The 65,835-nt window shown below is 38.8% G+C and overlaps 10 protein-coding genes across 10 annotated transcripts; 3 read left to right on the forward strand and 7 right to left on the reverse strand.

The window, feature by feature from the left end:
* Positions 1-2,569: 2,569 nt before the first annotated feature.
* On the forward strand, positions 2,570-3,967 carry GCK72_017020 (uncharacterized protein; the record flags this gene model as incomplete). Its single annotated transcript, XM_003105828.2, has 3 exons — positions 2,570-2,645; positions 2,709-2,819; positions 3,861-3,967. 3 exons carry the CDS (start codon positions 2,570-2,572, stop codon positions 3,965-3,967), a joined length of 294 nt encoding a protein of 97 aa, XP_003105876.2.
* A 279-nt stretch (positions 3,968-4,246) lies between these two features.
* Positions 4,247-8,785, reverse strand: GCK72_017021 (uncharacterized protein; the record flags this gene model as incomplete). Its single annotated transcript, XM_003105869.2, has 12 exons — positions 4,247-4,447; positions 4,857-5,054; positions 5,290-5,521; positions 5,939-6,208; positions 6,259-6,439; positions 6,774-6,860; positions 6,918-7,192; positions 7,442-7,542; positions 7,971-8,117; positions 8,255-8,479; positions 8,523-8,673; positions 8,727-8,785. The coding sequence occupies 12 exons, from the start codon at positions 8,783-8,785 to the stop codon at positions 4,247-4,249; spliced, it is 2,127 nt and encodes a 708-aa protein (XP_003105917.2).
* Positions 8,786-13,805: 5,020 nt separating this feature from the next.
* Positions 13,806-18,646, reverse strand: GCK72_017022 (uncharacterized protein; the record flags this gene model as incomplete). Its single annotated transcript, XM_003105866.2, has 4 exons — positions 13,806-14,444; positions 15,779-15,875; positions 16,384-16,829; positions 18,380-18,646. 4 exons carry the CDS (start codon positions 18,644-18,646, stop codon positions 13,806-13,808), a joined length of 1,449 nt encoding a protein of 482 aa, XP_003105914.2.
* Positions 18,647-19,371: 725 nt separating this feature from the next.
* On the forward strand, positions 19,372-21,117 carry GCK72_017023 (uncharacterized protein; the record flags this gene model as incomplete). Its single annotated transcript, XM_053731831.1, has 3 exons — positions 19,372-19,449; positions 19,782-19,979; positions 20,803-21,117. 3 exons carry the CDS (start codon positions 19,372-19,374, stop codon positions 21,115-21,117), a joined length of 591 nt encoding a protein of 196 aa, XP_053580744.1.
* A 279-nt stretch (positions 21,118-21,396) lies between these two features.
* GCK72_017024 (uncharacterized protein) lies at positions 21,397-37,974 on the reverse strand (the record flags this gene model as incomplete). The annotated part of the gene is made up of 15 exons (XM_053731832.1): positions 21,397-21,552; positions 22,657-24,225; positions 24,664-24,828; positions 24,889-24,971; positions 25,023-25,374; positions 26,046-26,247; positions 26,474-26,607; positions 26,658-26,723; positions 27,023-27,233; positions 32,028-32,182; positions 33,451-33,675; positions 34,090-34,308; positions 35,568-35,717; positions 36,777-36,850; positions 37,737-37,974. 15 exons carry the CDS (start codon positions 37,972-37,974, stop codon positions 21,397-21,399), a joined length of 3,999 nt encoding a protein of 1,332 aa, XP_053580745.1.
* A 2,138-nt stretch (positions 37,975-40,112) lies between these two features.
* On the reverse strand, positions 40,113-42,977 carry GCK72_017025 (uncharacterized protein; the record flags this gene model as incomplete). The annotated part of the gene is made up of 3 exons (XM_053731833.1): positions 40,113-40,751; positions 41,443-41,985; positions 42,705-42,977. 3 exons carry the CDS (start codon positions 42,975-42,977, stop codon positions 40,113-40,115), a joined length of 1,455 nt encoding a protein of 484 aa, XP_053580746.1.
* A 3,605-nt stretch (positions 42,978-46,582) lies between these two features.
* GCK72_017026 (uncharacterized protein) lies at positions 46,583-48,638 on the reverse strand (the record flags this gene model as incomplete). Its single annotated transcript, XM_053731834.1, has 5 exons — positions 46,583-46,662; positions 46,708-46,885; positions 46,935-47,063; positions 48,304-48,378; positions 48,429-48,638. 5 exons carry the CDS (start codon positions 48,636-48,638, stop codon positions 46,583-46,585), a joined length of 672 nt encoding a protein of 223 aa, XP_053580747.1.
* Positions 48,639-50,178: 1,540 nt separating this feature from the next.
* On the reverse strand, positions 50,179-50,463 carry GCK72_017027 (uncharacterized protein; the record flags this gene model as incomplete). Its single annotated transcript, XM_053731835.1, has 1 exon — positions 50,179-50,463. One exon carries the CDS (start codon positions 50,461-50,463, stop codon positions 50,179-50,181), a length of 285 nt encoding a protein of 94 aa, XP_053580748.1.
* Positions 50,464-52,933: 2,470 nt separating this feature from the next.
* On the forward strand, positions 52,934-60,864 carry GCK72_017028 (uncharacterized protein; the record flags this gene model as incomplete). The annotated part of the gene is made up of 17 exons (XM_053731836.1): positions 52,934-52,980; positions 53,034-53,157; positions 53,836-53,939; positions 53,994-54,213; positions 54,275-54,447; positions 54,496-54,640; positions 55,332-55,506; positions 55,549-55,658; positions 55,705-55,821; positions 56,322-56,503; positions 57,027-57,309; positions 57,363-57,686; positions 58,605-58,732; positions 58,780-58,956; positions 59,014-59,162; positions 60,448-60,677; positions 60,754-60,864. 17 exons carry the CDS (start codon positions 52,934-52,936, stop codon positions 60,862-60,864), a joined length of 2,799 nt encoding a protein of 932 aa, XP_053580749.1.
* A 1,649-nt stretch (positions 60,865-62,513) lies between these two features.
* GCK72_017029 (uncharacterized protein) lies at positions 62,514-64,108 on the reverse strand (the record flags this gene model as incomplete). Its single annotated transcript, XM_053731837.1, has 5 exons — positions 62,514-62,596; positions 62,642-62,755; positions 63,359-63,437; positions 63,492-63,719; positions 63,767-64,108. The coding sequence occupies 5 exons, from the start codon at positions 64,106-64,108 to the stop codon at positions 62,514-62,516; spliced, it is 846 nt and encodes a 281-aa protein (XP_053580750.1).
* Between the last annotated feature and the right edge of the window lie 1,727 nt (positions 64,109-65,835).

Genomic DNA, 65,835 nt, shown 5'->3' on the forward strand with positions numbered 1-65,835 from the left:
TCAGAGCGTTTCGAATTTATAATCACTGTGTAGATCCAAACTAGAGCTTCATTTTTATAGTTGACACTTTTTTGATAGCTATTCACGCTTTTGAAACATGCGCCTTTAAAGTCGGTGGAGTAAGAGAGGAGCCTTTCTTCTCCTTCTGTGATTTACTCCTAGTTTGAAAGCACGTATCTCAAATGCGTAAAAAGGTATTAAACTTTTGTCAACTACAAAAATGAAGACTGCCACTTGAGCTATATTTTTCTAGAAAAACTTTTAAAATTGAACAATATCCTGCTATGTTACACACTTTCAAAGTTAATCAATTTTTGAAATTTGTAACATTTTTTGTAACATTTTTAGATACCTTTTCAAGTTCTCATTATTATAACTGAATGTATTTTGATACTTTTTAAACCCTAAAACGACAAGAAAAGACGCAGAGACGCAGAGAATTCAGACACTCTAGCTTCTCTGCGTGCTCTCTTCCCCTCTCACTCCCTGGTACGTACCTTACTATGACGGTAGGTATCTCGAAAACATGAATAGCTATCGAAAAGTTGTCAACTACAAAAAGGAAGACCTTTACTTGATCTATACGATGGTATTAAATTTTTCTGAAATGAACCAATTTTGACTGAGATACATAGTCTCAAACTCCTACAAGTTTTTTGACTGATACGTTTTTAGTTATTTTGAAAAGTATGTAAGTTTTGTTAAAATTGTTTGATTTGCACTAAATTTTGATTTTATTTTGATCTAAGCCATCAATAATAGTTGATTCTCTAGCTCATGACTAATATCCTTCTCATTGTTCCCCAAGTTCCCCTTTTCTATTTTTTTTTCAAAAAAAAAATAAAAAGTTGGAAACCTAACCCGCAGATTGAGTTTCAAAAGAGTGTATCCCTTTCATCCCAATACCTTCCCCCTGCCTAAGAAAACGAAACATTTCCAAAATCTGCGTCCCCCTCCAAAAAGTTTCCCTCTTTTCTTCTGCCAACCCCAAAAACGCCCGGGTAATGAACTCTCCCCCACTGCTCCAATGCGCAAGTCGAAGAAAACGGAAGACGAAAGGGGGCGTGGCCTTCAGACACAACATGCTCTTTTTCTTCCCGAAAAGCTGGCGAAGCGACGAGAGAAAAAGAGGGAGAGCTCTCATGGGCGGCCCCCTTTCTCGCCCCTCTCTCTGTGCTCCGAGAGCACCACACTTCATCATCGATCGCCAAAACGTCGTCGTCGTTGTCGTCGTCGTCATGTCTTCCTATGCTATGCCCCATCTTTTCAAATCTTCCCCCTCTTTCTTCCACTTGAACCAATTTATTGTTTATTTTATTAGATTCCTTTCGTTTTTCAGATTCTCCATTCAAAATGCGCTACTATCTACTAATGGTGTTCATGGCGGCTTGCTGCTTTTCAGGTGAGACACTTTTTTGACAATCTACCGGAATTTCCGTGGAGCGCGATTGCAGAATCGGCAAATATGGTGCTTAATTTTTTGTATTTTTTGGGGAGCAGATGGTGCATCGAAATAATATGCACCATATTCGAGCCGAATATAATTTTTTTAGATATTTATTTCTGGGACCGCACCATATTAGAGTAAACCCAGCATTTTGAGCTAGCACATGGTGCATCGACAAATATTTCCCTAAATTTTGGTCCTCTGACAGATCGTTCTGAGATTTTCTCAAGCGATGCACCATATTTGATCCGCATTTTCCTTCCTGGTGACTTTGTGTCAAAACGATCAATTAATGGTGCATCGCCTCCACCTTCAAACTCTGATAACTTTTTTCATTTGATTCTTATTCAAAATCTGAAAATATATTCGGAATCGCCAAGTTTTGAGCTTTTCAGCCATATAATTTTCTACTATGAATTTGAATTTTTGGAAAATGAGTTTTTTGGGTCTTTTTGAGCTATAACTCGAGTAAATTGATGAATGCAAGTATTACCTCGACACAGTTCTTACATCTGCGCTCCACCAAAATGCCCTTTCTCTGAGTCTCTCAATTTCGCACACAATTTTCTTCGGTTTCGGTGGAGCGCAGTTGTAAGAAGCGTGCCGTGCTAATATAAACATGTACGTAAACATTTTGTTTCAAAATTCAAAAAACTTCTAAAAATTCTACTAAACTTTTGTTATTAATAATCGCTCTAATTGCCACAATTCCCATTCTACTGACTCAAAAGGAGCCTAGGTGGAAGAGTTTTTCCGCGCGGCCGTGTAGTCCTCTCGGACAAGATTCTTGCTCTCTTCAAGGCTATTTTATCCAATATTAACACATTTTTGTGTTTTTTTTTCAATTTTTCGCAATATACATCAAAATTTGTTGAAAAAATCTTTTCCGAGAGGACTACACGGCAGCATTGGAAAACTCTTCCACCGAACTTTGTTTTGGAGGCGGACCTTAAAACCTCGTGGATCTCGGTTCACTGTAATCCTAGAAAAAATCTGAAAACAGATTCAGAATCCGCACGTCTTCAGCTTTTCAATTCTCCAACTTTTTACAATTCTACTATTCCAGAAACGCTCGCCTCCACGAACTGCACAATCAAAGGCGAGATCTCGTGCTACTCGTGCATGGGTCGTGACATGGAGAATTGCCAGTCGGGATTAACATGCTGTAAAGGAGCATGCTTCAAATTAGAGGATATTAGTGAGTGGCGTATTAGTATGCCTTATGCTCAAAAAATATCCATATTTATCCATATATTTTCAGAGCATAACGTTATCGTGAAGGGATGTGTGAATAATAGAGAGGAGGACGCGTCGATGAAGGTCCGTGAGCTCAATGTGCCACTCTATTGGGCGAACAAGGAGAAGGTTAAAGGTGAGCAAAAAAAAAGAAGATGGAGGGAAAAAAGGGATATGAAAAACATCAAAAGTCACATAAAATCGAGAATGTGTCGTGTCACCCCCAAGGGACGCATTTTTTACTTTTTTTTTTGAAATGGAAAACGTTTTGCTTGGTGGGTATGTGCGTGTTGTAGAATTATAGGTTTTCCCATTTGTAGTTGGAAAAAATGCTTCGGAAAAAATGTGAAAATTGAAAAAGTTGGTTAACTTTGACACTGCTTTCCAGAATCCCGAGTTGTTATAGTATTTCAAATTTATATAGGCTTTGTAGATCAAAACTAGCTTAACATTTTTGTAGTTGACAACTTTTTGATAGCTCTTCACCCCGCCGAGATAGACACCTTTGAAGATAGACTTGAACATTACAGTTTTTGAAATCGGTGAACTTTGAGCATTCGTAGCTTTTTTGTAAAACATTATTCAGTTTTAAAATTTATATGAAAATGTAGATCGAAGCTAGCTCTATATTTTTGTAGTTGACAACTTTTTGATAGCTATTCTAGTTTTCAAGATATGCGCCTTGAAACATAGCTAGGGAGAATGAGAGAGGGGAGAGGGCGCAGAGAAACGAGAGTCCCTTCTCATTTCGCACACTATCTCGCTCTGTTTTGTTTGTTTATCTTTGCAGAGTCATATCTTAAAGCCTAGAATAGCTATCAAAAAACTTTCAACTTCGAAAATATAGCCCTATTTTTGATCTACATTTTCATCTAAATTTTTAAACTCTGAGATTTTTTTAGTGAGAGTTACATGACCTCAAACTTGAGCTTTTTTCACTAGAACGCGAAATGTACTCCTGCTGTAAACGCTCATATCTGAAAGGTGTGAATAGCTATCAAAAAGTTGTCTATTAAAATAATAGAGATCAAGTTGTGATCTACTTACTCATGTTAAATTAAAAACAGGAAAATTGATTTTGAGCGAGTTCCAAAGAGTCAAAGTTGCTCAATTTCAATAACCCAAAAAGTGCGATAGAGCGCGCTTGCATCTGCACCGTCCATCTCTATTTTTCCAGGCGAATCATTCTTCTGCACCGGAAAACACTTCTGCAATCAAACGTCTCGTGTCAGCCTTCTCGCCTCCTTCCTCTCCGTAGTCTTCGCATTTTTAGTCATCAGATAACAATTTTTTTCATTTTTTTTTAAATTTTTTCACCCCAATAGGAATTCGTGCTCACTGCCTTCTTTAATAATTAGTTTCCATGAAACACAACATTTCCCCCCATTTCTTCTCATTCCTTGCCTTTCGTAACAGATTTTATTAAAATTTCTAATAACAAACCCGACACTTTTTTTGTATTTTAAAATGTATAAAATGTAGAACTATAATAATAATGAAACACTTATATATAACAAGAACAAAAAATGACCCGTGTCCAATAGAAAAAGACGAAGAAACCCATCACTTGGGAATAGCTAAACGAAGACACTGGCACACATCAAAAATGGATACAAAGTGGCACGCCGACGGCGTTTCCTGAATCATTGGTTCGAAGATTAGCTGACTTGTGCTCTTCTCGACGAATAGTTCCGTTCGGACCAGCATGCTCACTGGCTCCGAGTTTGTGTACGCGCCGGTGACAGTGAATTCGAAGTTTAGGTACTGAAAAGTGATGTTTTAAAAAATGCAAAAAGATATTGTGATAGGGTGGGGTCGAACGACCGCAGCAAGTTTATCGGGCGAGCACGCACCCAGTTGCGCCAAATGTGTCGAATGTAAAGCGAAGTGATTTGAATATAAGAATGCGGTGGGCGGCGCTGCCGCCAATCATCGGCAACGCCAATTTTCGAAAACTTTCAAGTGTAAAAAATCAAAAAATCAACAAAATCTTTGTTTTTTTCTAGTTTTCTGTGAAGTACTATCTTTTTATTTAGTTTTTGAAATAGCGATTATGCAAAAATTAATTTTTAGGAATCTTTTTTAGTAAAAATTTTTAAACGAATTTTGAACGTGAATCCCAGTTGTATTTTTGATGACGTGGATATCTTTTTTTTCTTTTTTTCGCACTTACATTCAACTCTGCATTCTTCTTATGCCTCTCTTTCATCATTTCCACTGCCGTCGCGTTCTTCTTCGTTCTCAAACCAAACCTGCTATACGGATTGATAGCCATCTCCTTGAAGTCGGTGCCCGTCTCCAAACTATTCAAATCTACACAATCATCGAGTTTCTCCTCTTTCAGCCATTTTTTGAGAACATCGAATTGATCCTGTAAATAAATACGGTTGATCTTTTGTGTAGTGAGTCTCCCCCTCCTCCGCTCTCTCTCGCCGCCGCCGCCCTTCGCTACCTTTATGACGACCACCTGACCTCCTTACGAAACGTGGCCTTGTGGCCTAATGGATAAGGCGTCTGACTTCTAATCAGAAGATTGCAGGTTCGAGCCCTGCCTGGGTCAAATCTTTTTTCTTTTTTTAATCTTTTGTATTTCAATAAATACTAACTTTTTTCTGCTCAGCAACCTTCTTTTTCTCCATTTTTGGCAATGGAACAGTGACATTCGAGACATCTATCATACACATGCAAAAGTTTTCGGCAACGGTGACATCCGGACACATTCGGGTGTTGGGAATAACGTCGAGAAGACTAATCCCTCGTCCCTCGTCAGCTTTCGCCTTGTTTTCGCCGAGTCGCATGTGAACAAAGTCGTGGAGCATTTTGTGCACATCGAAGTTGCTGGAAAATAGAATTGTCGGTTTTGAAAATGGTGCATCGACTTTGCTCAGAAAACAGAAATCGACAAAAATCTGATAGTGAGTTTGTTGTCAGTAATAAAACACATAACTTCAATTTTAAGAATAAAATTTTAATATAGGTAGATAGCTGACGTCGTGCGAATTCTGAATCTGTTTTCAATTTTGAAATCGGACAAAAATGAGCTGAGTTGCAGGGGTTTTAGTTTTGTCAAGCTCAAAGTATTGTGGGGACCACCTCCACTAAACCTTGTGCATCTCAGTTCATTTCAGTCCTAGAAAAATGTTGAAAATAGATTCAGAATCCTCACGTCTTCAGCTTTCCAGTTATATATATATTTCTAAATTTCAAAATTCCTACTATTCCAGAAATTCTAATCGGAAAAGTTTTCAATATTACCTCGTCAACTTGAACTTATTATCCAAAAAGTTGCGATACTCCACCGGATATTTTTCCTTGAATCCCGTTGGAAATCTCACAGCCATCAGAGGCATTCTCTCCTCAATCCTTCCGTGATATCTCCTTTGAACGGCTCCAATTCGATTTCCATGATCTCCCATTATCACTGACAACGTGTTCTCCAAGTCGCCATCCAGATGCATCTGGCTGAGACGGTCCGCGAGTTTCTCGTCGAGAATTTCAATAACGAGACCTGCTTCGTGGGTTATTCTGGAATAATTTTCTCTTTTTATCAGAACCAAAAAAAGTTAGACGCTTACGTCGTGACAAAAGTGAACCCAAAGTGACAGATATCCTTGTAACGATGGGCGAATCGTTTCCAAATATTAATGAATTCATTCTGCAATTGCTCTCCGTCACGACATGCCTCATACTTCCATTTCTCGTAAACAGCGAGGTAGTAGACGCGGTAATAGTGGTCTGCCGGGTTTTCGGTGAATCCTGAATGGGAACTGATAATGTTTCATATATCAGAAAAGAAAACAAAAAATAATAGGAGGGTAGGGGAATCGAACTTTGGTCGCGAGATTTGTGGTCTGAGTTGTTACCGGGTGAGCCACAGGATCCTAGGATCGGCATTCTGTCTACTTATGCGGCGGCCAGGCAGGTCACCGGCGACTCCCCATCGCGTCACATTTATGACAACTTTCTCCGAGCGCCGCGACTTTGCCCATGGTAGCTCAACTGGTTACCACTCTGACCACTAATCTAGCGACCAGGGTTCGACTCCCAACGCCTCTTATTATTTTTTACTTTCTTTTCTAACACTACTAACCTGGCTGAAACTCGGTTGGCGGGTAGTTAAAGAGTCCCAACGACTTTCCAGAGATGTCTTCGTTGAAAAGGGTCTCACATCCGTATTCTAAAATGGATTGAGATATAATAGAGATAGAGTAAGATATAATAGATCCAAACTCACTTTCTTTCATAATTTTCCACAAGAAATTAAGTTTCGTCGGGTCCATCTTATCCTCGGTGGGGAGAATCCAATTGATATTGATATCTCCCGAAGAGTCGAATTTCGGCTTTTTCAGCGCTTCCTCCATATCACCGACTAGAATTGGAGCAAGATTCACCATTGAGTTATCAGCGACTTTTGTGTATCCATAGAGATAGTGATAGTCGAGTTTCGCCATCACCTCAACGGTTCTAGGCATGTGCCGGAGAAACATGGTACGGGCGGTCGAATCGAAGCTGGAAATGGGAAATGAGTTAGATAGTTAGAAAGCTGGAGACGTGGGGATTCTGAATCTGTTTTCAAAATTTTGACGAGATAAAATTGAGCCGAGATCAACCGATTCAAGTTTTAGGCGACTTTTAACGCTGTGTTCCCACCAAAAACCGTTGTATCTTTTGGCATTTTAGTGCTAGTCAAAATTTGAAAAAAGATTCAGAATCCTCACGTTTTCAGCTTTCCAGTCAGACCACCTCTCTAAAACTCACCCCAAAATATCAATCGAATATCTCTCCGCTGACTTCGCCACCTGATCTCTCAACCTGTTACCGTAATTCCCATATGAGTAGAGATCTTTCACACGAAGCACCTGAATTTGATCTTTTGAACTTTTTTGCAGCTAGGTAAACAGGAATTCCCCTTGTAACTTTGCGAGATTTTGTCGGATTTGTACAAAACTTAGTTTGTCGGATAGATCAAGTCTAGAGCTTCATTTTTGCAGTTGACAACTTTTTGATAGCTCTTCACCCCGCTGAGATATGCGCCTTTGAAATTAGAAGGAAAAGAGAGGAAACGCAGAGAAGCGAGGGAGCCTGCCTTCTCTGCGTCTCCACCGCAGTGTATCCCTCTCGCGGAGGCACCTAGCGAGCTTTGGAGACGCATATCTCAGCGGGGTGAAGAGCTATCAAAAAGTTGTCAACTGCAAAAATGAAGCTCTAGACTTGATCTACACATTGGTTATAAATTCGAGACGATCTGACAAATTTTAGCAAAGTTGCATGTGATCAAAATACATACCTCATCCTCCGGCAAATTCTTATCCTTCATTCCAGGGAACGGTTTCTTCCAAATGGGTTCTTTAGGATTCACAGCTTTTTTTGACATATTGTAGCAGTGGACGATAAATGCGTCGGCGTTGACGAATAGTCGCTCGTTGGAGGGGATCTGGAATTACAACACTATCTTACTTTTTTATCAATGTAGCGCGGTTGCTCCAAAGTTTCCCCTATAAGACGCAGACAACGAGAGAGTCTCACTGTCTGCGTCTCTCGTTAACACTGGAGCGACCTTTCACCACTTACATCAACAGTTTTCTTCACAAAAATCGAATTTTTCGTGAGATTTCGAGAATCCTGTCGAAGTCCTCCCTCGATTATATCCACTTTACACTCAACCTCCCTCTCGATTCTTGGCCAGTCGACAAAATGTGGATGAGCATATATATAGCCCTCGGAGTCCATTGACGCATAATCTTTTACCTTGATTTCACATTTTAGTACACGCATTCTCTCGGATAAGTGGAATGGCTGAAACATGGATGGATTTGTGTGTTCGGTAGAGCGCACTTACCATAATATCCTCGGCATAGATATTTGGGACTGGAAATTTGCAAGTGTTATTGAATGGGTGATAGGTTAGCAGGGGATTCAATTCAATTTCAGATTTTGGTTCGTCTTCTCCGAATACATTCATGTTTAGAAGTTTGTCTATTGTGGATTCTCTGGAAAAATGGGAAAATTTTAGATTTTATCGAGTCCCATGGGATAGACTCACCCTTCTGAGTCTCCTGAAGTTAACCTGAAGCCTCTGTTCATATTCTGAATGGGGAGCATCACTTGGTTGACTGTTCGGATGTTTGCGGTGAAGAGGAACGCGGCGACGAAGGCGAAACCAATCTGAAGGTGAAATAGATAAAAAGTAGAGATATATTTTCGTAGTTGACAGTTTTTGGATAGCTCTACAGGGTTTTGAGATATGGCGGTTTTCATTGCCAGGGAGAACAACGCCAACTTTGAAAGTGTCTAGTAGCGTCAGAAATTGGACAACTTTAAAAATTTTTGCTGTAGCATGTAGATCAAACCTAGAGCTATTTTTTTGAAGTTGACAAATTTTTGATAGCTATTCACGCTTGTGAGATATGCGCCTTTAAAGATAGCATCTCGAGGCGCGCCCCCTCTGTGAAGTACCTCCTGTTCGAGTGCATGCATCTCAAAAGGGTAAATAGATATCAAAAAGTTGTCAACTACAAAAATAAAGATCTAGACTTGAGCTGTCTTTTCGTACAAAATTTTTTCAAATCAGACCATATTTAACCAAGTTACACACTTTCAAAGTGAATATATTTTCGTTGTTTTCCAATTTTTTGTTTTCGCATTTTAAACACATTTTTTAATTCTCATTATTGTAATTAAGTGTATTTTGATTTTTCATCAAGCTTTAGAAGGTTTCTCGACAAGGAGAGACGCAGACACGCAAAAAAGTCAGACACTCTAGCTTCTCTGCGCGCTCTCTCCTCCTCTCACTCTCTGGTACCTAACTTCAAAAGCGCATATCTCGAAAGCGTAAATAGCTATCAAAAAATTTTCAACTGCAAAAATGTAGTTCGAGACTTGATCTTTTTAAAAAACTAAATTTTGTACTATTCAGACAAAATCTAGCAAAGTTACACAGTGTTGAAACTGACTTGCGTCTCCTCTCTCTCCCTGTCTTGTCCCACCATGATCTTCTGATCCCCAAGTTTAAAGACGCGTATCTCAAAAACATAAAGAGCTATTAAAAAGTTGTTAACTACAGAAATGAAGACCTAGATTTGGGCTATACGATGGTATCAAATTTTTTTTTTGAAATTGACCAATTTTGAATAAGATACCAAGGTTAAAGTTTTTTGACTGAAACTTTATTGGTTATTTTGTAAAGTATGTAACTGATGTTAGAATTTTTCGATTTGCACCAAATTTTGAAAATATTTAGCACTAGATGCTACCTATAACTCAAACAAGAATCCAGGGGGATAGTGGGCAACGCTGTTTCAGAATTTCCAGACTTACCATAAAAAAGCGAAACGGGTGAACTTTCCGTTTGACATTCCGAAACCACATGATCATTTCTGCAAAAAAGAAGGAATAGATCGTTGGCAAATGAATCGAATCGACAAGGAGTTCGTTTGTTTTAATGGCAGCCAACTGCGTTTGTAGTTTGCAAAAAATGGAGGGAACAAGCTGTACAAACGTGTTGCAAATAAAGGAAATTGGTTCTTTAGGGGAAAAGGGGCGGGGCTTAATCTGTAAATCAAGAAAGTCTAATGTAAGATCTCGAGCAAAACTCATGGGGGAGTGATGACACTTTTCGAGAATGTCTTATTCATGGTGAAGTGAGGGTGGATAGTGCTTAGATATGCATGACATGTTCACTTTTATTGGGTTTTAGGACAAAAGTTTGTGGTTTTTGGTCCCCGGGGTAGACTAGGAAGTTTTAGAGCATTTTAAAAATGGGTCAACTTTGAGAGTGTGTAACTCGCTCAAAAATTATCCCACTTTTTCAAAATCACATTCGTTGTGTAGATCAAAACTAGGGCTATATTTTTGTAGTTGACAACTTTTTGATAGCTATTCACGCTTTTGAGATATGCGTCTTCAAAGATAGGCACCCTGGCGGAGAGACGCAGAGAAGGCAGACATCGCCGCTACTCTGCGTCTCTTCCTCTCGCGGCGGCACCTACCAAACTTTGAAGGCGCATATCTCAGCGGGGTGGAGATCTATCAAAAAGCTGTCAACTACAAAAATGTAGAGCTAGGTTTGATCTACAAATTAGTTGTAAGTTCGAAACAAAACGAAAAGATTTGATAAAGTTACACGGTTTTAAAATTGGCGATTTAAATGAAAAAAATTGCATTTTTCAAACAGGCATATCTCAAAGGGGTGAATAGCTACCGAAAAGTTGTCAACTACAAAAATAAAGCTCTAATTTTGATCTACACAATCAACAATTTTTTTTTGTAATCGGATATGAGACACATTGCCAAATTTAGCTTTTTCAACAATGTCAAATTTATTTGTCACTTTTATGTTAAACAAGTAGTCAGAAGCCAGTAAGTAGACATGAGCCGCGTGAGAAAAGTGGCAAACGCGTGTATGAGGAAGAAGGTTATGGGTTGTGCATGATGGTTATGGTAGTAGTTGGAATAGATGAGTTGTCTCATGGACGAGAAGATCAAGAATTGGAAGATGAGTATGATGTCATTTTGATAGAATTCAAAATTTACAAAATTTTAAAATGTATTCTGACTTCTTACGACATCCTAATAGATTTTCATTCGAAGGTAAGAGTCTCACAGCTGAGAATGAAACCTTTTTTGACAATGTGCCATTATGCCAAAAAATGGTCCGAATGCTTTAAATTTAAAACCAATTTGTAGATCAAAACTAGATCTACATTTTTGTAGTTGAAAGTTTCTTGATAGCTATTCACCCCTTAGAGATGTGCCTGTTTGAAGAATGCGATTTTCATCAAAATTGACCAATTTTAAAACTGTGTAACTTTACACGATCTTATCGTACTGCTTCAAATTTACAGCCAACTTGTAGATCAAATCTAGCTCTACATTTTTGTAGTTGACAACTTTTTGATAGCTTTTCACCCCGCTGAGATACACGCCTTTAAAGATCGATAGGTGCCGCCGCAAGAGGGAGAGACGCAGAGAAGCAGCGGTGTCTGTTTTCTCTGCGTCTCTCTGCTAGGGTGCCTATCTTTAAAGGCGCATATCTCAAAAGCGTTAATAGCTATCAAAAAGTTGTCAACTACAAAAACGAAGATCTTGATTTGATCTACACAACCAATGTAAATTCGAAGGACTTGGACAAAATCTGTTGAAGTTACACCACTTCAAAGTTGGAGGTTTTTTCCAACAAAACAACAAAGAAAAACTGCAAATTTTCTGCAAAAACTGCAAATTTGAAAACAAAAAGAAAGAAAAAACTTCAGTATCAAAAACCAAGACCATAACCATAACGATTATCATATTTCTCACGATTTACATTTCTCAGAAATGTGGTTTTTTTCTGCATATCTAACCAAGAATGGTCTTACTGTAATCAGACTGCAAAAGACTACAAAACTACAGTAGCCCCGTTCTAAATTTTAGGCACACGGAAAACTGAAAACAGTTTCCAACCACAAAAAGCGGCCGATTTCTTTTCTCGGAAAGTTTTATGACACCGATTTTGACACCGGAGGACACTTTTGAAAGTTAGAAAGGAGGAGGAAACAATGTACAGATTTTGTGTTTTGCAGAGAAAATTATAGTGATGTTTGGTGTGGATGCAACGGCGCTCTATTGACAATCCGCTGTTTTTCTTTAGAAAAGTTCGATGGAGCGCTCTTGCAGCCGACCTTTTAAAAATGGAAAGTTCTCGGTTTGGAGAATACGCGCTCTATCGATAACTTCGATGGAGCGTGCATTTGCCATTGGAAAAGACCTTGAAGCAAACGCGCTCCATTGAGAATCCAAGTGAGGTTCAGTGGAGCGCGTTTTAGTAAATTTGTAGGGAAAATTCATGATTTTTCAGATTTTGAGGTGAAAAATTAACAATTTCAGGAGAGTGTAACTTCGTCAGGAATTCTCGGTTTTTTTTGAAATTTACAAGAGTTTTGTAGCCCAAGTTTTGATCTACAAAACTCATGTAAATTTGAAAAAATCCGAGAATCCCTGACGAAGTTACACTCTCCTGAAATTGTCCTTTTTTCGCTTCGAAATCTGAAAAATCATGAATTTTCCCTACAAATTTACTAATACTTCTCAAATTGCTATATTCAAGCGCGCTCCTCTGAACTTCACTTGAATTCTCAATGGAGCGCGTTTGCTCGCAATAGCAAAAACACGCTCTACCGAAGTTATCAATAGAGCGCGTATTCTCCAAAACGAGAATCATCCAAAACTTAGAGTTCTGCAGCAAGAGCGCTCTACCGAACATTTCTGAAAAAAAAACAGAGAATTGTCAATAGAGCGCAGTTGACCAGGTCGAAAAGTCCAAAAATGAGGATTGAACTGTAAAATGCGTGAGACGAGACAGCTGTCGTAACACCAACAAAGTGTTTGTTTAGAGGATCGTTCCCTTTCCGGCTGGCTTGTAAATCTCACTTTTATCCCAATTGTCTTCTTCTTCACAGTACTTGACACCTCTCAAGTCGTAAATAACAGAGATTTCATTTGGAAGCAGTGAATAAAAGTGAATGAGATCTAAAACAGAGGAAAGAGGAGCAACAAGAACAGGAAAAATAACAGGAAAAACCGGCAAAAAACGAAGATTAAATTCAGAGAAAAAGACCTTACTAGGGAGTGTTTCAGACGTAATTTGGCCTTTCAAATTGGCTCATATCCTATAAAGTACTTCTCAACACACTGATTCCGAATATGTGATCCAATTTTGTAGAACGTTTCACTGAACTGAGATATATGCATTTAAAGTCATTTCCAGAGCAAAAATTGCATTTTTCAAGACACTCAAAATCAATTTTAGACCCAATTTTTCTGTGTAATACGTGTAAATCAAGGTTGAAAAATTACAGTAAACGTTCTTGCTGTGCTTTTTCGACCTTGCAACCTCGATTTACACGTATTACACAGAAAAATTGGGTCTAAAATTGATTTTGAGTGTCTTGAAAAATGCAATTTTTGCACTGGAAATGACTTTAAATGCATATATCTCAGTTCAGTGAAGCGTTCTACAAAATTGGATCACATATTCGGAATCAGCGTGTTGAGAAGTACCTTATAGGATATGAGCCAATTTGAAAGACCAAATTACGTCTGAAACACTCCCTAATTAGAAACAAAAAAAAAACGGCCTAAAAATTCAAGAAGACCCAGACAAATCGGGGATACAATAGAGGAGTTTCTGAATGAGATGAGTGAACCCAATCCACGTGGAATTCACGAATCCCGGGCGCCATTTATTGTGAACGAACAGTGTGTACACAGGGATTCCGGAGAGCACCAGGAAGAGCCCGTAGACGAGTTCCCAGGGGTCGCTATGGAAAAATGGAAGGACTAGGAGGAAAATACACATGAGAAAGAAGATAATCGGGTAGAGAATGCTGATTTTGATGGGACGATTTTCGAGAACACTGCTGGGCAACGTGGCTCGAAGCTTCAAAAGTCCGGCGGTCGACGCGAAGAATACCAGAGAATCCGCGAACGTCAAATAGTTAATCAACTGGAAGACGTTTCCAATGAATAGCATTACGATAGAAGTCCCTCCAAGGAATATCAACGAAGGTATCGGAGTCAACTGTTTGATGGAAATCATTGCGAACAGTTCGGGTAATTGATTGTTTCGTGCTCCGGAGAAGAACATTCTCGAGCATGTGATGAGAATTCCGTTGAGTGATCCGACGCACGAGAATGAGACGAACATTGGCATCAGGATTTTGCTGCCGAACGAGCCGAGGATCTTGTCGGCGAATGTGATCGCGACGGCGTCCGAATCGAGGATCTGGAGATTCGGGGCTTAATTATAAGGTAATATACAGTAATGCCCAAAATGTGATCAACTTTGGCTGTTTTCAGTTGAAATTGGCCAGCTTTGAGAATGTGTCATAGTAATACTGATTGTCCCATGAAGTACAGGTTTAATGAATTAGACAGAACAAAGATAGAGCTTCATTTTTGTAGTTGACAACTTTTTTGTACGATCACTCCCTAGAGAGTTATGGTCATTTTAAGACGACAGCTCAAAAATCGCACTAACTGAAGTTACATTGTAGAGATGTAACTCTCTAGGGAGTGTCCGTACAAAAAAGTTGTCAACTACAAAAATAAAGCTCTACATTTATTCTGTCTAATTCATTAAACCGGTACTTGATGGGAAAATCAGAATTACTATGACACATTCTCAAAGCTGGCCAATTTCAACTGAAAACAGCCAAAGTTGATACCTTTTTGTCCGGTACTGTAGTTGAACATCTTTTTTTCTGAGATTTAGATTATTTTACTATAAAAACTGTGATTTACAACGATTTTTTCTGGCGGAAAAGCTCGAATTCGGTATAATTCGGGGAAATTATGATTTTCAGCCGGAAAAAACACTTTTCGCATCAATTTTCGATGAGAAATTTGTCGGTTTTTCACGATTTTGTGCTAAAACCTTCAAAATTTCCAGAAGTTCACATTTTTAGCACCTGAAATTGCCGTTGACATGATTTTGAACGCATTTGTCACCAAAAACTTGATTGTTTAGCGATAAACTTGCCAAAAATCAACAGAACAGCAATTTCGGTATAAAATTTCCACTGAAAATTTGATGTTTTTCACAATTTCCAGGTGAAAAAGCAAACAATTTTCGAGAAAATAGCATTTTTAGCACCAAAACGCGTCGAAAACAGTTTAAAAACAATTTATTTATTGCAAAAATCTATATTTTAAACAGAAAGTGTTAAATTTTATACTTTGTCCGATTAAAATCGCATTTTCATTGAAAAATCTTCTTATTTTTACTGTTTTCGATGAGTTTTGTACTGTTTTCGAAGAGGAAATTTCATACTAAAATATTGATGTTCCGTTGATTTTTTACAAGTTTATCAAAGAAAATTCCAACTTTAAGTGAAGAAATACGTTCAAAATCTTGTCTACTGTGATTTCAGGTGCTGAAATGCGATTTTCTTGAAATTTTGGTTTTTACAACCAAAAATCGTGAAAATCGGGAGGAAATTTTGAAAAATCGACCAATTTCCTTGTTTGGTCATAAAAATACGTAATTTGAATGATTTTTTAACTGAAAAATAGCCAATTTTCTCAGCTTTTCCCGCTGAAAACACGACAAAACTCTACCTCATCGACAGTCAACACCGAGAAATAGGCGACGTTCACAAACATGTAGACAACAGTGATGACAGGGATGGAGATGTAGATGGCACGTGGCAGATTTCTGAAATTTTTTTTGAATGAAAACTTGATCACGCTTCTTACAACCGCGCTCTACCGAAACCGAAGAAAATTGTGCGCGAAATTGAGTGACGCAGAGAAAAAGAGGCATTTTTCAAGAGGATTTCGGTGGAGCGCACTTGTAAGAGCAGTGCCGAGCTAATAAAATGCCACAAAATCCAGTTTTCACATAAAAAATAGACCGAAAATAGACTAAGAATTCCGTTTTTAGAATTAAAATTGTTCCATAATTGAGTTTAGTGGTCTGAAACTTCAAATTTCACAATTTTTCTCGGTAGACAATTAGAGGGGCGTCAAAGGCGCGCCAGACAGTCTACTTCCTAACAACTAGCTTCAAACCTCGACTCAGCCTGGCTTGAAACGCGTCAAAGGCACCCCAGATAACAAAAAAGCGTCTTAGGCTCACCAGACACTAAATTTTCGGCTGAATTGGAAATTGATATAATTTAAAGGTTGTCAAATGAAGAGCTAATAGCAAATTCCACACGAACCTAAACGGATTTTTGAGTTCTTCCGTGACAAAATTCAAAAACGAAAATCCAGAAAACGAGAATACACCAGAATAGAAAGCCATTGCGATTGCGGCGAGTTTCGTCTGTGTTCCCTCGTTGACATCAGGCATAACGAGATTGTCGACGTGTCCCAATGATAGCCAATATCCGCCAGAAACAATGATAAGAGAGAGGGCGAGTAGTTTGGTGATAGTGAAGAAATCATTCGTTCTCGTCGCCATTCGAACATCCCAACAGTTGATGAAAGTGAGTACGGCGATGATACATCCAGCGAATAGATTCACGACAACATCGGGTACCGGACACGAATAGAATGGTTGGAGAGCGTATGTGGCACATGTTATTGCGATGATCGCCAGGGATGTCGGGTTGATGATTACCAAGGCGACCCACAGGAACAGAAATGCCGGAAGGGGACCGAATGCCTGGAAACAATGGACATTTTGGAGCTATTGATTTTTTAAAAATTCTCGAAAATCGCATACTTGCAAACCGGGCCGAAACGGGCTAGCGCGTAACTTGCGTCAAACTAAACGTTATGAGCTCAAAAATATACAAAAATGTAGATCTCGACGAGGTCTATCACCGTGACCTACTTTTTAATGCGCCGCGGGCAGGGCTAGAATGGCTTTTTTGGTCATTTTTGCGTTTTTTGGCACTTTTTCCGGCCCGTAGTATGTCACGGACATAGAACTCGTCGAGAGCTACATTTTGGTATATTTTTCAGCTCATAATTTTAAGTTTCAAGGGAGTTACGCGCCGGCCCGTTTCGGTCCGGTTTGCAAGTATGAAAAATCTGATTTTTCAAACAGAAAGGCTATCAGCTCGACACAATTCTTACAACTGCGCTCCACCGAAATACCCTTGAAAAATGGGCGCTAAGGAAGTTTCTGTTTCGGTGAAGCGCGATTGTAAGAAGCGTGGCGTGCTAAGATTATTTTGAAGAGCAAAAAAGCTAGAGCAAAAATGTGGGAATTTTCTGACATTTTTTTCGGAAATTGCAGTTTTTGCTGCCGAAAATATGATTTTTTTTAGCACTTCTGATTAAAAAGTTATGGAGATTCAATGCGGTATTTACAGATAGAAACCAATTTTTCCGTATTTTGGACATTTAAAGGAGTCAGAATAACAATTTTGGCCTAAGAGGGCCGAGTGCCTGGAAAAATGACAATTTTGGAGCTGTTAATTCTGGAAAAAGCTAAAAACTATCATTTTTAACATTCCACAGCAACAATTAGTGTCATTTCTCAGCTTGAAGCATTTGGAAGTGAAATTTTAGCTGGAAGAAGGAAAACAAATGCAATTTTTAAAACAATTACGATGCAAAATTTACGATTTCTATGATTTTTTTTTGCAATTTCCAGCAGAATTCAGGTTTTCGGTGAGCTGGAGCTCGTTTTTCTCGGTTTGAAAGGATCAAAATTGCTCAAAATCACAGTGAATGGGAATTTTTTTTTCGAAATTTTGATCCCAGGATTGAAAAATGGAGAATTTGGATAAGAAATGAAGGGAAATTATGTGACTTTGTAACTTTTAGAGAAAAATTGCTGAAAATCGCAAGAGAACAACGCTTTTTTCGAGTTTTATGAAAGTGAAATGTATTTTTTAACAGTTTCGCCAAGATTCACTTGCAATTTTCGGTTTACGAACATCAAAATATACAAAAATACGAATTTTACACGATTCGAAAACTTAATCTGAAGTGAAATAGCTCTGAAAACGCAAAAAATGAAGTAAAAATTGTTTGAATACTCTTTTTTTTCAGAAAGGAAGTTGGGTCGATTTTATTAAAAAGAAAATACGCTGAAAATTCAAATATTATAGTCAAATCGCCTGTTTTCACGAAATTTACTAGTTTAAGAGTTTGAAACTTCTGTAAAAACGTTGAATCTGAATAAACCGAATATGTAAAATGAAAAAACAACTAAATTTCGGCTTAAAACTTTATTTTCCATCGAATTTTCGTCATTTTTACCTCATAAATATAGGCGTAATCCCCTCCAGATTTGGGGATCAACGTGCCCAATTCCGAATAACAAATGGCTCCGACCATAGCGAATGCACCACTCAACAACCAGATGAGAAGTGACATTCCAGCACTTCCCGCCTCCAAAAGTACTCCTTTTGGAGAGACGAAAATTCCAGATCCTATGATAACACCGATGATAATTGTGCACCCATTGAATAGAGAGATTCGGGGTTTCAGTCTGATGAGCGAGCTGGTTTCGTCTTTTTCGTTCATTTTTTGCTGGAAAAATTGAGATAAATTGATCAAATTAATGAGAAATTGAATAAACAACGTTTTTGGTGTAGAAAACTTGAAAAAAATCGATTAAAAACTCAAAAATACTGCTGAAAACCATAATTTTCAGAGGGAAAATTCAAGCTTTGCAAAGTCCGCAATATTGCGTCAACGTGTACTTTCGAATACCGTTTTTTCCAGTCTTTATGTATTTTTCGCATGTTTTTCATGTTTTTCTTTGTTTTATACAATTATTTGGCGTTTGATTAATGTCTGAAACATAAAACTCAACAAGAATTAATAAGATTTCAGTGAGAAATCGTGCTCTGAAAATTGAGAGGGGTTACTGTAGATTTGCATTATAACTGCCGCACAAAGAAAAATAAATTATTTTTCGAGAAATCATTGTGGAATTCCGGCTAATAGAAAGGAAATTGTGGAAAACTGATGAGGAAAAGCTCTCGGTGTCTGAATAAACAGAAAAATCTGAAAAAAGCTTGAAAAATCTTCAATTTTTGTTTCATAATAGTCAAGTACAGGTTTCCAGTAGGATTTTCTTCATCAATTGCTGTCATAATTGTTGTGTTCCATCAAATATCCTCTCCAACCATCTCTTCTATTTGCATTCATTCTGTTCTGACCATCTGCCGTTGCCCTCTGTGTTACCATTGTCTCTTCTGCTCACCCCGTCGTTGTTCTTCTACCAATATCGATTTTCTTTTGGAATGGCTAGTTTTTCTGTGAATCCTAATGATTATAGTGCTCCGGAACCTATGATCAACTCAAATAACTATCCCAAAACTGTGAGTACATAGGCTAGACCTACGAGTCTGTATTTTGTCGTGAAAGAAAAAATAGTCAACTTTGAGAATGTGTAACTCTGGCAGGAAACCCCGATTCACTCCAAAACTTAGTTAGTTTTGTAGATCAAATCTAGACCTACATTTTTGTAGTTGACAGCTTTTCGGTAGCTCCGCCCACTTTTGAGATCTCCGCTTTTGAAGGTAGATGACTTTGAAAGGCGCATATCTCAAAAGTGGGCGGAGCTATCAAAAAATTGTCAACAACAAAAATGTAGATTTAGATTTGATCTACACAACCATTGTGGATTTGTAGCACTTTGGCACTCTTACAGGAACCACCGGAGGCAACGAAACTGACTTTTGTGGATGCAGCCTTACAATACATAAAACTTGTGGATAATATTGTCGATGAGACGGAGGCTTTGAAATTCTTAGATTTAGTGGAGGATTGGATGCCGATGAAGAGAAAACAAGTAAAGAAAAAGGAGATAAAGAGACGGGAAGCTCTTGTAGCGAATATAAGCAACGATGTGAGTTTTGAGTTTTTGTAGGCTTCCTGTTTTCCTGTCTATGCTGTTTTCGTATTTGTACAAATTTACATTGGTTTTGTAGATCAAAACTAGGACCTTGTTTTTGTAGTTAATAACTTTTTCATAGCTATTCACGCTTTTGAGATATGCATGTTTGAAAAAAGATTTCAAAAATCGTTTTTATTAAAATTGACCAACTTTGAAACCGTGTAACTTCATAGCGTCTTGTCTAATCGTTTTGAATTTACAACCAACTTGTAGATCAATCCACGAGCTTCATTTTGACAGTTGGCGGTTTTTTGATAGCTCCGCCCACTTTTAAGATACAACGGTTTGAAAACAGTTAAGTTCGAAACTATATAACTTTGCGAAAAATATTCCGATTTTTTTGAATTTACAACCAATGTGTAGATCAAAAGTAGGGCTACATTTTTTTAGTTGGAAGTTTTTTGATATCTCTTCAAGCTTTCGAGATATGCGCCTTTAAAGCACGGTAAGTGAGGAGAGGAGAGGAGGAGAGACGCAGAGAAGCGGCGGTGTCTGCTTCTCTGCGTCTCTTTCACTCCCTCCTGCCTATCTCAGCGGGGTGAATAGCTATCAAAAAGTTGTCAACTACAAAAATGTAGCGCTAGTTTTGATCTACAATTTCAATAAAAATTCAAAAAAATCCGAATATTTTTCGCAGAGTTATATAGTTGCAAACTTTAGTGTTTTCAAACCGTTGTATCTCAAAAGTGGGCGGAGCTACCAAAAAACCGTCAACTGTCAAAATGAAGCTCGTGACTTGATCTACAATTTCATATCTCCACTTTCCAATTTTAAGCCCCACGACCCCCGTAAGAAGAAGTTCCAAAAGTGTTTGTCCCGCTACCGTATCCTCGTATCTCGATGCAAATCTCTGAAAAGACATGAACCGAATCTCAAATGGGAATCCATCGAAAAAATCGAAAAAGAGCTGGAAGGATATCAAACAATCGAACAATTCGATCAGTTCTGGAAGAGACTTGTCGAGATGGAATCCTTCATTTCCCGTCTCGAATTCAGAATCCATTTCGGGTTCCTTCTGGCTCTGAAGAAACCATTCGTCTCCGCTAAAACTTGCATCTGTAATTGTCTGAAAAGGGTCTCATCTCAATAAATGAATAAATCATTAATAATACATTTACATAAGACACAGAATTACATGAAGAAATGATAAAAAAAAACACGTTTTAAACCGAGAAAAAGGCAAATTTAGAGAGGGGTTTTTGAGCATACAGGTGGTAGATCACTGGGTTTTTTGTCAAAAAAAGGGAGGAAATTCGAGTAATAGAGAAGACCCGTAACATACAAATAATCAAAGGGGGGAGGCAGTAATTGAAATAAAACAGGCACAAAATCATAAAACAAGAATTATTTAGAAAATTGAAATATTCTATTACAGGGAGGCGCCGAGTGTGTGTCGCACTTTTTCCGTCCATTCATCTAGACACGTCGAGCATTCTGGCGGCGAGCCGACGACTGCTGGCTCCGCGTGAGCACACTGAGCGTAGACACGGATTTTCGACGAGACTTCTAGCGACGAGGAGGGGATCTGCAAAATATGGTAAAAATGGTTTTTCTGGTGCAAATTTTCGAAAATGATTCTAGAATTGGAAATTCGTAATTTCGGCAAATTTTCAGTCAGAATTTCTTCTGAAACTACAAAAAACAGTCAAAAATTTCATTTTTACAACTTTTTCTCTCAAAATGAGAGATTTTTCTTAATTTCTGAACTAACATCCTATGAGACACTGTATTGTTCGTCTTAAAATGCTATTTTAGACGAATTTTAAGCCAGAAATGGCTCTGAATATCGGATTTTTCTCGAGCAAATCTTGGATTAAAAAAATGATTCTAGAATTGGAAATTTCGGGGATTTTCGCGAAATTCTAGTGAAAAATCACTGAAAATTTACATTTTCTGTTCATTTTTCTGTTCATTTTTCGTTTATTTTGGTCTTTTTATCAGATTTTCAGTCAAAAATGCCACCGAAATTATAAAAAATCGGTGATTCCACTCGAAGAAAAACTATATTTTCATGAAAATTGTCCCAAAAACATTACAAAAAATGGTAAAAGTGGCAGAAATTTTACATTTTCGCGGTGAAAAATATGAATTTTTCGTATTTTCGAGCCGTTTTTCTCATTGTTTTCCCGAAATTTTGTGAGAGAAACTTGGTTTCCCGTCCAAAATTGTTAATTTTCATGAATGTTCAGGCGAAAAATTACTGTAGTTTCACCGTTTTCTCTGAAAATCCGAGTTTTCCACAAATTTTCAGACAAAAATGGTTCTGAATTTAATGTAAAAGAGTGTTCGAGAGAGAAAAATACAAAAAAGAAGATATTTTCTGATGGAAAATAGGCAAAACTCGTGATTTTTCATCGAAAAAAAGTTAAATTTTCAAATTTTCGAGTGACTTTTCTAGGAAAAACTCGATTTTTAGTCAAAAATTCAAAAAATTTGGGATTTTTGTCTGAAATTTCAGCATCCACAAGCCCTGGTGTGCTGAAATGAGGTATACTCAATCTGAAAGTCCTTCGGTACGTTCTCTGAGAGGAATACGTACAGTAATGCAATGGATACCTCGATCAGTAGTCAAAAGTTAGCGATTTTTGGCTGAAATTTCAGCCTTCACTCCTCTCAATCCCCCGCTTACCGTCGGCGCAATAACCGGCTTCGACGCGCTGGTAAACGAGTCCAACATTGCAATCTTCTCATCAATACTCAACGTGCTCTGCACCCGCTCGTCATTCCACACCGCCGGCCACAACTGTGCAATCTGTTTCCCTTTTCGCATCGAATCCGACATCGGGACGTGACGGAACGCGGCGGAGAGCGCCTCTCGTGACTGCACGTCTTCATGATTCGCCATCACATCCCAGACGAGAGAGGAGAGTGCGAGAAGCGATTTATCACTAGTTCCACTATCCGATTTCAACCATTCAATCATCCGAATCGCTCGTTTCACGTCTCCAGCAATCAGATGAACGAGTGCAGTCGTCGTGCAAAGTGGCCCATCTTCTCCACCATATTGCTTCGGTTTCTGGGTGTCTTCCTCCTCCTCAATAACACTACTTCCATTGAGTTTCATCACCTCCACCGAACTACACAAATGCTTTGACACCGCTTGCACCACAGTCATATCCGATGCCTTGAGTCTATCCACAATCTCTTCCTTATCCACTCCATCCGCCATCTCATCGTTCTTCAACGTTCTCACTCGAACATCCGGTATCGCACCGGGTTTCTGCACAAACTGACTCTCATCCACATTCGGCATAAATCTCCGACCATCTCTCGCCTGGAAGAAGAACTTCTTCGTCGCCTCCGACGCCGACGTTCCATTCTTCTTTGTTATCACTCCACACTGTCCAAAGTCGTTTTTGCCCCACGCGTAGACCGATCCCTCGTCTGTCGATCCGATGGTATGGTTGTTACCAAGAGTGACGTGTGTCCACTTGACATCACTCGGCTCAAACACCTGATGTGGCTCTTGTCGTTCCGTCTTATTCCCATGACCCAATTGATAGTCCAGTCCTTTTCCCCACGTATAGAGTGATCCTTCCGTTGTGATGAGTGCAGAATGAGACAATCCACACGCGACATGGGCGATCGTTCCATCCAAAAAGTGTTTAATCTCCCTCAGCCCCAAATCGTCTCGTGGAATTTCGGAGGGAAGATTCAAGTTGACACGTGGCGTCGTTCCATTCGTCGACGGTGATGGGGAGCCGCTCGGATCCTCGGTATTCTTGAGTTGAGCACTTCGGATCTTCTTCATCACAAACATTCGCATTTTCAGCTCCTGCGGGTTGCGTCCCCACTCGAAGATCCGATTCTCATCAGTGACACAAATCGAGTGATAATAGTGTGTCGCGATGAACTTGACTTTGAGGGGTCCCAAGGGGAGAGGTGTGAACGCAAAGACCTTCTTCACATCCTCATCCACTCCCATCTGTCCGTAGCTTCCAGATCCACAAACAAGTACTCGTCCGTTATCCGTCAAGGCTACCGTATGCGCCCGGCCACACGCCACCTGTGTGATCTTCGATATCAATCCGTTCACTTTGGTGGGAATAAGGTGGTTCGAATTGAAGCGTCCACCGTGTCCAAGTTGTCCCCAGATTCCCCATCCGAATGTGTAGAGGGAGCCATCCGAGCAGACGAACGCCGAGTGGAATTGCCCGCAAGCGATGCGCTCGATGGCCGGCCAGTCACCGTCGATTTGCTGGAAATAGTGAGCATAGTGAGTATTTAGCTATGTTTAAGGACCCATAATCCAAAGGTACATTGAAAAAAAGTGCAGTAAATCTTAAAGTACATTGAGGAGCTCTGATCACGGGGTACATTCATGGGGTAGTCACAGGGGACATTAAGTCAGAATTTTCATAAAATTTCAAAAGTCTCAAAGTTTTCATCATTTTTTTGAGAAACGCGTCACAGACTGAGTTCAAGGAACATGTTACCCTCTGAAAAATCAGTAACATGTTCCTTAAACTCAGTCTGCGACGCTTTTCTAAAAAAAAGAAAGATGAAAACTCTGAGACTTCTGAAATTTCATGAAAGTTCTGACCCGATGTACCCTATGATAACCCCATGGATGTACCCCATTATCATAGCTCCTCAATGTACCATTTTAAGCCACGCCCCCTTCTCAAGTACAAACCTGCAAATTAGCAAGCCTAAACGAGTGCCCAACACCGCACTGTCCATGCTTATTTCCTCCCCACGCCGATAGTTGTCCAGACGAGGAGAGCACCAGGATGTGTTCGGCTCCACACGCGATTGCTCTCGGTCGGTTTCCCGGGTATTCGAGTACTCGTGGTAGTTGCTTAAATAATGAATAAATTTGGGAGAGGTAGGAATGGATCTGTGGGAGGTCTTGAGTTACCTGTTCAGGTTTTGGTGATGGTAGGACTGCTGCTGGCGTTCCGTTCGTGACCGAATCTGATCGTTTCGGTTTCAGATTTTGTTCTGAAAATGATAACATTTCAGAATCTCATCCTAAATAGATCAAAAACTCACGTGGCACCTCCATTCTCTGCTGTGCATTCGTGAAATTGCCCCAAATCATGAGTCGATCGTCCTCCGTTATCGCGGCTCCACAATTATTCCCTCCGGATAGAGGAAGAAAATCTGGCAAGTGTGACGGATTCATGATCTTCTTTTCGGCCAGAACGTGGATTGAGGAGACGAGGGACAGGATCTGACAGGGTCGTGGGAAACGGTCAGAGTTGGTGATCGAGACGCGGAGACACATTTCATGGTACGATGGCAGTTTGATGTCTCGTTGCCACGCGGAGAGAAGGGCGCAGATCCGGGCGCCGTCGGTGTCGGTGAGTTTAGACCAGTCGAGGTGGCACACGAGGGACATTACCTGGAAATGGGAGGGTCATACATTATTGAAAAGTCTACTATTTCAGGGAAATGCGTTGAGTTCAGAGCCCTTCACTTCAAAATATCAAAAGTTATTCTATTGACTTCAAACTGGTTTTCAATTAGTTCCGATTCGCTTCGATTCTAATTCAGGCGGTTTTAAAACGACCAGTTATAGAATGGGCTATTTCGATTTGAAACAGTTCTGAAACGGACGGTTCTGGAATTCTGGAGATTCAGAAGACGTCAAAATCCAAAAATTCTGGAAACCTGGAGATTCGGAAAACGTCGAAAACCAAAAATCCTGAATATTAGAATTCTGGAAATTCAGAAGACGTCAGAATCGAAAACTTCTAAATTCTACCATTTTGGAGATTCAGAAGACGCCAAAATCCAAAAATTCAGAAAATCTGGAGATTCAGAAGACGTTAAAATCACCTGATTACTAAAATTTTTCCGAAAATTCAACTTCTGGAGATTCAGAAGACGTCAAAACCCAAAAATTTATCAGTTTCAAGCCCCAGTTCTGAAACCATTCTCAAATCGATTTCCACAATTTTCAGCCCGAAATTCAATCTGATCATTGAGTTCTAGAACGATCAGTTTTGATCTGTGAGGTTCGGAATCTCTCTTCCACCATTTTCCGCTCAAAATCCAATCTCCATTTCTCACCTGCAATCGATCCGTCGCACTCAACGTCTTCCATATCTGAATGCCGTTCTTCACCACATAGGAGAGCACTTCGGTGGGCGTGTCGATCGTCTTCGACTCGTGAACATCACGTCGTACCAGTGTTTGGGTGCACTTCCACATTCCCGCTTTCGCACACTCGACAGCGCCTTTGTGAAGGTGTTCGTGGCGGGCAAGGAAGTTTCTGAAGAAATGAAATGGAGTAATTAAAACCGCTGTATCTCAAAAGTGGGCGGAGCTATCAAAAAACCGTCAACTGTCAGAATGAAGCTCATGATTTGATCTACAGCTTCATATAGAATTCAATGTGATCTGACAATCTCAAAATCCACAATTTTCCGCCACAAGACCCCCAGTGTATCTCCAGATTTCAGCCATATCATTTAGCTGAAATTTCCAGCCAAACTCACGACAACTCTGCATCGTATTCTCGAATCTGCTCCATATTCCCCTCTGCTGAAATCGCTCGTTTCACGAACATCTCAACGACTCGTTGCATCAAATTGTCATGTTTCGCCGGGTTCGTTTGGATCGTGTTCAGCACCTGCAGAGAGATTTTTAGATAAAGAGAGACGCAGAGATCAGGGGGGTTACCTCCGGTAGCAGTTGTTCACCAATCGATTCATTCTCAAACGTTTTCAGCAGGTCTGACATTGAGAGCTGGAAATTTTTATTTTATTGCTTGATTTTGAAATACGATTAAAGAAAAGAGATGCCTTATTACCCCTATCCACCAATTTTCAGCTTGATTTCTCAAACTATCGTAATATTCGGTGTTTTGTACGCAAACACTGTGATCTACGTGGAGATTGCGTACAGTACACCGAGTTTTACGACAATTTGAGCTAGCGAGCTGAAAATTGGTAGATCGGGGTAAAAAGACACGAGGAATCTGATTTTGATAGTTTCAGAAGCTAAAAATTTGGTTAGAAGTGAGTTTTTTTAACAAAAAAACCCACATTAATAGCCTTGGCAATCGCGTAGATCTGCGCCAACTCCTTGTTCGTCAACTGTCGGCTCTTTCGTGTGCTCAACAGGTTCGGAATCAGTGCGGACTGAAATTCGGCTGTATCGACACGACATGCATGCGCCACCTGTGCCACTGACTTGGTGGTGAGTTGGAGTGGCGAGAGGCGGAAGAAGAATTCGGACGCGATTTTTTGAAGGTTTCTGGAAAGATGTACTTCGAGAGAATAACTACTGGTGGTAGTGGCGGAAGTGAGCAACTACAAAAAAAAATGAAATAAAAAATCTGGATGGGGGGGAATTGAGGAGGAACATCTGTATGCTATTAGTAAGTCATTGTATGTTGAGAATTTGGAGTTTTATGACAAAAATCAGCTGTCTAGAGGAAAAAAAAGGAATCTATGAGATCTTATTAGATCGGTAGAGTTCTTACAACTGCGCTCTACCGAAACCGATGAAAATTGTGTGCGAAATTGAGAGACTCAGAGAAAAAAAGACAATTATCAAGGGGATTTCGGTGGAGCGCAATTGTAACAACTGTTCCGAGCTAATAAGTGTTTCGAGTCTGAAAATTGGAAGCGGATCTAGAAGGTCCGTTGAGATTTGAAACTTTCTTCTATTCTAGATATCAATTATCATAGAATTTGCACAAAAACATGGACAGCAGCTCTGAAAGCCATTTTTTTCGACAAATGAGTCACAGATTATGAAATAGCGGATTCAGGGCTGTGGATCTATGTGTGATCTGATCTATTTGCTTATAAATAGAAGTCAGGGGAAGAAATATAACTTCCATTAGACAGATAAGACGGATTATCTAAATGTAACCGTTCCAGAAATGAATTACAGATTCTAGAAGAAGACGGATTTATAGCTTTCAATCTACCGCAGAGCTGGTTCTAGTCCAATTTCAGCCATTCTGTCAAAACGAACCGTTAGCGAAAATGAATTTCATATTCAGAAAAAAAGCAGATTCAATCTATATAGCTTTTGAGCTACGCTTCTCAGAACATCTGTTATAAAGCTGGGATGGAAAAGCTTGATTCGGATAACTTCCATCTTTGAACGCTTCGAAAAAGAGTTTCAGGACATGGAAGAGCGCACGATCTCTAACTGTGCTCAATTCCAGCAAAATAAGCTCCGATAACTCCCATCACTTTCGTCAAAACTGACCCCTCCAAAACTAAATTACAGATTCCAAAACAGTGGAGCTGTGGTTCTACTGAAATATCAGAAGTCTGGCTCTTAGAATGCTGTAGATCTGGAAGATCTGAACCTTCACTTCCAAATTTCATGGCCATCTCCTCTCAAAATCAATCGATTCGAAGCGGATTCAGGGGGCTCTGGATCTATGTCTTATAGAAATCACAACGAGAAATCCTAACTTCCGTTAGACCGGCGGAAAACCGATTACCTACCAGAGATGTTGGGAAGTGTAAATTTTCTTATCCGGAAGTCGGAACTCGGAAGTTGGAAGTGATTTTTCTTATCAGGAAGTCGGAAGTCGGAAGTAAAATTTCTTATCCGGAAGTCGGAAGTAAAAAAACACCCGGAAGTCGGAAGTCGGAATGATAAAAGTGCCCGGAAGGCGGAAGTTGGAAGTCGGAAGTCGGAAGTCGGAAGTCGGAAGTAGATTTTTTTGCAAAGATTCAAAAACTCCTAGAAAAAGTTCATAAAATTCGCGAAAATCAGTGGAAAATTTGTTTTTGGCTGAAGAAAAGCCTATTTTCTGTCCTTTTAGACCATTTTTCCATGTATTTCTGCGAAATTTACTTTTCCGAAATTTCACTGTTATGTAATGACAGAAGTCGGAAGTAAAATTCCTTATCCGGAAGTCGGAAGTCGGAATTCCCAACAACACTGTTACCTACTACTACCACGAAAATCAAAGAATCAACAGATGATTTCAGTAAATTACAAAAGTAAATTACAGATTCAGAGCCGCGGTTCTATTGAGATATCAGAATGGATCTATCACAATGGTGTAAGTTTGGAAGATACTATTCCAGCTTTCGTGGCTATCAACTGGCAAAGTCAGCCGATTCGGCGGCTCCAAATCTACGTCTGATCTGAGCAATTTTGTATTCCAAAGGTAGATAGAAACCCGAATAGCGACTTCCACTAAAATCAAAGAATCAACAGATGATTTCAGCCCAGTCAACCCCAGTCAAAAAAACTCGAGAATGGCGGGAAGAGATAGCGATAGACTCGAATCAAAACCTCCACAGACTCTCTCAAGCTTGAGCTCGAATGCTTGTGTGGATGGAACCGAGTTTTCATCTCTCTCTCTCTCTCTCTCAAAAGAAGGGAATGATTGCGTCTTCGTTGTCTTCCTTCTTCTTTTTCTTTCAATCGTTTGAAGGAGAAAGAGAAGGAGATAGAGGGAGGGAAACCGACGAAAGGAGGAGGGATAGGGTTTAGAAACAGCTGTGTTCTCTCTCTCTCTCTCTCTCTCTCTCGCTTCGCTTTCTCAATCGTTCTCCATCAGAAATCGTCAGATTGAGAGTGTCAAAACAGTGAAAGAGACAGAAAATAATAGAAATTGGTCCAGAAACGCCCGGATTTCTGACTGGAATCGGCTTGATGGTCGGGTGGAGGGCCTGCTGGCGCACCTCAGTCGCCTTCAGGACTACAGTAACTAGAAAGGGCTGAAAACTGACTGAAAATCGCAAAAAATCCTTGGATCTTTAACTGAAATTAGCAAAAAAAAAGTCTGGCGCGCCTTTGACGTCACCTTTAGGGTACAGTAACCATAGGATAACCGTAAGCCTTCCTTTCAGGGCACTTTCAGATCGATTATACCGAATTTCAGCCAAATCTTTCAATTTTCAGACAAAAATAGAGTGTTCCTACGACAAATCGCTCGAAATTCGGAAAATTACCTCTTTTACGGAGGAAAATCACGGTTTTTTTTCTAATTTCTTTGATTTTTGGTATGGTTTTGGTCAAATTTTTAAGAGAAATTATAGATTGACCACTTCTTCAGATTTTCAGAGAAAACTGTGAAACTACTGTAATTTTTCGGCTGAAACTTCATGAAAATCAACTTTTTTCAGCGAAATTTCGGAGAAAAATGAGAAAAAACTACTCAAAAGTTCGAAAATTTCATCTTTTTTCCCGAAAAATGTACAATTTCTGCCATTTTTACCATTTTTTGTACCGTTTTGGGCACAACTTTCATAAAAAACACAGTTTTCTATAGATTTCCTTCTTGAACATCAATTTTTTTAAAATAATTTCATAGGCATTTTTGACAAAAATCAGAATTTTCCAACAAAATTAGATGAGAAAATGCAAAAAATTCCACACTTTTTCATCCAATAATGTTAATTTACACCGATTTTTCACTAGAATTTCATGAAAATATTGAATTTCCAACCCTAAAAATAAATGAAAATGTAATTTTCGACTGAAAATTCATGAAAACTATCAATATGACTCCACGTGATCAGAGGGATGGAGCTAGTCTACATCAGGTAGGAGCCGAGACAGTGTGTGATCGGAAGAGACGCAGAGATCTCAGGTCACCAGAAATCAGGAGAGCACGAAACTTGAGTATTGAGCTGTGGGGGGAGGGGGGTCTCAGAAAAGAAGACATATAATAACAAAAATATTTCCATTTCCAATGTCCTTTTTCTAAACAAAACAATTCGGCTAAGCAGGGGGAGGAGGAGACGGAACAGACGTTAGGGGATGGACAGATGTCCTTCTTCAATCCGTTTTTGTTGTAACTGTGCAAATACGGAGAATGGATGGGTTACCGATTACGTGCGCTTCACTGATTCTGATGAGAATTTTCCCCCCGTTTTGAGGATCGGGCAAAAAATGTTTCGGTGGTTTTCGAAAGATTTTGCCCAACTTTGAGAGTGTGTCAAGGTAATACTTATTGTCCCATCAAGTTGATTTTTAATAGATCATACAGATCAAAGATAGATCTCCATTTTTGTAGTTGGCAACTTTTTTGTACGAACACTCCCTAGCAAGTTACATATCGTCAAAGTAATTTCTCTCTCAAATTGACCAATTTCAGTGTAAAATAGTGAGCTATCGTCTTAAAATGACCATAACTCTCTAGGGAGTGTCCGTACAAAAAAGTTGTCAACTACAAAAATGGAGCTCTACCTTTTATTTGTATGATTCATTAAAAATCTACTTGATGCAACAATAAGTATTACCATGACAAATTCTCAAAGTTGGGCATTTTCAACTGAAAAAACCAAAACTTAATATACATCGGAAACGGAGCAGGGATGTGCGAAAACATTTTCGGACAAAGTTCGAACAATTTTGTAAATTTCTGCTCAAAATTTCAAAAATGAAGCAACAAAAATAGTGATTTTTGTTTTTTTTTCCTGAAATTTTTTCTAATTTTGTACTCAAAACGCATGTTTCCCGAGTATTTCATAAAAATACATACAGTTTTCATAGAAATTCAAGATTTTTGCCTCCGAAAAACTCATTTTCTCAAAAATTTCGAAAAAACAGAATTTCCGATTTTTTCAGTACGAAATTTTCAGAAAAAGTTTTTCGAAATTTTTTGGAAATGTTTTTTCGTACGACCCTGAATTTGATGGGAATTATCCCCGTTTTGAGAACTTTTTAAAATCGTCGTAGTGGAAAAAAATGGAGAAAAAACTTTCAAAATGAGGATAGGAATCTCTTGGGATTCATAGGGAGCTCATCTCATAATTCTCGTCGAATTTTTGATGGGTCCATTCAAAAAACATGAACTTTTTTGTCTTTTGCTAGGAAAAATTGACTGGAAAAGTGCAAAAAATCGGGATTTTCACTCAAAAAACCCAATTTTTTGTAGTTTTTCAGTTCAAAACCAAATATTTCAGAGCATTTTTCTCAAAAAATATGAACTTTCTGCGGAAAATAGGAGATTTCTAGGGAAAATTGACCGGAAAAGTGCAAAAAACCGGGATTTCCACTCAAAAAAGGCTCAAATTTTCACCTAAAAACTCCGCACATTTCGCATATATTCACTAAACTCACAACGCTGGCGACTGTTCGACACGAATGAGCCCTCGCTCATTCACCACAAATATTCCAGCCAATTTGTGTTGTCGAGATGGCATTGCAACGATTCCGAGCGGTCGCCAGTTAGTCGACGTTCTGACGAGTGTGTATTCGAGACGTGTTGACATGAACTGGAAAGAGAGACATCATCGTATATAGTATATATATATAGATTGAGCTAATTAGGCTCCGCCCATTTTCAGAATTGCTTTTTTTCATAAACAGAAAAAAACTCTTTCTGGATTCAGAATTTGACTTGAATTCTCAAAAATTCAATATTCCAAAAAACTTGGAATTTTCCACATTTTCGAGATCTTTTCCTTCGAAGATGCTTTTAAAAAACTAAGCCACGCCCCCTTTAATAGGAATTACTGTAATCTAGAAATATATTTTGAAATGTGGAGAGAAAAATATGAACATTCTCATGATTATGTTCAAAAACTATGAAGAAATTTCTGAAACATGAGAGTTTTCAGCCCGAAAAATGCTCAAAAGTGGTTAAGGCTGAGAGCTGGCCGAACTTTCTCTGCTTTGGGTATCTATGTCAGCTATGCTAACAAATAGTTTGTAAGAGGATGAACTTATCCTGGAGACAGTTGGTATAGAAACCCAAAATAAAAAAGATCGGCCAGCTCACTGCCCACTTTTTTGAACCGAAAATTATTGTCTTGGGGGTTTTTTCAGAATTTTTGAATACTATCATAGTAAATATTAAACGAAAAACTATTTTTTCGGGACTGATTTGCACGAGATGGTTTCGAAGCGGAAAACGTGATTTACAGTTCTTTTCAGACCTGCAAAGCTCAAAAATACGACATTTGATCTTTTTCAATTACGAGACCATTCCCAGGTGCTCCTCACAATATTATACCACGCCTCCTTAAACGGGGATTACTGTAATCTAGGAATATGTTACTTGCAAATCGGGTCGGCTCGTAACTCACTTCAAACTGAGTTTTGTGAGCTGAAAAATATACGAAAATGTAGATCTCGACGAGTCCTATCTCCATGATCTACTACGGGCCGAATGGCTATTCGTTAATGTGCCGCGGGCCGGGGAAAAGTGCCAAAAATCGCGAAAATAGCCAAAAAAGCCAATCTAGGCCCACGGCACATTAACGAATAGCCATTCGGCCCGATGTGGGTCACGGAGATAGAACTCGTCGAGATCTACATTTTCGTATATTTTTGAGCTCACAAAACTCAGTTTGAAGTGAGTTACGCGCCGGGCCGTGTCGGCCCGGTTTGCAAGTATGGTTTTTTTCCCTATAAAACTATTTCAAATTTTCCTATAAATGGTGGTGAATTGTCCTGGAGCCGTTTCACCGCTATAGATGCACAAGGATACCGAAACTACCATAATCCCCCTCCCTTCCGCTCCCTCTATCAATTCTCTCACCCCAAAATGCAATGCACTCCTAATCTCATTCTCATTCGACACCGTAAACAGCACATTCTCCCCGGCGTGAACCATCCACGTCTCCGGCGGCACTTTGAACGTCCGTTTCGATGAGTGAGCAAGTGAGTGGAATGTGTTGTAGACCTCGACAATCGATTCTTGGGTATCCAAGGCGATGACTCCACACGAATCTGTGGCGAAGAATTGCATTGTGGCTGGTTCGAGCTGGAATATTGTATATATACAAATGGTATATAGCGTATATGAAACATGCGTTATTTTCAGCATTATATCATATAGAATTTCAGCCATTTTTCACAATTTTTCACAATTTTAACAGGGGGAAAAGCAGCACAAAAACAGTGACTTCGATGGGGGGTAACAAACCTGCCAGAATATGGAACACTCCATCTCGGAGAACATCTGAAAAAGGGAGGGGGACATGCCCGTCTAATAGGGGATTTTTGGTGATTCTAGTGACTCGGCACAGTTATTACAACCGCGCTCCACCGAAATGCCCTAGAAATATTTTTCTCTGTTTCGGACCTTCGGTAGAGCGCGGTTGTAAGAAGCGTGCCATGGTGCATTTCTCTAGTAAAAACACGTCAACAACTGTCTTCTAGGTGTCTACACACCCACCACTGTCAAATCCGACGGTACACACGTCGTCAACACCTCGCGGAACCCCTTTCCGCCCCTCTCGATCGGAATTATCCATTGGGCGCCGGTGAATCCGGTGACAAGGAGTTCAATCGAGTTCTCGTCGATGAGAATGTCGATTTGGTGTAGACTTTGTGGCGCTTTCAATTCGGACACACACTTTCGGAGGTGGAGGTCGACGAGAAGGATGTTGCCGGCCTGGAAGATGTTGAGTTTTTTTTCGGAAACATTTTTGAAAAATTCGGACCACAGCCAGGAATTAAAATGTTTCATTTAGCTGGACGGCCTCAAAATAGTAGGGGAAAACATCACCCCAAAATTAGTGAGGCTTCTTTCAACCGCGCTCTACCGAAACCGAAGAAAATAGTGTGCGAAATTGAGAGACTCAGAGAAAAAGAGACAAGGGGGTTTCGGTGGAGCGCAGTTGTAAGAACTGTGTCGAGCTGACAGAAAATTGCATTTTTGAAAAGAGGTCGGTAAGATTTCGACCAATTATTAGGAGCATTTTTGAAAAATTGGACCACAAACAGGAATTCAAATGTTTCATTTTGCCGAAAACCTCCAAAATAGTAGGGAAAAAGTAGAAATTCCCCCAAAATTCGTGAAAATTCGAGTAAAAACACACATTTAACTGTGTTTTTTTTTTGTTCAAAAATGGTGCTTTTCATGGAAAATTCGCGAGTTTTTCAACCGATTTTCAGTCAAAAACAAGCCAAAATCGGGAACTTTCTGGATTAAATTTGCTTAAAAACTCAAATTTCTACGAAAACCCGATGAAAACCTGTCAAAAAAGAGGAGAAAATAGTTCCAAAATCATTAATTGCTATTTCAAATCAAAAATCACATTGAGAATGGTTGTTCACCTTTTTTTGTTGCAATTCCTATTAGAACTGCGCCTGAGGCGCGCCAGCTAGTCAGGAGATTCACTAATCACTCTCTAAACGCTATGAAAACAAGAAAAAGGCGTAAAATTTAGCAATTTTTCCCTAACTACGTTTTTTTCGTTATTTTTTCTTCAAAATTCCGGCCCCTTTAAATCCCAGATCTAAAATTACAAAACTTTTCTAAGTAAGAGGCGCTGCGGTCGCGTCGCGTGTGCACTGATAATTCTGTTGATCCCATCAGATAAAAACATCTTGAAAATCTTCGAAAACCCGTTACAAATACTGCAAAATATCTATAAAATCGCCGTTTTCAATCAGAAAATCCCCAATTTCTGTGGAATTTCCTGTTCCCTGTTTCCCTTGATCTCAAAAAAATTCCCTCCCCTAATCCTTCAATATATCATGTCGTGTTATATGTTATATCTTTTGTTGTTTTTTTTCAGTATGTTTTCCATTGTTTTCCTATTACATAGGACTTCAGGTGTCAGCTGCCGTCCGTTTCCAACTAAAAAGTGTTCCATCCGCACATTCCAATCTCTCTCAGTGATAATCTCCTCAATCCCAACTACCCACTTTATTCGCCACCACAGCCATCGTGCACGGCGGGAAATTCGAGATGAAGCACTTGGTGCAAGTGGGCGTGGCCAGGCATGCGTCGATTGTGGGAAGGCTCAGATCGATGACTGTCGTTGTCGCCCATGACGAACCGCCCCATGTTACGTCCTGCAAAAACAAACGAAAATTTAGGGGATTTTAAGTGATTTTAGGAAGAAAACTGGAATTTTTTTCATTTTTTACCGAGAAAAACAGAATTTTAAATATCGGAGACGACAAAATCAACGGATTACGGTAGAGCGCGGGTGTAACATCAGTGTTACAAGTGCGCTCCATCTCATGATTTCTGGAGTTTCGGTAGAGCGCGGTTGGTAGAAAAACTTTAAATTTCGGGGGTTTGCGGTGTGAGAAAATGGAAAAAATGACAAATTTTACTAAAAATTTGCTTTAAAATCTATTAACTCGACACAGTTCTTACAACTGCGCTCCACTGAAATGCCTTTGAAAAATGTCTCTTTTTCTCTGAATCTCTCAATTTCGCACACAATTGTCTTCGATTTCGGTAGAGCGCGGTTGTAAGACGTGCGTCGTGCTAATACAAAAGTGTGATTTTTAATGGAAAATGAAGGCTTTTTCCGAAAAACGAAACAATTTAATAGAAAAATGTAATTTCAGGACGCAAAAAACCTATTTTTTGATTAAAAACCTCATTTTCCGTCTGAAAATCAGAAAAAAATCGTCAAAAACTAGAAAATTTCGCAATTTTTCGGTGTTTTTCCGTCAAAAAGTACCAATTTTCAGTGTCATTATGATGGGTAATTCATCAAACTAAATGACCGAAGCGTCTGGAAAAAAACAGGAAGGAAGCGAAAAAAATCGGAACACATGACACTTCGTTTTCTGTTTTTTCAACAAATGACACATGTAATTCAATCTGTTTTTTTTTCTTTTTTTCAGATAGCCAATTGAACCTTGATCTACCCACAGTTTTCACACAAAAGCGCTCTAATGAGAAAGAGAGAGAGAGACGCAGAGAATATCGGTGGAGCGCATTTGTATTAGCTCGGCACAGTTCTCCCAACTACGCTCCGCCGAAATGCCATTGAAAAAGTCTCTCAGTTTCGCACACTATTTTCTTCGGTGTTTCGGTAGAGCGCGGTTGTAAGACGCGCTCTATCGAAAAACAGAGAATTTCGGTAGAGCGCATTTATAACAGCCGTGACGTACAATTAGGAGTCTGATGGGTGTGACGAGAAGATTGCCGTCGGCGAGTCCAAAGATAACGAACGCTGCTTGACTGCCTGGAAAAAAGTGACATTTGAAACGTTTTGGATTTTGAACTCAAGGTCCGAAGGTTATTGGGAGCTCTGAAATTGAGTGAAAATTGGAATTTTTCGCTGGAAAATGCAATTTTAACGGAAAAAATCGGGAAAAATTGGATTTTTTCGTGAAAAACTACTAAAAATGTGATTTTTAATGGTTTTTTCATAAGGAAAATGATTAAATTTCAGTAAAAATTGATGAAAAAATACCCAAATTTTACAGAAATAATCGAAAAATGACGAAACCCAGATTTTTTCGTAAAAAACGGGTTAAAAATGCCGAAAAAACAAAAAAAATTTCCTATTTTCTAGTGTTTTTCAGTCTTGAAAAAGTTGAAGAAAAATCGTATTTTGCATTTAAAAAATATGATTTTTAATGTTTTTCATGTGAAAAATCATTAAAATCCGGAAAAAAACACACAACAAATCGAGAGAATTCACTATTTTTTGTCTAGAAATCCTACTTCCAGAAGAAAAAGTGGGCGGAGCTTGTCACCACACAATGTATAGTGGCGCGCGGAACCCGGGAGATGTCGGCTGCTGATTTGCTGATGAAACGTAGCAGCCGACATCTCCCGGGTTCCGCGCGCCACTATGCTTTGTGTGTGATAAGCTCCGCCCATTTTATCTTATTTCAACCCGAAATGTGAATGTGGCTTTTTTGGTGGTTAAACCTGGTTTCCGGGTGAAAAAAACCTGGAAAAAACCGATTTTTAAGGTGAAAATGCTTGAAAAATCCGTATTTCTCGGTCAAATCGCTCAGAAATCGCTGTTTTTGGGTGAAAAATGACGGGAAAAACGGATTTTGGGATGAAAATGCTTGAAAATTCGTCGTTTTTCCCTTTATTTTAATGTGAAAACTCACCAATACACACGGTAACCGGTGTGACACTAATCGAGCACGTCGTCTTGATATTCACCACATTTTTTCGTGGTTTCGTGTCTCGAGACGTCTCAAGATACGCCTGAACGTCGCCGTTGGAGGTGAGAAGAAGGATGAGAAGAAACGAATCGTCACTGAACACCGAGTAGTCGATTATCGAGTCGTCGGCTGAGACGAGTTCGTCGAGCTCCAGACTACACACGTACGGATTTTCCATCATCTTTCGACAGGCTGGAAAATTTGAAAGAGAAATGGGGAAATTTTTGAATTTTCAGAGTTGTTTTAAGAGTGGGGGAGTCGTGGATTTCTTTGAAATTTTCACGTTTTTTTTCGTGGAAAAACTTTGAAAAATGTGGATTTTTGGGTTTTTCTGCGGTGAATATGCGATTTTTAACCATTTTTGAGTTGGTTTTTGACCGGTTTATACAAAAATAGCGGGAAAATTGAAGAAATTTCGATTTTTTTGTTCTGTAAATCAAAAAAAAAGCGGTAAATTTGAACTAATAGTTTTCGATTGGAAAATGAGTGTTTTATAGGTCAAAAAACCGGGAAAAGTGTGATTTTTCGCGGTTTTTTGATAAAAAAATATAGAATTTTTGGATTTTGAGCTCGATTTTGCCACTTTGGGTCTCACTTTTGGCCAAAAATGACAATTTTTAGACTTTTTCTTATAAAAATCTTCGATGTTTTTTCAGAAATGGAGGTTTTTGTTTTGAATTTAATGATTTTTATCAGAAAAAGTTGTTTTTCAAAGGATTTCGACACTTTTTATGATAAAAATCGGGAATCTCGGCTGAAAAATTAGTTTTTTCTCAATTTTTTTGGTTTTTGAATTAAAATTATTCTTTTTTTTTGGATTTTATGTTTTTTTATTCAGAAAATATAGATTTTTACATCAATTTCTGTGATTTTCGACAAGATTTTTTGAATTTTAGTCGGCAAATCACATTTTTCGAGAATTTTTGTTAAAAAACAGCAGTTTCTTCGCCTAATCAGTTAAAAATCGTATTTTCTGCGATTTGAGTTCGGGAAATTGCATTTTTTGACGATTTTTTACTAGTTTTCGCTAAAATTTATCAGTTTTTCATCCATTTTTACATTTTTCATTCAAAAATTCGAATTTTTGCTAAAAATTGCAGATTCTTCGCCCATGTCTACAAATTTTGAGCTCAAATTTGAGCTCAAATTTGAAAAAATCAGCAAAAAATCGTGTTTTCCGCTTAAAAATGTTAATTTCATGCGATTTTAATAGGAGTTTTTGACAATTTTTCACTAGTTTTCGCTGAAATTTACCAATTTTTCATCATTTTTTACACATTTCCGATGGGAAAAACTGATTTTCCCTCTATTTTATGCTATTTCAGACACCCACCTTTCCTGCCACTCTGCCTATGGACCTGGCCTTTTCGTGTGGTGGCTCCCGCAACTCTTCCAGTTTTTTTCCCTTCCTTATTTACAACAATAGATGACGTGGATTCTGAAGAAGTGTCCGAATTTGACGATGCCGAAACTTTTCGAGAGAATTTTTTGAAGAACATATTAGTAGGTGGATGGAGAGAGAGAAAGATGTGTGTGCCCAGCTGTGGGCTCCCCCCGGGACTCACTGATAGTGAGGCCACGCCCCTCAGACACCTGGCTCCGTGAAGGAGATAAATCACTGTTTTAAAGAGATGAGTCTGAGTGTGTGTTTGTGGGTGACTTTTGAAGAAAATTGAAAAAAATCTCAGCGAAAAATGCCTTGCAAACCAGAAAAAAAGAAAAAAAAGACAATTTCTTTATCAATTGATCATATGACTTGTTTTATCAGTTTCTAATAAGAGGGCGCGTGTTTCATTCGAAGACAAACATTAAAAAGCAACAAAAAAACTTGTTTTTGAGAGAAAATATTGGGAATTGGTGCTTGAAAATCTTTAAAATGCATGCATTTCTACTAAATTCAATTGTCTCTATCGTCCACGAGGAGTACACGCGCTTCCGGTGGAAAATGCGCTCCATTGGCACGTTGTAGAGAGTGGAGGCGCAGAGGGATTTTCTCCAATTTTTTTTTAGCAGGAAAAGTGAATTCTTATTACAATTTTTTATTTCTCGTGGAAAAGAAAAGAAAAAGAGAAAAATTCAGAAATTAATAAGTTATCAGGTGTTGGAGGTAAGAAAGATATGAGGGATAATACAGATGGAAAGCTTTGGGAGGGATATGTCCGTTTTGGAACGGAAGCGCAGAAAGAGGATCTGGGGGAGAAAAGCAAAACAGAGGAAGAAAAAAAAACGAAACAAAAAACAAGATAATGCACATTGTGTGAAAAAAGAAAACAACGGGGGAAAGAGTCACGGGGTGCCAGATAAAAAAAAACAGAGAATTCAAGAGGAACCGGAGAGTTCGGGGATACAATAGAACAGTTTTTGAATGAAATGAGTGAATCCAATCCATATCGAATCGACGAAACCGGGGCGCCATTTGTTGTAAACGAAGAGTGTGTAGATTGGGATACCGGAGAGCACCAGGAAGACTCCGTAGACGAGTTCCCAGGGGTCGCTGTGGAAGAATGGAAGGATCAAGAGGAAGAGACACATCAAGAAGAAGAGAATCGGCCAGAAGAGACTGATCTTTATCGGGCGACTTTGTAGAACACTCTTCGGCATTGTATATCTCAGTTTCAGAAGTCCAGCTACTGATGAGAACACTACAAGTGATTCAGCGAATGATAAGTAGTTAATCAACTGGAATACGTTTCCAATGAATAGCATGACGATAGAAGTGCCACCGAGGAATATCAACGAAGGGATCGGAGTCAACTGTTTGATGGAAATCATTGCGAACAGTTCGGGCAATTGATTGTTTCGTGCTCCGGAGAAGAACATTCTCGAGCATGTGATGAGAATTCCGTTGAGTGATCCGACGCACGAGAATGAGACGAACATTGGCATCAGAATTTTGCTGCCGAACGAGCCGAGGATCTTGTCGGCGAATGTAATGGCGACGGCGTCAGAGTCGAGGATCTGGAAAACCGATTTTTATATTTGGGAGACGATTTTCACTGTAAAAACTGTGATTTATCGAGATTTTTTCTGGCGGAAAAGCTCGAATTCGGTTCGATTCGGGGAAATTATGATTTTCAGTCAGAAAAGCCGCTTTTCGCATCAATTTTCGTTGAGAAATAACCAACTTTTAGTAGAAGGGGCATATACTTTGTCGGACTTTTTAGTGGGAATTCTTTATATTTTGGGGTAAAAATTGCGTTTTGTTTTGGAAAAACTGATTTTTCTATTAAATAACTAGAAAATGAGCGATTTGAGTCAAACTTTTGAGCAGAAAATCTTTTTCCTTATCAAACCGTGTTTTTTGGGCTCAAAAATCGATTTTGGCGAATAACTAAGCCCAAAAGAGCCAAAACTGATAGAAAAGCGGTCTGAAACTCAATTTTTCGACAAAACTCCAGATTTTTTGGTCTAGAAAGCTCTAAAATCGGGATTCCATGTCGGAAAATGAGATTTTTTCACCGGAAAACTCGAAAAGTCGGGAGAAATCGTTGCAAATTCAATTCAGCTGGATTTTGAAGATTTTTGAGAAGAAATCTCGTCAAAAACCTCGTCCCAACCACAAAATTTCAGTTTTCAGCTCAAAAATCATAAAAATGTGCAATTTTTCAGCTCATTTTTAGCTTCTAGAATTTCCATCCAAATTGCTCACCTCATCAACAGTAAGCACCGAAAAATATGCAATATTGACCAACATATAGACGATTGTCACTATTGGAATAGAGATATAGATAGCTCTGGGCAAGTTTCTGAACGGATTCTTCAACTCCTCGGTCACAAAATTGAGATAAGAGAATCCAGAAAACGAGAATACACCAGAATAGAAAGCCATTGCGATGGCGGCGAGTTTCGTCTGTGTTCCCTCGTTGACATCAGGCATAACGAGATTGTCGACGTGTCCCAATGATAGCCAATATCCGCCAGAAACAATGATAAGAGAGAGGGCGAGTAGTTTGGTGATAGTGAAGAAATCATTCGTTCTCGTCGCCATTCGAACATCCCAACAGTTGATGAAAGTGAGCACGGCGATGATACATCCAGCGAATAGATTCACGACAACATCGGGTACCGGACACGAATAGAATGGTTGGAGGGCGTACGTGGCACATGTTATTGCGATGATCGCCAGGGATGTCGGGTTGATGATTACCAAGGCGACCCACAGGAACAGAAATGCCGGAAGAGGGCCGAATGCCTGGAATAATGGACATTTTGGAGCTGTTTATTCTGGAAAAATGCTCAAAAATCGGATTTTTCAGACCAAAAAAGCAAGGAACTTGGAATTTTTCGAACTGAGCTCGTTTTTCTAGGTTCTGGGTGATGAAAACTGCTGAATTTCGAAAAAATGAGAAAAGCTTGTTTCAATTTTCAGAAATTCCACATTTTTACAATGAATTCTGGGGGGAGTGAATGCCTGAAAAAATGGAAACTTTGTAGCTGTTAATTCTGAAAAAAAAAAGATCAAAAATCGGATTTTTCAGACAAAAAAAGCAACAATGTGAGAATTTTCTGCATTCAAAGCGTGGGAAAGTTAATTTTCACGGACACTTTCTTTTGAAAGAGACGCGAATCCCGCTGAAGTCCGAAATTGGAGATTTTAGCATTTGTGATTGAAAAAATGGAAATTAATGAAGTTTTAGAAGGTAGAAACCAATTAATTCGAATTTTGGACATCTGGAAATGCCAAAATAACATTTCTCAGCTGGTTTTTGGCGCAATTTATGCTATCTGACATTTTAGAAAGCTTCTGATTATGAAAACTACTGAAATGATGGTTCAATTTTCGAAATTTTGCAGACAACGAGAAAAAAGGGGCATTTTTCTTCATTTTCAACAGTTTTTGGCTGAAAATTCATATTTTTCTCAATTCCTAGTTTTTCATCGCTAAAACGCGAAATCTGATACCAATCTTACCTCATAAATATAGGCGTAATCCCCTCCAGATTTAGGGATCAACGTGCCCAATTCGGAATAACAAATGGCTCCGACCATAGCGAATGCACCACTCAACAACCAGATGAGAAGTGACATTCCAGCACTTCCCGCCTCCAAAAGTACTCCTTTTGGGGAGACGAAAATTCCAGATCCAATGATAACTCCGATGATAATTGTGCACCCATTGAATAGAGAGATTCGGGGTTTGAGTTTAATGTGATTGAGCGACGCACGCTCATCTTTCTCGTCCATTTTCTATAAGAAAAGAGATGAATGAATGTCGAAAAAAGCACAAAGGAAAGAACGAAAAGAAGAAGGGTAATAAAATAAACTGCGGTGAGAAGGGGGAAAAGGAGAGGAGGGGAGAAGTGACCACCCATTCGGAAAGTGACGAAATATGAGCATCTGTCAAATAGAGAACAGATAGAGAAAGAGATGAGAGAGATATATCTCATAACTTTTAAAAGTGCGAAGATATGTGAAGAGGAGGCGGAAATAGGTGGTGTTGTAAGTTTCGAAATGATTTCAAATATCAAAATTTGCAGAAAAAAAATCTGGATTTTCAGCATGTTCATGCACATCAGCGTTACAACTGCGCTCCATCGAAATCCGATGATTTTTAGTAGTTTCGGTAGAGCGCGGTTGGAAAAATGCTACGAAATTCGATGTTCGTCAGGAAACAACGAATTTTGAAGAAAAATTCGACTTCTTGGTAATTTCAAAGTGAAAAATTGGTAAAAATACGTAATTTTTTGAAAAAATTACATGGTTTTCAGAACAAATTGTGCATAATTTTTATGGGCTGAAAAACGTACCTAAACGTAGATCTCGGTGAGCTCTATGTCGCTGACCTGCTCGGAGCAAAATAGGGAAGCATTAAAAATCCGATATGCTGCTCGGAGAGGACTCGAGACGAGTAACTGGTAAAGATCTATACTTTGGTATAATTTTCAGCTCATGTTTTGAGTTTGAAGCGAGTTATTAACACGGCACGCTTCTTACATCCGCGCTCTACCGAAACTGAAAAAAAATGCGTATGAAATCGAGAGACTCAAAGAAAAAGATACATTTTTCAAGGGGATTTCGGTGGAGCGCAGTTGTAAGAACTCTACCGAGCGAATACACGGCGGTTCGGTCTGCTGGTGAGCAAACTAGTGCGAAAAAACTCTGAATAAGGGTTTTTCGCTTAAAAATACTATAAAAGAGCTCAAAAATTGTTTAAAACACCACTTGGAAACCTCAGCTTATGGGCTCGGAAAGATTCGAAAATCGAACTTTCTAGAGCTAATTAATCTATCCATGATAATTTATTGCTAATTAGACGCATCGACCGTACATTTAATTGTCAATCAATTGATTTTAATGTGCTCATTAATAAACTCATAAATCCATTGAACAAGACGTTTAAAAATTGCACTTTAGGTGCTGGAATCGTTAAAATTGCTCCAAAACTGCAGATGTTGTGCAGATGAAAAACTGATTTTTTAATGAAAATGAAACAAATTACAACTCCCATCAGTAAAAAGTCCGAAAACTGACTTTTACTACTAAAATATGAGAAAAATACATTTGAAAAATGGGATTTTTCGTGTCAAAATTGGTCTCAAAACTAGCTTTTTGAACACCAAAATGAGATTTTCTAACAAATTTCAGAATTCTAAGCGATCTCATTCCCAAAACTATCAGATTAGCTTGCCGGATGTTTTGGTGTTTTTCAAGGCGACTCGACTCGGATAAGCGGAAACCGGCAACTGTAGTCAGATGACATTTTTAAGGAGAAGAATAGAACGAGCCTAATTCCACTAAAAAATGTCAATGACAAAAAATAAATTAAAATTTAATTTAATTTGATACTAATAGTAAGAGAGAAGGAATGTAAAAAGGGCAATGTAGTACGGATAACCTTGGTAGTGAGTGATACGAACAGATTACCGTTTTATCGCCATCAAAGAACAAAGTTTGGTGAAACAGACCTTTTTCGAAGGAAAAATGAGTTTATTTCTGCAAAAATTGAAGAAAAATTATTTATTGGATTTAAATTTGCTTTTAATTGGAAAAATACGCATATTTCAAGCAAAAACCGCTGAAAATAGAGAGAAAAATTTCAGAAAAATCTGTTAGATAAAATTCCACGTAAGCTGTGCAGTTTTGCGTCGACGTGAACTTTCGAATACAGTTTTTAAAGAAAAACTCAATTTTAAATTAATTTTGGGTCAATTTTTGTACTCAAAACAGGAATTTCACAAGAGAAAAATTTATTTGTAAAAGAATTTTTGTAAGAAATATTCTATTTCGAGGCATTTTTCATTTGAAAACAAAATCCACGTGGCTCTGCATTATTGCGTCGCCGTGTACTTTCGAATACCATTTTTAACGGTGGAAAGTGGGATTCTGAAGCAGATTTTCAGTTTTGAGGCTTAAAAACGTGGTTTTTGAAGAAAATAAGTATAAAATTAATATTAATTTAATTCTGGACTTGAAAAATGTCTATTTCAAAATTGATTTTTTCAGCAAAAATTACTAAAATATAGTTATTTTTCATTCAAAAACGAATTGGCTCTTAATGGAGAGAAAAAAGTAATTTTCAACGACGAAAAATAGGAAAATAGTATAAAAATTAGTTTTTTTTTTCATTCAAAAACGAATTCTCTGCGTTTTTTCGTACTGTGCACTTTCGAATACCGTTTCTAATAGAGAAAAAAGCGACTTTCAACGACGAAAAATAAGAAAATAATGTTAAAACATAGCCCTTTTACCACGAAAATTATATAATTGTTTTGTTTTTCTTATAAGTTTTCTTGAAATTCAAAATCTCTCACAAAGCCAGTAAAAAAACGGACATATCCGAGTAAGTGGAAAAAGAGGGGTCGTCTTCATCATCAAATCCTTCCCGTCTTCTTCCTACTTTCTCTCCCCAGCTGGTTGACGGGTGGGGGGACTAAGTCGATTCAAAGTGTAATGGGGCCTATGGGTGCACCACACATACACACATATACACGAGAGACATTCGACATAGATAGAGACACGGGACCATTGAAGACCCAGACTATGAGAGGATGAAACGGAAGGAAGGGGGAGAAAACAGACAGGACAGGGTACACTTTCTACCAAAAGCGTCCCCCTCTGGCAAGCTGCCAGACTGTGGAAGCGGAGAGGTTAAGAATAAACAAAAGACGTGCGGTTTTTTGCGGAGAGAATGAGCTAAGGAGCTAATGTTTGCTCAGAAAATTGCACTTTCCATGAAGAAATCGCAACATTTTTTAGGGTTATTTGGGGATGGGCTTAGCAATTAGAAAAACGTCTACTGGGGGCAGGGAGGACTTGAAAAAAGCGCGGTTTTCAAAAGTCAGAGAATTTTGGCCGCCATTCTGATTCTGGCTTCAATCTTCGCCAGTGCCAAAAGAAACCGAGTTACAAGACTTCTTGTAACTCGGTTCATTTTGATGCTAGACAAAATTTGAGGATATGTTCAGAATCCTCATGACTTCTGCGTTCTTTTCTTCAAACTTACAAGAAGGAACTAAAATCATGAGGATTCTGAATCTGTCTTCAGAATTCGTCTACTGTCCGAAGTAATTCGGTTCATTTTGCTGTAGGGCGATTTTTGAGAACAGATAGTCATACACATTTTGTCAAGCGTTTATAAATGGGGAGCTGAAATCGTGAGGATTCTGAATACATTTTCGAATTTCGTCTGGTGAGTGTACATTTCCAAGTTCCCGAGGCACAATTTCTTCAAGCTCCGCCCACAAGAAATGAGCGAAGGTAACTTTTTGCACTGATATTTTCGAATTGATAGTATAGAAAGAAAAAGGTGAAAAGAGTTTATCGAAAAAAGAAAAAGAATGCAATTAGACTCAAATAATGTCCTCCTCGTGTTTCGTGATTGATGTGTTTCGTGTCGCCGATGACACACTTCGGGTCAGTCTCAATTTTTCTGAAAAAGTGCATTGGAACTTAAAAATATGTTATTTAGACTAACTCATCAAAAACGCTCTATAATCCCTAATAAAATACATGACGACAAGGGGATCGAGTGCCGGATAAAGCGCCAAACAGATCGATGTCATGTTGGCAATCACTCCCAACTCGACACCAATTATCGGACAGATGAATAGAACGGTTGTTGGGGTGTACATGAAGATGATAGGGACGATTGTCTGAAAATGCTTCAAATTCTGAATTTGATCTCTCGACCAAAGGGGGTACCTGAAGAACAAGTGCATGGAACAGTTGTTTCTGAAGTGCCCGCGTCTTCTCAGCTACCATGTCGTTCACCGATTGCATCTTTTTGTAAACGGCGTATCCGAGGGACATTATTGTGACAAGGGTGGTGATCTGGAAGAAATTTAGATTTGAAGTTAAAATTTACGCTCCGCCCCCAAAACAAGAAGCTGAAATCGTGGGATTCGTCTGGTGTTCATACGACCTCGGTTACGGAACGTCGTGTACCATGGCTCATTTTGATGCTAGACGGATTTTGAAGACAGATTCAGAATCCTCACATTTTCACTTTTCTGGTCATATGCGTATTTGGCTTTCCGTAGGATTTCGGCCTGAATTCTGATTCTGGTTTCAATCTTCGCCCAGTGCCAAAATGAACCGATTTACAAAACTTATTGTAACTCGGTTAGTTTTCATGCTAGACAAAATTTGAGGATAGTTTCAGAATCCTCATGTCTTCAGCTCTCCATTCAATCAAGTTAGACGAATCGAATAGGATTAGAAAACTGAAGAAATGAGGATTCTGAATCTGTATTCAAGAATCTTCTAACAGCAAAATGAACCGATCTACAAAGCTCTTTGTAAATCGGTTCATTTTGCTGTCAGAAGATTTTTGAATAGAGATTCAGAATCCTCATAAATTCAGCTTTCTAATCATATGCGTTTCGTCAAAAACTGATACAAATGGGGAACTAAAGTCATGAGGATTCTGAATATGTTCTTTAAATTTTTCTGGCTTCAAAATGAACCTAGATACAAGATGTGGTGTAACTATGCTCATTTTGACGCAAGACGAATTCTGAAGACAGATTCAGAATCATCATGACTTCAGTTCCCCATTTGTATCAGTTTTTGACGAAACGCATATGACTAGAAAGCTGAAAATGTGAGGATTCTGAATCTGTACTCAAGAATTCTCTGAAAGCAAAATGAACCGAGTTACAAAGAGCTCTTCAGCTTTCTTGTCATAACTTAATGAAATGGATATGACTAGAAAGCTGACGTCTTGAGGATTCAGAATCTGCTTTCAGATTTTGTCTATCTCGGTTCATTTTCATGCTAGACGAAATCTAAAACTTGATTCTAAATGGTCACACATTCGGCTTCTCAGTTATATAAAATGAAAAATTCACTGAAACTGAAAATTTCTGAAAATCTGTAGATTGAAATTATTATGCCTGGAAAGCTAAAAACGCGAGGATTTCGAATCTCTGTATTTCCGAATTTCTCCAATTATCAAAATGGGCCTAGATACCTCTGTTTTAGTCTGAACTCCTCATAGTGATGCTAGTCAAAATTCAAAAACAGATTCAGAATCCTCACGTCATCAGCTTCCCACTTCAGTATGACTCACCGCAATACAATAAACATTGATCATTCCTAGACAGCTCTTCCACTGGATTTGGATATCTTCTTTGTCACCAATGATCTGAAATTTTATTGATTTTTTTTCCAAGTTTTTGTCCTGGATCAACTTACAAAGTACAATGGACCAATATAAGAGAGTCTCTCAATCCTTTCCTCATAATTCTCATAGATAGTCTCGTTTAAATAAGCATTGAATGTAGCGTTACTACTCAACAGGAAGTATACATTACACCACCAAAAGATAGCAATAACTATGAAAATTGATGGCCAAATAAGGGCACGTGGGTACTTGAACCACTGGATTTGGTCGGGGTGGATCATGGCAATGTAGCGGTAGACAAAGTAGATGGCCAGGAGGACAAGGGTTAGGCCATAGGAGGTTCAGTAGCTGGCTGGAAGACGTTTTTTTCATACTTGCAAACCGAGCCGGCGCGTGGTTCGCTTCAAACTGATTTTTATGAGCTGAAAAATATACCAAAATATAGATCTCGGTGAGATCTATGACTGTGACCAACTACTAGTTGGATGGCTAATCGTTAAAGTACGAGACCGTACGAATCGGGAAGAAACGAAATTGGGAAGAAACGAAAGCGGAAGAAACGAATCATGAAGAACAGGATAAATTTCTGCAAACATCTTCACGTCAAATTGCGGAGTTTACCGTAATCCAAAATTCAGAAAAGATTTTACTGGCTTATGCGCTAAAATTTGTGTCAAAAATAAAGTTACGAAACTAAAAAATCGATTTAGAGCATTGTGCGCAGCCATTACTTTAGCCAAAGTCAGGAAAACTTGCGAAAAACTGTTCTTCCCGATTTCGTTTCTTCCCGATTTGTACGGTCTCTAAAGTACCGCGGCACGGATAAAGTGGCGAAAAACGCGAGAATGACCATTTCTAGCCAAATCCGCCATTCTAGCCCATCCCGCGGTGTATTAAGGACTGACCATCCGGACAGTAGTAAGTCACAGAGATAGAACTCTTCGAGATCTATATTGTGGTATGCTTTTCAGTTCATAAAACTCGGTTTGAACCGAGTTACGAACCGGTTCGTGAATGATCTCGACGATAGGACCCCTACGGGCCTGATGACGGATCTTTAATGTGCCGCGGGCAGGGAAAGGTGCCAAAAAACGCGAAAATTGTCAAAAATGTCATTCTAGCCCATTAACCATCCCCCATCCGGTCCGTAGAAGGCCACAGATATAGAAATCGCCGAGATCTACATTTTGGTATACTTTTTAGTTAAAAACATTGCGTTTTAAGCGAGCTACGCGCCGTCCCGGTTTGAAAGTATGCTTAACTTTGATTCGTCGCCGTTCTAGAACGGTTTCGATTCGGGTCGTGTGCAAAAATACCCGTTTTAGAACTAATACAAACTGGAACAACATAGATTCCGATGGTTTCGATTTGTACCGGTTCTAAACGAGAACCTTCTAGGTTTCCTTCATTTTTTTCTGTTCTGATTTCCCTCTATTCTAGAACGGGCGGTTCTGATTTGAAACCCTCTACCGGTTCTGAACCGGTGTTGTGTTAGAACTATTAGCTCGGCACAGTGCTTACAACTACAACTGCGCTCCACCGAAATGCCCTTGAAAAATGTATCTTCTTCTCTGCGCCTCTCAATTTCGCACGAACCTCTCTTCGGTTTTGGTAGAGCGCGGTTGTAAGAATCGTGTTGTCCTATTATGTTGGTTACCATTCTTTAGCCGGTTTTCATTCGTACCTGGTTCTAAAACGGGCCTGTTACCCAGACGCCTGCATTAGAACTGGTACAACCATATAGGTTACCATAATTTATATTTGTACCGGTTCTAAGTTCTAAATAAACCGTCTCACTTGTCAGTTATCAACCGTGAAAACTCAAAACTCACTGATAATAATCGGCGCCAAAAACGGATCATACTTAAACCAACTTGCACAAAACACGATATAACTATTGAGATATGAATGCATTGCTGGTTGAGTCAATATATCAATTATCGAGTACCAAAGAGAGAAACAGGCAAACCAGAGCATCAGGTACTTGTAGGATCCAAAGTTTTGACGGGTTCTTGTCAGAATCAAATGGATTAGAGTAAGGTTTGCAAAGAAGGCGATGAAGAATCCAAGGTACTCGGCGAAATAGGTGATAAATGGGATTTGCATCTGGAAATTTGGTAAATTGAGCTTGGTAGAGATTGCTGGGAGTCGGCGGCAGAATTGAGCGAAATGCGGTTATTGAAATTTTTTTTTCTAAATCTTCGATAAACTATGCTTGTCTATCGGGCCGGCTCGTAACTCGCGTCAAACTCAATATTATGAGCTGAAAAATATACCAAAATGTAGATCTCGGCGAGTTCTATACCCCGGACCTACTACGGTCCGGATGGCTAATCGTTAAAGTACCGCGGCAGGGATAAAGTGCCGAAAAACGCGAGAATGACCATTTCTAGCCAAATCCGCCATTCTAGCCAATCCCGCGGTATATTAAGGACTAACCATTCGGACTGTAGTAAGTCACATAGATAGAACTCTTCGAGATCTACATTGTGGTATGCTTTTTCTACATTGTGGTATGATCTACATTGTGGTATGCTTTCCCGGTTGACAAGTATGCGATAAATCTAGTAACTTTATGAATTTTGATAGAAGGGCAATTTTAAAAATAGACTCGAAATTCTCATGAATTCATCTTTTTTTCGGATAAAACAACGTGTTCGGATAAAACAACGTATAGTTAGTGAATGTGAGGATTCGGATTTTCTGGTTTTTTTTTAACTCTTTGATTTAGATAAATTCAGCTTTCTAGTCATGTTATGTTTGCTTAAGGACCCTAACCAAAACATGAAAAATCTTACTGAATTCCCTGGTTTTTCAAAAGAGTTTTTCAAAACACTATTTATATGTGTGGAGAGCTGAATCAATGAGGATTCTGAATCTAGTTTCAAATTTTGTCAAGCTTCAAAATGAGACGAGATATGTACACCAACTTCAAAAGAATTGTCATCTTCATCATTCAAAACCCCATTTGAGAAAGAAATTTGGCAAAGAATTATCAAATATGAACAAAACCTAAACATATCTAGATCTAGAAAACTAAAAAAACAAGAGGATTCTGAAATCAGTTTTCAGATTCCGTTTAGAATGAAAATGAACCGAGATACATCCGGAATAACAAATGGAATCTTAGACACAACCCACCCATCCTAGTAATTAATCATTGTATTTCTACGAATTCAGATTCTAGACTAACTTCAATAGCACATTCAAAATATTCACACTACTAAAACCATTCCAGAAAAATCTCTTAATATTTATAATATTATAGTCTTAATATTATAGCTCCGAAATTTAATCTACTAGCACCGCAATCTCAAATAAAAACAAACGGATGTCTACTCGTTTTTCGAAGAAAAAGAATAGCTGAAAACACAAGTAACAAATGAATACTAATCTTTTATACAAGTTGTCAAAAGGAGGCGTGGCTTGAGAAGAGTCATAGCTGAGCTACCATAAGAAGATGACGTCTAGACGCTGCAGCCTAATCCGGTGTTGATGAAGAACTTAAGGACATGATAAAACATTTTCTTTAGAACAACTTAAAACGTTCTAAGAAGAAAAATATGTGAATAATACGTGCCAAACATCAATACACAAAAGGAACAATGGAACAGAGTCTCAGATTAACACATAGTCTGAATGCATTTTAGGAGATCAAAGGTTTACGTGTTTTCTTACTGTAGATATCGAGTATTGGATCTAGCTAAAGAAACGCGGGCATTTGAATTTTGGAACTTTCAGAGCTGCTCTATATTTTTGTAGTTGACAACTTTTTGATAGCTACTCACGTTCTTGAGATATGAGCTGTTCTAGCTAGAGACCTCATTGTAGAGACGCAGAGAAGCCAGACACTCAAGCTTCTCTGCGTCTCTCTTCCTCCTCGCCGTTACTTTCCAAACTTTAAAGACGCTTAACTCAAGAACGTGAATAGCTATCAGAAAGTTGCCAACTACAAAAATAAAGTTTCAGTCTTGCTCTATATTTTTGTAGTTGATGATTTTTTGATAGCTATTCACGCTTTTGAGATATGACCGCTTAAAGTTGAAGAGAGAAGACCAGCTCAGAGAAACGAGTGTCTCCTCCCTCCTTTGTAAGCCATTTTTAAAGGCGCGTATCTCAAAAACGTCAAGAGGTATCAAAAAGTTGTCAACTACAAAATTGTAGAGCTAGATTTGATCTACATATCCATAACAATTTCAAATAAATCCGACCATTCAGTGCCTCGTGACGGAATGTCAAATTCGCCAGTTTTCGTTGAATTTTATTTTTAATTTTCAATTAACTTTTTAAACATTGCGTCTAAAAAGATGAATAGCGGACCTCAAATCTTTCAAATCCTTCAGATTTCTCAATAATCCATGACTCATCCCCCACGAAAACAGATGGGGGGAACGCATGTATTATTTGGTTGCCATGAAGAAAAACAAACAGTTGTTTCGTTGTAAATGTGCTGTATGTCTTCTTCCTCTTCTCGAATCGTTTCAAGAATTCATTGATGTAAGCGAACAAATATTGTCCCTTTTACATCATCATCACTATCAATTTCTCTACTTTTTTCAGTCACCAGTCTCGAGAAATGTCGTCGTCTACCGTTTCACGGATCACCGAACGTATTTTTATGAAGTTTGTCGTTTCTCCTTAAACCGAACTATTTTCCAGAACCCATTTTGTTCCAGATATGCCCAAATTGTCATTGAATATCCTGTCCTTGTTATTGTACTCACTGGTACAATCTCAGTATTTTTGACTTGTTGGTCGTTGTATTTCAATTTTGGAGTTATTGATTTGGATCCGACAAAGGTAACAAACTAAAAATGTAGCTTTAGGTTTGATCTACATTTTTGTAGTTGACAACTTTTTGATAGCTCCACCCACTTTTGAGATATGCGCCTTTAAAGTTAGACACCTAAACGATGAGCAGTTGAGATAGCGGGAGGGAAAGAGGGCGCAGAGAAGCGAGAGCGTCTGTTTTGTCTGCGTCTCTCAAAAATCACTATCAGCAAAAAAAAACATCAGAGTGTTATCGCTACCCTTGCGGAGAGACGCAGAGAAACTAGACACTCTGACTTCTCTGCGCCCTCTTTTCCTCCTTCTCTCTCACCCACCAATTTTTAAAGCCTTATATCTCAAAAACGTGAATAGCTATCAAAAAGTTGTCAACTACAAAAATAAAGTGCTTAGCCTGCTGAATATCTTTGCAGTTGACGACGTTTTTGTAGCTCTTCACGTTCTGGAGATACACCTCTTTAAATTCATATTCTCAAAGAAGTGTGTTGGAGAGACGCAGACAATTAGACACTCTCGCTTCTCTGCACCCTCTTGTTTTTCTCGAGTCGTACTTGGCTATCTTTAAAGGTGCATATCTCAAAACCCAGACAAGCTATCAAAAAACTCTCAACTACAAAAATAGAGAGGTAGATTTGATCTACACACTCCAAAAAAAATTTCGGAAATTGCGTTATTTCTGTCGCTTTTCAGGGCTTCGAAACCAGGGGCACATCTCTATCCTCCGCTCGACTAACCCTAGAAGCAATGAAACCCCATCAAGCATCGAATGAAAATATATTGAGATGGTATTTCCAGTAAGTCTCTTCTTTTTCTTTCTTTTTTTCATTCAAAAGAATTTCGAATTTCAGACAAGACGCGGCGCGTCGGAAACGAGATTTGATGTCTACAAGTACCCTCGACTACCCACCAATTACCGTTAATTATGATGATTATGGTGTGGACTCAGAGCCAAATGAATCAGATTTGGAGGATCCTTGTGAAATGTACGGAGCCATCGGAAAATCGTTTCCATATGATATGATTGAGTACTTGGGGAAGGTTATGGTTAGAGTTTCCAGTTATGATGATGTAAGTTGGAAAAGAAAAACAGAAAAAAGTTCGGCCACCAAACTCCCAAATCCTCTTCCAGCTCTTCACACTACCCGTCATGGAGCACCTATGCCACGTGGATAGTATTCTGGATGAGATTAGTGAGGAATTCAACTTCACAAAAGCTTTAAAACACTCCCTGAATATCCCACTTTACACCAATTGCCCTAATATCACAACTGAGAATTCTTGTGATGCATTGAATCAGTTAGAGTGAGTTTTTTTGAAGATTTTATGTAGAATAAAAGAATTTTTTTTTAGTATTTCAAATTTTCGAAAGCTCCTTAAGGAATGTCGGGAGGATTCAAAGCTAGATTTCTGCTCAGCGTTCTCTATAAATCAAGTGAACAATTGGTTGCTGCCGATGGATAACTCGACGGAGGTTATGGTTACGGTGGTTTTAAAGGTGTGAGCTGCTTATGGTTGTATAGAAAAAGTTTTGATCTACATTTTTGTAGTTGACCACTTTTTGGTAGCTATTCACGTTTTTGAGATACGAAGCTTTGAAGTTTGGAAGGTAAGGGTGAGAGACGCAGAGAACCTAGAGTGTCGCGTTTCTCTGCGTCCATCCCACTCCTCCCGCAGACTGCAACCTTTCAAGACGTGTATCTCAAAACTCTGCAATCCTACTAGAAAGTTGTAAACTAAAAAAGTGTATATAAAATCTCAAGCTATATTTTGGTAGTTGACAATTTTTCGATAGCTATTCACATTCTTGAGATATGACGCTTTAAAGTTTGGAGGGTGAAAGTGAGAGAGTGCAGAGAACCTAGACTGTCTCGTTTCTCTGCGTCTTTCCTCACACTTTTTGAGAACATGGCTTCAAAGAGACGTATCTCCAGAATTTGAAGAGCTACAAAAAAGTTTTCAACTATAAAAATATTCAGCAGGTTTAGAGCTTTAATTTTGTAGTTAACCACTTTTTGATAGCTACTCACGTTTTTGAGATATAATCCGTTTTAGCTAGAGACCTCATTGTAGAGACGCAGAGTAATCAGACACTCTAACTTCTCTGCGTTTCTTTGAGTCCTCTTCTCCTCAAAACCCTCCAAAGCTATCAAAAAATTTCCAACTACAAAAATGAACCATTTTTCCAGATAACAATGTGGAATGGTGTAGATGACCGTGAGGTCTATGACAACCTCATAGATAGACTAAAATCTCATTTCGAACAAAACCCGCATACCCGGATGGCCGGCGTCTCATTGAATATGAAGAATCGAGTTTTTCAGGAGAAAATTCGATCGGATAGTTTAATAGCTGGGTTATCGGGTAGGCAGGGCTTTTGAGTTTTGATCTACACAGTAATTTCAGCTTTCCTCGTCTTCACTTGCTTCCTAATCTACTCCAGAAGCCTTGTATTCACTTGTATCATTCTAATCGTTGTCACGTTGTCGGCTGGTGTCGCGTTTTTTGTTTATACGGTAATGAAAGCTTCAATTTTTGTAAAATTTAACTAAAAAATTACAGGAAATTCTCGGAATCGACTTCTTCCCGTTCATCAATCTTCTAGTTGTGGTGATATTGATTTCTATCGGAGCGGATGATGCGTTTTTGCTTCTCGTTTATTATAGAAGGGAAGTTGAGGTAATAGTAATCCAAAATTAGATTTATTATGTAGATCAAATCTAGAGCTCCATTTTTGTAGTTGACAACTTTTTGATAGCTACTCACGCTTTCAAGATATGCACGTTTGAAGATAGTAGTGCGAGAGGGAGAGGGCGCAGAGAAGCTAGAGTGTCTTGTTTCTCTGCGTCTATCTCAAAAGTGTCAAATGCAATTTAAAAGTTGTTCACTACAAAAATGTAGATCAAGTCTAGAGCTACATTTTTGTAGTTGACCATTTCTTCATCGCTATTCCTGTTCTCGAGATATACGCCCTTAAAGATAGCCGGTTGCAAGAGGAGAGGGGGACACCCAGACAGCCAGACACTCTCGCTTCTCTGCGTCTCTCGCCTTCACTTTTCAAACTTTAAAGGCTCATATCTCTAAAGCGCGAATAGCTATCAAAAAACGGTAAACTTCAAAAATGAAGCTCTAAATTTGATCTACAAAAATATCACAAAAGGTGGATTCTTGTTTTCCAGAAAATGTCGCACCTCGAGTACAAAATCGGCTCCATCTACATCCCCCTTTACCGCGAATCAGATCTCCTCTCTCGCAGTCTGCGTCTCTCCCTTCATCACTCTCTCGTCTCCATGTTTGTCACCTCGCTAACAACTGCAATAACTTTTTTGACGAATTTGACAAGTCCTGTGATAGTTTTAAGGTAAAAATTTTAAATGTCTAGGGAGCTGAGGTTAATGGGATTCCGGAACAATTGACAGATTTTAGAAAAGAGGAATTTGAGGCGAGTTACAACGGTTCAAAATTGTACCAAATTGAAAATGGTGTAACTCAATGCTAGCGATATTCTGAAAACAGATTCAGAATCCTTACGTCTTTCTTCAGCTTTCTGGTCATATGCGGATTCTGAATCTGTTTACAAATTTTGTCCAGTTTAAAAATGAGCTTGGTTACAAACGATTTTATAACTCGGCTCATTTTGACGCTAGAAAAATTCTAAAAACAGATTCAGAATCCTCACGTCTTCAGCCTTCTAGTCATATAAGTTTTTGACGAAACTCATTTGACTAGAAAGCTGAATTCATAAGGATTCTGAATCCGTTTCCAAATTTTGTCTAGTGTAAAAGTGATCTTGGTTACAAACGACTTTATACCTCTGCTCATTTTAACGCTAGCAAAATTCTGAAAACATATTCTGAATCCTCACCACTTCTTTGTTGTTTCAGGTGCTTCGGAATCTACGCGGCCATCACCGTAATCATCAATTACCTTCTCGTGGTTCTAATCCTTCCTGGAGCAATCATTCTGACACGCCCTATCAGAAGAAATCGGAAACCAACGGAGCAAAAAATTGAGCCAAATCCAAAAAATTCCACCAACAAGCTCACCGAGTTCACATTTTACTTCCGTTTCGCTATTGTTCTCCTCAGCTCGATCCTCACCGCATTATCTATTTTCATCATTTTTCAAAATCCAGGTCTCACAATCCCTCAGACTAATCCGACCAAAGTGAGTTTTCCATTTTCATATTTATGACATTTTTTTTCAAAAAAAAATTCCAGCTCCTCGTTAACTCAAATCTCCACGAATACTTTGACAACCACTTGCATCATTTCAACTTCCATTGGCAGAGATCAGCGAGATTAGTGAAGAATTATATTTTTGGAGTGGAGCTAGTCAGGGAGTCCTCCTCACTCAGCCCGTATCACAAACCTGCCAAAAACTTTTCCGGCGGGGTGAATTTCAAATTGGATACCGAGAAACTGGACTTCTACCGACGGCTTGTAAATCTGGAATCCCAAAAATATACATTGGAAAACTATACGCATTTGTCATGGACTGATAGAATGTTACAGGCTAATGAGTCGTGTCTCTCGGAGAATAAAGTAGGTGGACTTTTAGAGCTTGTTACGGTATACGAAGAAATTGGTGTTGAGTTCAAAATAAGATGGTTAGATAGAAAAAGTCAAGGGCTACATTTTTGTAGTTGACAACTTTTTGATAGGATTGCAGCGTTCTGAGATATGCGCCTTTTAAGTTCGCCGCTTCCCTCAGTTGGAGAAAAAAGCGGGAGAGACGCAGAGAAACGAGACACTCTAGCTTCTCTGCGTCTGTCGCGCTCTCCCCTTTAGCTTTGAAGGCGCGTATTACTGTGGGATAAATAGCTGTCAAAAAGTAGTCAACTACAAAAATATAGAGCTGCACTTAATCTACATGCTCCAACAAGAATTTTTGAATTTGGGTTATTTCTGACGGTGCTAGACACTTTCAAAGAAAGACGCGTATCAGAGAAACATTTGATGCGCAAAGCCGATTGGAACAATGGGAAAGAGGAGACGCAGAGAAATCAAACACTCTCGTTTCTCTGCGCTCTAACTCTCTCTCTCACCTCTCCCTTCAAACTTCAAATCGGCATATCTCAAAACCTTGTATAGCTATCAAAAAGTTGTCAACTACAAAAATAAAGATCAACTCTAGAACTTTGTTTTTGCAGTTGACCACTTTTTGATAGCATTACAGGGTTTTGAGATACACGTCTTTAAAGTTTGCCGCTCCCCTCAGTTAGAGAGCAGAGAGGGGAGAGACGCAGAGAAATGAGACAGTCTAGCTTCTCTGCGTCTCTCACCTTCACCTTCCAAACTTTAAAGGAGCGTATCTCAAAAGCGTGAAGAGTTATCAAAAAACAGTAAACTACAAAAATATAGAGCTAACTTTGGTCTGCATGATCCTATAAGAATTTTCGAATTTGAGTTATTTCTGACGGTGCTTTTTTTTAAAATGGCTAGCTTATCTCAATTTTCCAGACCATCCCCAACGCCTGCATCCTCTCCGCTTCCATCCGCCAGAAGAACTTAATCCATCAATTCCCCGACGACTTCGCCGTGATTCCAGGAGATGGCCCATTTGTAGATCACGACTTGAATGTTGTTGGGTACGTTAATTACCCTCGTTAATTAGCTTCATTTTTTTGCACTTCAGGTACTTCATCTCAATCCCATCAAACGAGAAATTAAGGGTTGACACTGAAGTGATTGGTTCGTTTTTTGAAGAAATCGAAAAGTCCTGTGAGGCAATAAAAAACCAAACCAGTGACCCTGTCCTTTGTCTCTCCTCTACAGAGATCACCAGGTTCTACGATATTGTCTCGCAGCTACGGTAGGTGTCATATTAGATTTGATCTACAACTTTTGATCTACAAAAGAAGAGTTTCAGATCATCTAGCTTCATTTCTGTCTCCATCTCACTCGCCGTTTGCCTCATTGTGATCATCGCCTGTACTCGTGTTATCAAACTTTCCGTTTTGTCCTCCACAGTCATTTTCTTTGTTATACTTTGGACTGTGGCCAGCCTCATTTTGTTAGGTATGTAGGAGAGCAGAAACTACGAAAAAATAGTGATTTGTACTTGAAAAGAGATCGTTGCGAGAGTTAGATTTGAAATACCCGTTACGGTGACCGATTCCATCCTGTAGTTACAATTTTTATATGGTTGTGTAGATCAAACCAAGGGCTGTATTTTTGTAGTTGGAAGTTTCTTGATAACTATTCACGCTTTTGAGATATGGCCGGTTAAAGTTAGGCAGTGTAGAGAGGGAGAGCGCAGAGAAACGAGGGTGTCTGCTTTCTCTGCGTCTCCCTCTCTCCCCTCCCAATTGCAGTTCAGTAAGCTATCTTCAAAGGCGCATATCTCAAAAGCGTAAATATCTATCAAAAAGTTGTCGACTACAAAAGTATAGCTTTAGAGTTTATTTTCATTTTTGTAGTTGACAACTTTTTGATAGCTTCTATAGGTTTTGAGATTTTCACGGTCAAAATAAATCAAATTAACAGAGAAGAAAGAAGAAGAGAGACGCAGAGAAGCCGGACTGTCTAGCATTTCTGCGTCTCTTCAGCAATTTCAAGACTTTTAAAGACACAAACTATAAAAAAGTCCAAAAAAAGCACGGGCTCAATTTATGTGTCAGCACGTTTTCCCAATTCGCTGAGCATCGACTCCAGAGTAATCACTGTCACACGATACACAGCTTAAGAAAAAGGAACGGCGATGAGCTTGTATGCAAAAAAAGAGATAGCGAGAGAGAGAGCGCAGAGAAAAGAGAGCGTCTGACTTCTCTCCGTCTCCTCTCTCCTTACCTTCCAGTAAGCCATCTTTAAAGCCGCATATCTAAAAAGTGTTAATAGTTATCAAAAAGTTATTAACTACAAAAATAAAGCCCTAGAGTTGATCATTATTTTGGTAGTTAAAAACTTTTTGATAACTCTTTACGTTTTTGAGATATGAACGGTCAAAGTGGAGCAATAAACTAGATGAGAAGGAATGGGAAACGCAGAGAAACAAGAGTGTCTGCTTTCTCTGCGTCTCTCTCTTTTTTTAACAAACACATTTCTTGACTATGAGCCGTGTATCTTCAAAGCTATGAAGCTGTAGAGATAGAGGGAGACGCAGAGAATCGAGAGCGTCTAGCTTCTCTGCACCCTCCCCCTCCCTCTCTCGCTCACTTCCAAATGTTTATTTTGGAAGGTGCATATCTCAAAAGCGTGAATAGATATCAAAAAGTTGTCAACTGCAAAAATGTAGCCCTTGACGTGATCTATATTTTCATAATTCGAACTTTTTTATATCTCCCATAGCTTTCCCAAATTCCAGGCTGGAAACTCTCGGTCGTCGAATCCACCATCCTTATCATCACAATCGGCCTAAGCTTTGACTACACCCTCCATTACGTCGTTGCTATTCGGGACACCAAATTCTCGAGCCCAACGGAGCAAGTGTCATCTGCTCATTCCACCGCCGGTATCGCGTGCTCTTTCGGCTCCATCACTCTATTTCTCGCCGGTCTTCCATTACTTTTCACACAAACCGCATCATTTTATCAGGTAATTTTTTATATTTTTGTGTCTGTTTTTTGTGTCAAGTACATGGAATCGTGTTTTATGCATTAACCATTTCCAGATCGGCACAATGTTGGTCACTCTTGGAATCACCTCAATTTTCGGTGCGGCTGTTGTACTCCCCGCCTTTGTAATGTCCTTTTCGTGTAGTCGACAGCCAACAAAGTTATAATATTTATTCAATGTTATATTTATGTACAAATAATAAAAATGTATAGTACACTTCAAGACTGCATTCGGTTTGCGTGATCCAGGAAGACGGGGATGGCAAAACTGAAAATATCATAATTAATTATTTAATTGAGTGTCTTATCAATTAATTAACTCACACAAGGATACCAAGGACGAGGGAGACTAGGGAGATGATGGTTGGTACGTGCTCGTACTTTTTGATAAGACGGTCGGCATTGCGGCCAATGATTTCGGAGGTGTGGAGTGGCATAGTCTGAACATGAGAAAATGATCAATGAGGAGTAGAACAATGATGAGAAATAAGGTATCGAGAACGAGAGCTAGATTTGAAATCCCCGTCACGGTAACCATTATATCATTGTAATTTTTATATGGTTGTGTAGATCAAATCAAGGGCTACATTTTTGTAGTTGGAAGTTTTTAGATAGCTATTCACGCTTTTGAGATAAGCGTCTTTAAAAATGGCTTAATGAAAGGTGAGGAGGTAGGAGGCCGCAGAGAAACGAGGGTGTCTGCTTTCTCTGCGTCTCTACCCCTCGCTCATCCTCTCGGCCCCAGGAAGGTGTCTTTGAAGGCGCGTATCTTAAAAGGGGGAATGGCAATCAAAAAGTTGTCAACTGCAAAAATGAAGAACTTAATTTGGGCTTTCAAATCATATAAATTTTGTACAAATCGAATTTTTTCTGAGAGCGTCGAATATTGCTAAAGTTGATAGATGTTGTTGCTGTGGTTGTTCAACTTTAAAGGCGCATATCTCAAAAGCGTGATTAGCTATCAAAAAGTTGTCAACTACAAAAATGAAGAACCAAATTAGGGCTTTTGATTTATATAATTTATGTTGCATTGGAATAATTTATAACGAAGTTACACACCTTCAATGTTGAGTAGAGTTTTTTCCAATTTTTCAACTGACAGTCTCTAAAGACCCTTATCTTAAAACTAAAAGAAGATATTAAAAAGTTATTAATTAAAAAAATGAAGAGAAAAACTTAAACTTAAAATTTATGTAGTTTTGAAAACAATTGGACGACTTTGGAGGGCGTGGAACAATGTCCTATATTTAGACTGAAAATGGACTGGTGCTTTTGGCTGGAAATATGGCATAGATTTATGTAAATTGGGTTCAAATGTTTTCCTACAAAATTTACAGTTTTTAGCTAAAAATCCAGATGTTTCACCAGAAATTTGATAAAATTTCACAATTTTTCGTCATGGCTATTAAGCAACAAAGAAAACTATACAAAATCCCGCAAGCACTCTTAAGACAAGAATAAAGAAGCGAATGAAATATTCCATAAGCAACTTGAGAATCCATCCCCTTGACGACAAGACGGGCGGTCGCTATGTCCTTCCGAAAACTATTCATCATTTCATTTTAATGGCAGAAAAGAAAACTCCTGACTTTGTTGTACATGACCAAATGAACAAAGGGCGGGACGGAGAACGTGAAAACGAGAAAAAGAGGAATAAGAATTGTTTGTAGACGCTCTGTACACAACAGCGCCCTTTTATTTGCTCAGCGAGAGAGTGTGTGCTCCGGAGAGAGCACAGAGAAACACACTTTTGTCACAATAGTTCATATCAATGAATTTATTGAGACACGTATGGAATTGATAATAAATGATACGACTAGACTACGCTTTTGCTCCGAACTTCCACTTTCGACACACTCCAGATGTTGTTTGACGGGTGGAGACCAACAATCTTTCGACCTAAAAACACAATAATAATATTTTGGAAGCAAAACTGGAAAACACCTCTGTTAACTGCATAATTGACACTTTTTTTAGTGACAGAATGGGTGAAAATGAAGACGAGAGTGGAGGCGGTGCCTTGGTGGGCTTCAACGAAAAAGAACGCAAGACCGCCGTCTGGAAAATCAAAAAAAAAGTTAAAATTACCAAAGTTTGACTGCTCGTAACTTGCTCCAAATTAATGCATTTTGAAAAACTTTAAACTTTTTGTATAGATCAAATCTAGATCTTCATTTTTGCAGTTGACAACTTTTTGATAGCTATTCACAATTCCGAGATACAGTCGCTCAAAGTTTGGTAGGTAACAGCGCGAGAGGAGTAGACGCAGAGAAGCGAGAGTGTCTGCTTTCTCTGCGTCTCCCCCTCTCGCGCTGTAGCCTACCAAACTTTCAGCAGTTGTATCTCAAAGGCGTGAATAGCTATCAAAAAGTTGTCAACTACAAAAATGAATCTCTTGTTTTGATCTACAAAATGAATATGAATTTGAAAAAGTGGGACAATTTTGGACGACGAGGTAAGTCGTTAAAGTTGGCCAATTTTTTTCCAAATTTTTAATTTCCGTCGACGCTCCATTATATTTCGCAGCAATTTTAACTTTGAGAATATGGAATTCACTGCGTAGTCATGACAGTTTGATACAGAGTTTAACAAACTCATAATCATAATCAGTTTTGAGGAGGTTACTGTAGTTACAGTACCATCACAAATAAAAACTCTTACCATTAATATAAATATCAAAGTATACAGATGCCACAATCGTTATAATAGGCCCCAAAATAAAAATTACATGCACAGCTGCCTGCAAAAAGGAAAAAATCTTTTTCTCAATTTCTTTCCACTTCAAATGTTTCACCTGCACAATCAACACCGTCGTAAATCGTTTCTGAACTTTCAACGTGTACTCTGACAAGTCTTTTCGCGACGCTAATAGAATCAGCAGTGTGAAAGCGCCGCAAAATAAGACCACTGAGCCAACAAACAAGATAAATATGAATGTTGTGCAGATTGCAAGGATAATTGGCCAAGTGTAGGGATCGGAGACGAGAAATTTCGGACACCACACTTCGGACATGTGGTATTTCTGGAAATTTGAATTAGATGTATCTCTCTCTCTCTCTAACTTGAAACCTCAAAAATCATTGGTTTGATTGTCGGCTGTGAGCTTTGAACCGTTAGCAACCCCAAGTAGGATATTGCAGTGAACAACAGTATGATATATGTCATGTAGACGAGTCGTTGGAGGTATCTTCGAATTTTCTGATTCCTCGTGCCGCTATTTCTCGAGGAGATAGCCTTGAGACGATAGTGGAATAGATCCATAACAGAAACGACTACACCTAGCAAGCAGTAAACTGTAAATATTGCTGGGAAGGCTAGATTCAATGGTACATATCGAATGAGACCGTTTGATTGGTAGCCGATCATTGGGAGGTAGAAGATTGGGCAGAGCAGAATGGAGATTGCAAGCATGCAGAGCACATTTCTGGAATTAAACTTTTGATATTTGTAGAGATCAAGGCTACGGCTATATTTCAGTAGTTGAGCATTTTTTGATAGCTATTCATGATTTTGAGATATGCGTCTTTAAAGTTGAATAGAGAGAGTCCAAAAACTTTTAGGAGTTTGACACAAGGTATCTCAGACAAAATTACTCTATTCCTAAAAACTTTAATACCATCGTATAGCCCAAATATTAGTATTTATTTTTGTAGTTGAACACTTTTTGATAGCTATTCACGCTTTTGAGATATGCGTCTTTAACCTTTGGGATCAGGACATCATGGAGGGGATGAGAGAGGGAGAGGGTGCAGAGAAGCTAGAGTGTCTGACTTCTCTATACTCTCTCCCTCTCCCTCTCTCTCTCTCTCTTGCTCTGTTTCAATTGTCGAGACAGAACTAATGTTCGCAAACAACGAAAATGTTGTATAAAAATTGGAAAAAATTGAAAAAAAGTATTTTCAGCACAAATTATTTGTCAACTTTAGCAAGTGTTAGCTAGCTCAGAGAATTTTCAAATATTTTGAAACTAATATGGTTTTGTAGATCAAAACAAGCTCTACATTTTTGTAGTTGAATGTTTTTTGATAGCTTTTCTACGTTTTGAGATATGCGCTTTCAAAGTTTGCGAGATGATTTAGAGAGAGAGAGAGAGAGAGCGCGGGCAGAGAAGCTAGGCTGTCTGACTTCTCTGCGCTCTATCATCTAAGAATTTATGTTTATTAAGTAGATAAAATCTAGCTCTACATTTTAGTAGTTGACAACTTTTTGATAGCTATTCACGCTTTTGAGATATGCTACTTTAAAGATAGCAGAGGGAGGGAGACGCCCTCTCACCATCTTTAAAGGCGCATATCTCAAAAGCGTGAGTAGCTATCAAAAAGTTGTCAACTACTAAAATGTAGAGCTAGATTTGATCTACACAACCAGTATGAATTTGCCTCTGTTACATTTCAAATGAAAAAAAACTCTTACAACGCCAAATTCCGCAAATAAATAGTCCTAATTCGTTTCGCATGAATTCCAGAATGATACACCAGCAGATATATTGCAAGCGAGTATATCGGACTAACGATAAACGGAGAAATTTGAAATATTTTGAATCCGAATTGCAAATTTTGAGGTACAGAGCATGAGACATTTGGTAGCATGAATGAAGGGAGAGATCTTTCGACTAAAGTTATTTTTTGCTCTGGAAATTTGATTAGTAGTTGAGGAGAGGTCTAGTTTACTTAAAGTCAGAAACTGAGTGATCGGGAGGGGGGGGGGGGTAATTGAAATGATGTGAAACACGACATGTACGTTGATTCTTGCAGGTGAATTTGCAGCTGCTCACAAATAACTAGGGTTTTGAATGTTTGAAGCCAAAAAATGAACTTTGACATAAATTAAAAACGACGGATTTTTCAGCGTGGTCGTGTAGTCTTCTCGGACAAGAAATCTGACCAATTCCTCGTTTTTTCCAACAAACTTTCGTAGTTTTTTTTTTCAATTTTTATCACAAAAAAAGAAAAACAAGTATTCCTTCAAAATTTCGAGACCTGGCCCGGCTTCAAAAACAGGTACAGTACTGGCCATAAAGAATGCGTCACTTGCAGTTTTAAGTTGAAAATGGTCAACTTTGTGAGACGGCCTCTCTGATAGTCTCACAATATTGATTACTTATGGACTATACAGATCATAAGTAGAGCTTCATTTTT

This window comes from Caenorhabditis remanei, chromosome V (assembly GCF_010183535.1).
Source record: "Caenorhabditis remanei strain PX506 chromosome V, whole genome shotgun sequence".
Classification (NCBI taxonomy): domain Eukaryota; kingdom Metazoa; phylum Nematoda; class Chromadorea; order Rhabditida; family Rhabditidae; genus Caenorhabditis; species Caenorhabditis remanei.